This window comes from Carcharodon carcharias, chromosome 3 (assembly GCF_017639515.1).
Source record: "Carcharodon carcharias isolate sCarCar2 chromosome 3, sCarCar2.pri, whole genome shotgun sequence".
Classification (NCBI taxonomy): domain Eukaryota; kingdom Metazoa; phylum Chordata; class Chondrichthyes; order Lamniformes; family Lamnidae; genus Carcharodon; species Carcharodon carcharias.
This window is the reverse complement of record NC_054469.1, coordinates 10020069-10081016: the sequence shown is the minus strand read 5'-3', so window position 1 is coordinate 10081016 and position 60948 is coordinate 10020069. Positions and strand designations below refer to the sequence as shown.

The 60948-nt window shown below is 44.6% G+C and overlaps 2 protein-coding genes across 5 annotated transcripts; both read left to right on the top strand.

Annotated features, from left to right (window-relative positions):
- The first annotated feature begins 256 nt into the window (after positions 1–256).
- On the top strand, positions 257–10468 carry slc52a2 (solute carrier family 52 member 2). 2 transcript variants are annotated; one of them, XM_041183157.1, is made up of 5 exons: positions 257–420; positions 4959–5107; positions 6802–7606; positions 8238–8361; positions 9545–10468. In XM_041183157.1, the coding sequence occupies exons 2-5, from the start codon at positions 4978–4980 to the stop codon at positions 9755–9757; spliced, it is 1272 nt and encodes a 423-aa protein (XP_041039091.1). In that variant the 5' UTR covers positions 257–420; positions 4959–4977; the 3' UTR covers positions 9758–10468. The 2 variants fall into 2 exon arrangements, with proteins under 2 accessions (XP_041039091.1, XP_041039092.1); XM_041183158.1 differs by lacking the exon at positions 257–420 and adding an exon at positions 4009–4459.
- A 12192-nt stretch (positions 10469–22660) lies between these two features.
- On the top strand, positions 22661–45829 carry LOC121275659 (riboflavin transporter 2-like). Of its 3 annotated transcripts, none has more exons than XM_041183173.1 (4): positions 22661–22680; positions 36140–37256; positions 39507–39630; positions 44831–45829. In XM_041183173.1, exons 2-4 carry the CDS (start codon positions 36220–36222, stop codon positions 45041–45043), a joined length of 1374 nt encoding a protein of 457 aa, XP_041039107.1. In that variant the 5' UTR covers positions 22661–22680; positions 36140–36219; the 3' UTR covers positions 45044–45829. The 3 variants fall into 3 exon arrangements, with proteins under 3 accessions (XP_041039107.1, XP_041039105.1, XP_041039106.1); XM_041183171.1 differs by lacking the exon at positions 22661–22680 and adding an exon at positions 23022–23191; XM_041183172.1 differs by lacking the exon at positions 22661–22680 and adding an exon at positions 23022–23195.
- Positions 45830–60948: the final 15119 nt, after the last annotated feature.

The window sequence follows — 60948 nt, the reverse complement described above, 5'->3', positions numbered from 1 at the left end:
GCGACAGTCACTGCTGTTTCTACATGTCAACATGCTTCAGAGTGATGGGTGTGTGGAGGGAAATGAAATCTTTTGTACTTTTTGCTGTGATTCCTTCTCCCCAACTTCCCTGAAACTTCCTGTCGGCAGCATTAAAATATTGGATCATCCCTTTAAGAGGAAGGTGACCCTTTAAAGCAAGGCCCACCACGATTGGATGGTGTAAGTACATAAACAATAAAAGAAGCCCAATCCCTATGCTTCTTGTTGTGGAGTCCTGTGTGTTTGTGTTCACGTATAAAGGAATGTGGGTCTTTCCCAGGTTTCCCCCTTGCCTCTTGTTAGGGAACAGCTGTTGAATGAGAAGACATTTTTGGACAAGATAGCTGTTGCAAGTAGTTGTTGAGCACTGACCTGGACAAGTACAGCACAGCTGTGCAGGTAAGAAGAGTAAAGTACTCACAAAAGTTGTCTCCTTTGGGTCTAAAGGGGCTGGCTCACTAGTGAAGCTGCAGTTGATCTGCTGGCTGCCTTCATTAGGCATGACCTTTGATGAGGGCATAACCATCAAACCAGGGCTGGGCTGGGCTGTTGAAGGGTGCTGTCAGGAAGCACTTTGTTTGTCAGGAAGCACTTGTTTCCCACAAGAGGTAATGGAGAGCTGGAACTCCCTTCCCCAGGAAGCTGTTGAGCAAAGGTTGAAGGGGTGTTGATGGTGGTGATACCTGCTAAAAGGAGGTGCTACTGGTGACATTAAGAGTGAGCAAGTGGCAAATGACCCTAGTGGGGGTAGGGACAGTGTGTGGGGTGGGGGGGGAGTGGTGGGGGGGGGGGGGGGGCGGGGGAAGGATCAAAATAGGCTAAAAAGTGATAATAACACAATGAATGGAAATACATTTTAAAAATAAATATATATAAATATTGAAAAAAGGGTTTCCCACCTATTTCTGTTATTTTAAAAAATTATTTCCATTCGTTGTTTTATCCCCACCTTTTTAGCCTATTTTATTTTTTTTTCTCCCACACTGTCCCCTCCCCCCACCCCACTAGGGCAATCTGTCACTTGCTCATCCTGCTTTCTACTCTTAATGTCCCCATTAGCACCTCCTTTAGCCAGTATCACCACCCCTTTGACCTTTTGTTTATGATACTTTTCGTAATCTCTCCTTTGCCTCCACCTATCACTGGCCTTCTATCCAGCTTCACCAATCCCATCCCCCTTAAACAGTATATATTTCACCACATTTCTACTTCCTTTAGTTCTGAAGAAGAGTCATACGGACTCGAAACGTTAACTATGGGTCAAGAAGAGTTGACTTTACCAATGATGCTTACACATCCTGACATTATTTTTTTAAAACAGGTCTCTGGGTTTATAGCCTTAAATGTTTCTGTCTCCTAAGGCTATGTGTCATTATGGATGCAAGCAAGTTTAATGTTGGGAAGTTTATTTTCATGGGTTGATGATTGTGTAATCTGGACAGAGGAGTGGGGATGTAAACTCTGGAATTGTTTAGCAATCAATTAGATGCTGTTGTGGGGAGTATGTTGGATTCATTCTGGGTGAACAAGCTGAATAGTGTCACTCCATAGAACCATAGAAAAGTTACAGCACAGAAAGAGGCCATTCAGACCATTGTCTGTACTGGTTTAAAAAATAGAGAAAAAAAGCTTTTTTTAAAAAAAAGATTCCTTTGCGGGATGTGGGCGTCACTGGCTGGGCCAGCATTTGGTTCCTATCCCTAGTTGCCCTTGAGAAGGTGGTGATGAGCTGCTTTCTTGAACTGCTGCAGTCCATGTGGTGTAGGTACACCCACAGTGCAGTTAGGGAGGGAGTTCTGGGATTTTGACCCAGCGACAGTGAAGGAACGGTAATATATTTCCAAGTCAGGATGGTGAGTGACTTGGAGGGGAACTTCCAGGTGATAGCGGTTCATTTTATCTCCACTTTCCAGCCCCTCGTCCATAGCTTTGCAGGTCACAGCACTTCAGGTGCAGATCCAGGTACCTTTTTTAAATGAGTTCAGCATTTCAGCTTCAACCACTAATTCAGGCAGTGAAGTCCAGACACTCATCACCCACTGGGGGTGAGAGTTTTTTCTCATGTCCCCTCTAATCCTTCTACCAATCACCTTAAACCTATTCCCCCTGGTAATTGACCCCCTCAGCCAGGGGAAACAGGTCTTTCCTGTCTACCCTATCTAGGCCCCTCCATAATTTTGTACACCTCAATTAGGTCACCCCTGAGCCTCTCTTCTACGGAAAACAACCCCAGCCTATCCAATCGCTCCTCATGGCTGCAGCTTTCAAGCCCTGGCAGCATTCTTGTAAATCTGCTCTGTACTCTCTCCAGGGCATTGTCCTTCCTGTAATGTGGTGAGCAGAGCTGTGCACGAAATTCCAGCTCCTTACTCCTTTTGTAATAACTTCCAGAAAGGAAAGACTCGCACTTATATAGCACCTTTTTCTACCTCGTGCAGTCCCAATGCTCTTTACGCAGCCTGGGAAGTACCTTTTTTTTTGAAGTAATTATTGCAAAGTTCTCTTGATTTAGGAACTTCTTTTAGATTAGAAAATTACACATGTGGCTCACTAGTTAAGAAAGGTGAGAGAGGGGAAACTAGGGAATTATAGAGCAGTCAGCCTAATGCTGGTTGTTGAAACTTCACCAGAGTCTAAAGTTGAGGGTGACTGAAACACCTCAAATATTCGGCTCAGGAAGGACCAGCATGAATTTGCAAAGGGTGGATCGTACCAGATGAACTTGATAGACAGGGGAATGTCTCTAGATGTCATTTATAAGGGCTTGAAGAAGGCATTTGATAAAATCCCTCAAAACTGAATCTTGTGGAATTATTTCCCTGGTTAGGAAATTGAGTGAGTGGCAGGAGATCGGAGTAAGATTAGGGACTGGTAATCTAATTGGCAGGATGTGACTACTGCAATGCCACAGGGATCTATGTTGGGCCACCAACTTTAACCGTATGTTTAGCGATTTGGATGACCGAAAGCCACATCTAAGTTTGCTGATGAAAGATAAGTGATATTAAGTTGTGTATCATAAACTCAAAGTGCTATTAATAGATTGGGTAAAACTGTGGCAGGTGGATTTTTAATATAGGCAAATGTAAGGTCCCAAAGAAGAATAAGAACAGGCTACTTTTTAAAATGATGACGAGAAACGGTGGAGGTCCAAACAGACTTGGGGCTCCATGTACCTGGATGGCTAAAATGTCATAGAACCGTGGAACACTACGGCACAGAAAACAGGCCATTCGGCCCTTCTAGTCTGTGCTGAAATATTCTGTTGGTCCCATTGACCTGCACCTAGTCCATAACCCTCCAGATCTCTCCCATTCATGTATCTATCTAATTTATTCTTAAAGCTTAAGAGTGAGCCCACATTTACCACGTCAGCTGGTAGCTCGTTCCACACTCAGCACTCTCTGAGTGAAGAAGTTCCCCCTAATGATCCCCCTAAACCTTTCCCCTTTCACCCTAAAGCCATGTCCTCTCGTGTTTACCTCTCCTAATCTAAGTGGAAAGAGCCTACTCGCATTTACTCTGTCTATACCCCTCATAATTTTGTAAACTTCTATCATATCTCCCCTCATTCTTCTACGCTCCAAGGAATAAAGTCCTAACCTGTTTAATCTTTCCCTGTAACTCAACTCCTGAAGACCCGGCAACATCCTAGTAAATCTTCTCTGCACTCTCTCAATCTTACTGATATCCTTCCTGTAGTTAGGCAACCAGAATGGCACACAATACTCCAAAGTTGGCCTCACCAATGTCTTATACAACCTCACCATAACATCCCAACTCCTATACTCAGTACTTTGATTTATGAAGGCCAGTATGCCAAAAGCTTTCTTTACAGCCCTGTCTACCTGTGACGCCACTTTCAGGGAATTATGTATCTGAACTTCCAGATCCCTTTGTTCCTCCGCACTCCTCAGTGCCCTACCATTTACTGTGTATGTCCTACCTTAGTTTGTCCTTCCAAAATATAACACCTCACACTTTTCCGAATTAAATTCCATCTGCCATTTTCTGGCCCATTTTTCCAGTTGGTCATGAAGAACTAGAATACAAGGGAATAGAAGTCACGTTAAAGCATCACAAAGCCCTGGTTAGACCACACCTGGAGTGTCATAGAAAAGCTAGGGCACAGAAGGGAGGCCACTTGGCCCATCGTGTCTGTGCTAGAGTACTGTGATCAGTTCTGAGCACCGCACCTTAGAGATACGTTAACCTTTTGGGGGATAGGTTTACTAGAATGAAAGCTGGGCCCCCTAGGGTTAAATTGAGGAGAGATTTCACAAAATAGAATTGTATTCCCTGGAACTTGGAACATTAAGGGGTGATTTGATCAAACTTTCCAGGATATTAATGGAACAAAAGGATAGGTTTCTAAACTATATTTCTGCGGCTTGGAAATCTAGGACTATGGACACAATCCAACCTTGCAGGAGTGAAGGTAGGTGATGCTCCTACACTGAATGGTAGAAGTTTGAACACTTCCACAAATGGCAGTTGATCAGTTATTAATTTCAAATCCTGAGGTTGATGGTGTTTTGTTAGCTGGGGCATAATGGAGATGGGACAAAGTATTTGGAGTTAGGTCATAGATCAGCCACAATCTTATCGAATGGTGCAACAGGCTTGGGGGCTGAATGGCCTCCTCCTGTTCCTATGTTGCAAATTTGAATGTCTTTTTTTATCATAAAGTGGGTGCCATGTATCCTTGGTCCTCCAGAGGCTGCTGTTGTCATTTTGAAATATTTTAATCGAGGTTGATAGTTCTTTTTCTTGTTTGAGTTCTTTTGAATGGGCTGGGCAGGGCTGGGAGGGTAGGCTGGTGGGAGGGAGGGAGGGTGGGTGGGCAATGTTGGTCTATGATTGGGACCAAACCCAGCTCCTGTCTTGCGACAATACTTGAGTTATCAACATTAACAATACTTGTTACTGTTTTCAAGGACCACCCTGCCACATACAATGTCCACGCCAGGTTTGAGAAACACTCTCTTCATCCACCTACTGGTGGCCATGTTTGGGATGGGGTCTTGGGTCGCAGTGAACTCCTTGTGGGTGGAGCTTCCAGTGGTGACAAAGACCCTTCCTGAAGGTGAGTGCCAGAAAGTGAACAGTGATTTGTACTTCTCTTATCTAACATCCTTGATGACTCAAAGAGAGATCAGCCAGTTGTTAAATTAGATGTATGGACTTGAAATGTTCCAGGTTTGATTTCCCTGGTTTGCTATGAATTAGCTGATCTTAGCTTGGGCAGTATAACTGTGTGGATAGAAGTACACTCATCCACCATGCCTCTGCAGTTGAATAACTTATCGTTGTGCTCTGCTGTCTTGTCTTGTGTACTACCTAGCCTTGCATGTGAGAACTTGCCATATTAGAAAGACTGGAAGGAATTGTAACCCAGCCAAGAGCCAATGCTTTTAATTTAGGTGGGGTGCAGGGAAGGAATCTGTAAACAGGCGTATGTTAACATTCCTGTGTCAGTGCCAATGCAGCTATCTGGTCTGGCTTTGTTCTTAATCTGACTCCCTAAGATGTCAGTTGTGTCTCAGTGGACATCAACTCCTGAGCAGTTCATGTCCCACTCAGTCTACAGTGGCATTCCAGTGCTGTACTGTGGAGGTGCCGTCTTTCAGTAGAGACATTAAACTGAGGTTCTGTCTGCTGCCTTACATGAATGTCAAAGATTCCATTGCACTACTGCAAAGAAAACTGAGGAATTTCTCCCTACTGTCCCGATCAATGTTTATTCCTCCTTTTTTATATAAAAAAAAATCAGATTACCTGGCCATTTATCACATTGCTGTTTGTAGGATCTTGCCATGAACAATTTGGCTGCTGCCCCTCCTACATCATAACAGTGCTACACATCAACAGTACTTGATTGGCCTTGAAGTGCTTTGGGGTGACCTGAGGTGCAATTAAAGTTCCTAAACTGAGATTCTGTTAGGTCTTGTCCTTCTGATAATCTTTTAAATCTTTTAAATCTTGTCCTTCTGATATAGCACAGTGTTAAATGAGTTGCTGATGACCGGGCAATTAGCTTAGTTGTCCACCTCTAACTACCTGTAAATTTCCTATTTATTCATTCGCGGGATGTGAGCATCGCTGGCTAGGCCAGTATTTATTGCCCATCCCTAATTGTCCTTGTTCAAAGGGTATCTTTAAGAGTCAGCTACATTACTGTGGGTCTGGAGTCACATGTAGGCCAGACCAAGAGAGGACAGCACATATCCTTCCCTAAAGTACATTAGTGAACCAGATGAGTTTTTATGACAATTGACAATGGTTTCATGGTGATCATTAGACTTTTAATTGCAGATATTTACTGAATTCAAATTCCATCATTTGCTGTGGTGTGAGTCTCCAGAGCATTACCCTGGGTCTCTGGATTACCAGTCCAGTAACAATACCACTATTCCACTACCTTCTCAAGTCCAATGAGGTGTTGTATAGAGGTGCTGCCCAGATCCTGTACCTGACTGTCTGTCTGGCTTAGTAAGTTCTCCTTGTATCTCGGCTGTTGTTAGTCCAGCTCCCTTATCTTGGTCTCATACAGCACTGAAGGAGGTCATTCAGCTCATTGAGCCTGAGCTGTTTATTTAGTCACATGTTGAAGTGCCAGTTCTTTAGGCTGATTGGTTGAGATTTAAATTGGCAGAAAGACCTGAAGTAATCCTGGGATAATGTTTCCTTGTGGAGTGGAATGGAATGGGGCTGGGGGATTGTTTCAGACTTCTAACAATGAATGCTAATCTACCTTTTTAAATTTTCCCTATTCCCTAGGGTGGAATCTGCCAGCCTATTTGACAGTGCTGATCGCCTTTTCAAATGTTGGCCCTTTATCTGTCACCCTCGTTCACAAGTTCTCCCCAGGCCTGCTGAACGAGCGTTATGTTATCTACTCCATCCAAACACTGGGTGTGATCGCCTCAGTTGCCTTGGCCCTCTCCTGGGATCAGACTGGGCCAGTTGGTGGGGAGCAGCACAGCATTGCATTCTTGACCCTTGCTTTTGCCCTGGCCTTCGTCTGCTGCACCTCCAATGTCACCTTCCTGCCTTTCATGTTCAGCCTCCCACCCAAGTACATCAGGACCTTCTTTGTAGGCCAGGGCCTCAGTGCCCTCTTCCCATGCGTGGCGGCGCTGGCACAGGGGGTGGGCCAGCTGGAGTGCCGCAACAGCTCGGACGCCAATGGCTCCCACTCCCTCCAGCCACACTACCTTGAGGAGAACTTCACAGCTAGCACCTTCTTCTGTCTTCTGGTGGGGCTCATGATTGTTTCCCTTTTGTCCTTCGCTGGACTGACCCGAAAAGGCAACAGCAAGCAACGTGAACCTGGCAGTGGCAAGGAATCGCGCCATCTGACCACTGAGAGTGAGCAGGCCCCCAAACCACCGTTTTGCACGACGCGTATCATCTACCTGCTGATCTTGCTGGCCGTCTCCAATGCCCTGACCAATGGGGTGCTGCCGTCAATACAGACATACTCCTGCCTGCCCTATGGGAGCACCACCTTTCATCTGGCAGTAGTGCTCGGGAATCTCGCAAATCCACTGGCTTGCTTCATTGCTATGTTTGCGCTCTGGAGGTGAGATCACTTTTTTTTAGTTACTATTGTATCTGCTTCCACCACCACTTCAGGCAGTGCGTTTCAGATCATGATATTCTGCATTTATTTAATATTATAATTCTCCTCATAACCTTGGGTTCTTTTGCCAATTATCTTATAGCTGTGTCCTCAGTTATTAATCCTTCAACCAGTGGAAACAATTTCTTATTTACCCTATCGCAGCCCTTCATGATTTTGAAAACCAACCAAATCTTCATTTCTCCTAAAGAGAACAACCCTGGCAATTCCAGTCTCTCCACATCCACAGTCTCTCATTCCTGGTATCTTTTCTGGTAAATATCAGCAACCATTATCCAATCTAATGTTTTCATTTCTTCCTCTGCAGCTGAGCATCTGTAATTAATCTCTTCCCCCTACCCACCCCCACCTTTGTGGAGCATTACACTAGCTGGGCTGAGTGGCCTGTTTCTAGTATGGTGTAACCAAGTTTTTTGCACTAAGCAGTTGCTCTCTGATTCTGTTCAATCTCCTCCTTTCATTGGGCTGTGTGCAGTCATCTGTTGCTTCACTTGGTCTGTGTTGTGACTGCAGAATCTCTGCTTCTTTATGTTCAACGATCCTTTCTTTGTTTTTGTTTTATTTTATACAGATCAAGTGTTGGACTGGGTGTCCTGGCCTTGCTAGGGTTGCTGTTTGGAGTCTATATTTTGACAATGGCAGCGTTCAGTCCGTGTCCCCCACTTCTGGGAAAGCCTGTGGGAATTGCTTTGATGGTAAGTACAGTGCAGAGAACAGACTATACTCTGGACCCCTGTTAATGTCATTGCTTAAACCACTTGTACATCTTTCATCTGGTATTGCATACATTTTACTGGAATGGGCCATTTGATGCACTGTGTCCAGACTGATGTTTATGCTCCATGCAAGCCTCCTTCTGTCCCTCTTTAATGTATCAACATATCATCGTTCTATTCCTTTTTCCTTTTATTCATTTAAGGGGAACCTCAACAAATGCATCTATGGCTATTTACCTCAGCAATGAACATAAGAACTAGAAGCAGGAGTAGGCAATTCAGCCCCTCGAGCCTGCCCTGCCATTCAATACGATCATAGCTGATCTCATTTCAGCCTCAGCTCCAATTTCCCGCCCTCTCCCCATAACCTTTCACCCCGTTACTAATTAAAAATCTGTCTATCTCCTCCTTAAATTTATTCAGTGTCCCGGCATCCACTGCACTCTGAGGTAGTGAATTCCACAGATTCACGACCCTTTGAGAAAAGTAAATTCTCCTCATCTCTGATTTAAATTTACCACCCCTTAGCCTAAAACTATGGCCTCTCGTTCTAGAATGCCCCACAAGGGGAAACATCTGCTCCACGTTTACTTTGTCTATCCCCTTTGGCATCTTATATACCTCAATTAGATCTCCTCTTATCCTTCTGAACTCTAGCGAGTTTAGGCCTAATCTGCTCAATCTCTCCTTGTGTGTTTCACAGTATGGGGAGCTTCTCCTGATTCACTATTGGCTTTATTGGTGACTGTCTTGTGCTTATGGCCCTGAGTTCTGATCTGCCTGCAAATAAAAGCATTTTATCGACATCTGTGATCTGCCTCTCTGGAATCCTATCCCAATAAACCAGTTAATTGAACAACATTATACAAATGCAAATCCTTTCAGGACATCCCAAAGTGCTTTACAGCTAATGAAATGCTTTAGAAGTATAGTCACTGTTTTAATGTAGAAAATATGGCAGCCAATTTGCATTGGATCCCGCAACCAGCAATGCTGTAATTGGCCAAAAAATTTGTTTGTCATGTTGGTGTTGAGGGATAAATATTCTCCAGGGAGGTGAGATTGGTGGGACATGTTATTTATTGTAGTTGGTGCTACCTGTTGACTTGTGTCCATGGCACTGCCTCATTTTCCATTTAGTGCAGTCCTCTCTCTCTTGCAGGTGGTCGCGTGGATGCTGTTCACTGGGTTGTTCTCCTACGTGAAGGTGGTGATTGGCAGCATCCTCCATGAAGCAGGTCATTTGGCCCTGGTCTGGTGTGGAGCAGCCATCCAGGTGGGCTCACTGATAGGCGCCTTGGTCATGTTCCCACTGGTTAGTGTCTACCAACTCTTCACATCTGGACAGGCATGTGTGGATACCTGTGGGCAGTGACTGGCAGAGAAACATTGGATCAAACTGAATTGAGAGGGCATTTGCAAATCGCAGCAAAGACCAATTACGCTGGCAGTGGAGCCTTGAGCACGTTCTCCTTGGCAGTGAATAACCTGAGGGTTAAACATTTATTTCTATCGTTCTCTATTTGGCCTGGATTCTCCACCAATCACTCCATAATTTTCCCATTTAAATTTCGTTTGCCACCTCTCTGCCCTCTGTCCTTCACAGTCTGGCGTGTCCAGCGCTACTTTTTTTATTTCAACCCTCTCCCCAATCCACCTGTTAGTTAGCAGCCACTTGAAGATTGGCATTGGCTCAGAGCATTGAGACAGGAAGGATTGGGGCACACAGGCTCTTTAAATTGTAAGCCCACTTAAAAGGGAACTTGGGGATGGTATGTGATGTGGTCACTCTGATTTTTCCACTTTTAAATGCAAATGATGATTTAACAGAGAGAAGTTATCTTATTGAGCCGTTTATGCTGCTGGAGGTAGGTGTTTGATTCCGAGAAACATGGGGGAGAAAGTGGGGCTCAACAGCAAAATATTCCCGTAGGCCAACAATGGACTGCGTGCTGCATTAAAATGTCTGATTTGAGGCATTCTTTTGCCTGAGGTTAGCAGCTCCTCAACCAGTTGTGCAGGGGTTCCTGCTCCTGCTCACATATGTGAGCTCCCCTTTCTTACACAACCACCCCCCCCCCCCGCCCCCAGCCATTCCACCCACGTGCAGACTTGGGGTGAGGGCAGAGTTGGGCTCCTTGTAATGCACAACACAGTTCATTAATCGCATTACACTTGGAAGCAGGGGCACCTGTACCTGAGAGGTGAGAATCCATCTCTTCATCAGAGGGAAGGAGTGTGTGGAGTAAGGGATGGAAGAAAAGCAATAACCTGGAGGCAACAATTTCTCCTTTTCTCTTCCTGAGGGCATTATTTTAAAAAATAAATAAATTTATTTCTCTATTAAAATGCCACCTTTTTTTTGGTTCTGCTACTTTATTACAAAGTCTTTCAAAGTTTTAAGCCTTCAGGAGGTGGCAAAACCTGCCTGGGTTCTTGATTCTGAAGATAACCTTTGGCTCCTGTCCCCCTACTTGTGCAGGTCAGAGGATGGAGCAATGCTTGGCTGTAATGCCACCTACTGTTGGATAGCCAAAGGCTGACCTTTTGGGGTCAATTACTCAGGTGACTGCAGGAACAGCACCAACAACTTGTATTGATGTAGCACTCTTTAATGTAAGAACAATCCATGGTGGTGCGCAGGAGCAGTGTAAACAAAATATGGCTCGTAAGATGATACTCAGGAAGATGACCAAAAGCTTGGTTGAAGGGTTTGAAGTGGCATCTTAAAGGAAGAAAGCCGGGAACATTAGGGAAGGAATTCCGGACCTGAGGGCCTTGGCAATTGAAGGCATAGCCACCCATGGTGGAACATTGTGCTTGCACAAGCACAGGAGAGAGAGCACATCCTGAGAGGGTCACAGTCAGAGTGGGTATTCGAAATTTGGTGCAAAGCAGGAATTCAGTGCATAGGGGACGAGGTGCTCTTTGCATTTTTTCCTTGCTATCCAACTTCTTAAATCTTCAGAGCCTCTTGCAGCAGGAGAGGCTACAAGGGAAAGGAATCACTGGTAAGTAGTGGGTAAGGTATTTACAATTTAAACGCTTATATTTTAAGGTCTTTTTGTGGTTTGTAGTTTGTATATTCTACAGTAACGAGGATCAGGAAAGAAGGGCCCTAGTGTTAATGACTTAGAAGGTTTAATTTAAAGGGGTAAGTCATGGCAGGAGCACTCAAAGCTGTGGTGTGCTCCTCGTGCTCCATGTGGGAAGCCGGGGACATTTCCAGTGCCCAGGACCAGCATGTGTGCAGGAAGTGTGTCCAGCTGCAGCTCCTGGAAGCTCAGGTTTCAGAACTGGAATGGTGGCTGGGGACACTGTGGAGCATATGAGAGCATCGTGGATAGCACGTTTAGAGAGGTGGTCACACCGCAGATGAAGGGACTTGAAGATGGGAATAGGTGATCACCAGGCAGTCCAAGAGAAACAGGCAGGTAGTTCAGGAGTCCCTTGGGGTCCCGCTCGCAAATCGGTATTCCGTTTTGGAGGCTGATAAGGGTGCTGATCCTCTATGGAGTGCGGACAGAGCCAAGCTTCTGGCACCACAAGGTCTGTACAGGAGGGGAGGAAGAGCAATAGTAATAGGGGATCCTAGAATCAGGGGAACAGATAGGCACTACTGTGGCCGTCAACATGACTCCAGGATGGTGTGTTGCCTCCCTGGTGCCAGGGTCTGGGATGTCACTGAACAGCTGCAGGGTATCCTGAAGGGGGAGGATGATAAAGCAGAGGTCATGGTACATGTTGGTATCAATGACATAAGTAGAAAGAGGGATGAGGTCTTACAGCAAGAATTCAGGGAGTTAGGCAGTAGACTAAAAAGCAAGACCTCACAGGATTACTCCCAGTGCCACATGCTAGCGAGCTCAGAAACAGGAGAATAGCGCAGATGAATACGAGGCTTAAGAGTTGATGCAGGAGGGAGGGTTTTAGATTCCTGGATCACTGGGACTGTTTCTGGGGAAGGTGGGACCTGTACAAGTGGGACAGTCTACATCTGAACCAGAGCAGGACTAACATCCTTGTGGGCGGGTTTGCGGGAGGAATTTAAACAGGGGGAGGGGACACAGAATGTTAGCAGAATAGGGATACATCATAATACAGTAAAATAATCAAGTCAGAGGGAGTACAGCTGCATTAAGCTTCAAGGGAGTAAGGCAAGGCTGGATGGCCTGTACTTCAATGCCAGGAGTATTACAGGTAAAACGGACGAGTTAAGGATGAGGATTGACACGTGGAATTGTGATATAGTAGCCATCACTGAGACGTGGTTGAGAGAAGGGCAGGATTGGCAGCTCAACATTCTGGGATATAGAATCTTCAGGGGAGGGGGTAAAAGAGGAGGTGGTGTTGCATTATTAGTTAAGGAGTCAGTTACTGCAGTAAGGAGAGATGATATCTTGGAGGGGACATCGAATGAAGCTTTGTGGTAGAGCTTAGGAATTAAAAAGGGGCAGCCACATTGTTAGGTGTTTATTATAGACCCCCAGATAGCAGGAAATTGAGGAGCAAATATATGCACAATTTGTGGAGGTGTGTAAAACAATAACAATAGGGTAATCATATTAGGTGATTTCAACTTTCCCAACATTAATCGGAATAGACATAGTGTTAAAGGCTTGGATGGAGTGGATTTCTTGAAATGTGTACAGGAGAACTTTTTGGGTCAATATTTAGAGGGTCCAACAAGGGACGGTGCAGTGCTGGACCTAATTCTGGGGAATGAAGCCGGACAAGTGACTGAGGTGGTGGTGGAGGAGCATTTTAGCGATAGCGACCACAACATGGTACAGTTTGTTTGTTATGGACAAAGAAATCGATAAGTTGCAAAAAAATGTTTTGGATTGAGGGAGTGGATTTTAGTAAAATAAGGCACGATCTGTCCAAGGTAGACTGGGAACAGTTACTAGTGGGGAAATCTACAGAGGAGCAGTGGGGGGTGTTCAAAAAGGAAATGGGGAGCGGACAGGCTCAACATGTTCCCTCTAGGGTGATAGGAAGGAGTAAAAAGCCCAGAGAATCATGGATGAGCAGAGATATTCAGGTTACGATGAGAAGGAAAAGAGAGGCTTTTAGCAGGTACAAGGGGAGCAAATCAGCAGAGGCATTAGTGGAGTACAGACAGTGCAGGATTGAGCTTAAGAAAGCAATTAGGAGAGCAAAGAGGGAATATGAGAAAGCTCTGGCTGGTAAAAGTAGGGAAAATCCCAAGATATTCTAGAAGTATATCAATGGGAAGAGGATAACCAGGGAAAGAGTAGGGCCCATAAGGGACCAAGGGGGCAATCTATGGGTGGAGCCAGAGGACATCGCGAGTGCTGAATGAATACTTCACATCTGTCTTCACCCAAGAGAATGAAGGTATGGAACTTGGGGAGAGAGACTGTGAGGTTCTTGAGCAAATTGTTATAGGGAGTGACAAGGTATTAGAGGTGTTGGCAGGCTTTTAAGTGGACAAATCTCCAGGTCCAGATGATTTGTGTCCCAGACTGTTGAGGGAGGCAAAGGAGGAGATCGCAGGGGCTCTGGCCCAAATTTTTAATTCCTCTCTGGACTCTGGGGAGGTGCCAGAGGACTGGAGAACAGCTAATGTGGTTTCGCTATTTAAGAAAGGTTGTAGAGATAAGCCAGGGAACTACAAGCCAGTGAGTCTCACGTCAGTGGTAGGGAAACTATTGGAGAAAGTTCTGAAGGCGAGAATCTATTTCCACTTGGAGAGGCAAGGTTTGATCAGGGATAGTCAGCATGGCTTTGTCATAGGGAGGTCATGCCTAACAAATTTGATTGAATTTTTTGAGGAGGTGACCAGGTGTGTAGATGAGGGTAGTGCAGTTGATGTTTATATGGATTTCAGCAAAGCCTTTGACAAGGTCCCACATGGGAGACTTATAAAGAAGGCAAATGCACATGGGATACAGGGTAATTTGATAAGGTGGATTCAAAATTGGCTTAGTTGTAGGAGACAGAGGGTGATGACAGAAGGATGCTTTAGTGACTGGGAGCCAGTGTCCAATGGCATGCCACAGGGATCTTTGCTGGGCCCCCTATTATTTGACAAATTTATAAATGACATAGATGACTAACTGGGGGTTAGGATTAGTGAGTTTGTGGATGACGCAAAGATTGGCTGGGTGGTTAACAGTGAGGTTGAGTGTCTTGGGCTACAGGAAGATATAGATGGGATGGTCAAATGGGCAGATAAGTGGCAGATGGAATTTAACCCTGAAAAGTGTGAGGTGATACACTTTGGAAGGAGTAATTTGACAAGGAAATATTCAATGAGTGGTATGACACTAGGAAGTTCTGAGGAACAAAGGGACCATGGTGTGTGTGTCCATAGACCTCGGAAGGCAGAGCGACATATTAGTGGGTTGGTGAAAAGGGCATATATTTCCTTTATCAATCGAGGCATAGATTACAAAAGTAGGGAGGTCATGTTGGAGTTGTATAGAACCTTGGTGAGGCCACAGCTGGAGTACTGTGTGCAGTTCTGTTCGCCACATTATAGGAAGGATGTGATTACACTGGAGGGGGTGCAGAGGAGATTCACCAGGATGTTGCCTGGGATGAAACATTTATGAAGAGAAGTTGGATAGACTTAGGTTGTTTTAGTTGGAGCAGAGAAGACTGAGGGGCGACCTGATCAAGGTGTAGAAGATTATGAGGGACATGGACAGGGTGGATAGGGAGCAGCTGTTCCTCCGTAGTTGAAGGGTCAGTCACGGGACATAAATTCAAGGTGAGGGGCAGGAGGTTTAAGGTGGATGTGAGGAAAACTTTTTTACCCAGGAGGGTGGTGATGGTCTGGAATGCGCTGCCTGGGAGGGTGGTGGAGGCGGGTTGCCTCACATCCTTTTTAAAAAAAAAAAATACCTGGATGAGCACTTGGCACGTCATAACATTCAAGGCTATGGGCCAAGTGCTGGTAAATGGGATTAGGTGGGTAGGTCAGGTGTTTCTCACGTGTTGGTGCAGACTCAATGGGCCGAAGGGCCTCTTCTGCACTGTGTGATTCTGTGATAACTATTTACAACTACTTATCTATGATATCTTTCTGGGACTTGGGGAGATTCTGGGTCTTTTCATGTTTTCTTCAGAGACTGTGGTCATTGTCCCCAAGTGTAAATATCTTGCACCTTCTTAGTAAAACAATCCGAGCCCTCCTTTTATCTCTAACAAGCAAAGTACTCAGGCTTGCTTTCAAGCAAACTCCAGAACAGGTCACATGACCTTCACTTACCCTACATTTTAAAGCTACAGTCCCAAAATATAATCATACAAACCAAAAGATACTGTCCTAAAACATAGTAATCTTAGAAACCTCACAATTGTAACACAGCATCTTCCAACCTATGACCTCTACCATCTAGAAGAGCAAGAGAAGATGTACATGACAACACCCCCTACAAGCTCCCCTCCAAGCCACACCCCATCCTGACTTGGAACTTCATCACCGATCCTTCAATTTCACTGGGCTAAAATCCTGGAACTCCCTCCCTAACAGCATGGTGGGTGTACTCTCATCACAGGGACTGCAGCGGTTCAAGAAGGCAGCTCACCATCGCCTTCTTGGGGGCAATTAGGGATGGGCGATCAATGCTGGATTCGCTAGCAACAGTCATCCCGAGAGCAAATTTTAAAAAAAATTAAATGTTTTAAAGTGGGCCAAATGGCCGCCCTCATCTGTAATGATTTTCTGAAACTTGCTCTCTCCACAGCCCACATTCAGCTTGGACTACAGATCATTTAATCTCCTGAGGAAAAATTCTTCCAGCATTGAAACGATCCCAAAAAAAAAATCAAAAACAGGAGGTGGCCATTCAGCCCCTTTAAATTTGATTGACCATTCAGTTAGATTATGGCTGATCTACAACTCAGCCCCAACTTTCTTCTGTTTCATCTCACTTGATGCCTCAAGTCTAATAGTCACTGCCTATTCAGCAGGGTAAGGGTTACTCATTACAAATGTACAGAGTGATTGCTTATTTATGGTGAGGGTTAATCCATATATAACTACCGTCAAAACAAAAACAGAATTACCTGGGAAAACTCAGCAGTTTTTCCAGGTAATTCTGTTTTTGTTTTGGATTTCCAGCATCCGCAGTTTTTTTTTTGTTTTTATAACTACAGTCGCTTGGTTCAGGGTAAGGGTTACTCGCTAACTCTACACGGTTACTGTTTATTCATCAGGCTAAGGATTACTGCCTGTGTTAACTGTACAGAGTCACCAGGTCTGTTACTGTGTTTCTTTGTTCAGCTCTAACTCTGTTTTTCTGTCTCTCTCTCTTTCTCATTGCATCTTATTCTCTCAATCTGTTCAGTCACTTTGTTTCTCGCTCCAGCTTTGCGTCTCACACTTATTCTCACCCTCAATTTGTGCATGTTTCTTTTTCTCCCTATTTATACCTTTTCGCTTTGTTTGCAGTTTTCTCTCTCTCTCTCCAGCTCTGCCTCTTCCAGTCTCTTTCTCTCCTGCTTGAATTGTTCGCATGTTCCTTTCTCCAGTTTTCTCTCTCTCTCTCCCTCTCTCTTTCTCTGTCTCTCATATGTGCTTCCCTCTTTGGATTTCTGTTGCCTTGTATCCAGTATCTTTTTTCTCTGTCAAGTGCTGTGAATAGTCATTCCATAGAGCTAATAAAATTGTTCTTTTGTTTCTCTTTCTATCCATCTTTCTTCCCCATTTCTTTATTTCTGTCCCCACCTTCCTCTCTTTCATTCTGTTTGCACATTCTTTGCTCTTATTTCCTTATCTCTTTTTTTTAAGTTGCCAATTTCTTTCTCGAACTTGCCGTCATTACCTTAAGGATAGAATTCCTGTAGACTTCGAACCAGCCCTTCCAGTTCGTACATTGTAACAACAAACTTCCAATGATAGCCCAGCTAAAATCTGATCAAAATACCAGACATTGGCTGTCTGCATGGATTGCAGACTCGCGACTGTTGAACTCAGCTTGCTAAAACACATTGGTGACCTTTCCCCCAATCATTTCCTTGCATAAGTACGTGATGTGCCCTGGTTTGTCTCGCTGCACAGATGAGCAAGAACTTGCATTTATATAGCACCTATAATGTAGTAAAACAGCACATGTTATTTCAAAATTTGACATTGAGTCAAAGAGATATGTTAGGACACTTGGTTAAAGAGATAAGATTTAAGAAGGAAAGAGAGCTGGGGAGTTTTAGGGAGGTGTTGCAGAACCTGGAGTGTGTAGGCACAGCTGCCAATGGTAGGATGATGGGTGGCTGGTGGGAGGAGGTTGGGGTGTCAGAATGGAGGAATGCTGAGTTCTCGGAGAGTTGGCGGGGGCTTCAGGAGGGAGGGTTGAGGCCATGGATGGATTTGAGCACAAATTTTAATTTTGGCTCCTGGTCCGGCAATGCCTCAATGTAGATCAGCAAGTGCAAGGGTGATGGGCAAATGGGACTTGGTGAAAATTAGAAGAGGGAAGCAGAGTTCTGGATGAGCTTGAGTTTATGGAGGGTGGAAACAGGGAACCAGGCTGGAGAGCATTGGAATGGTAAAGTCTGAAAGCACAAACAGCATAGATGAGAGTTTCAGCAGCAAGTGAGCTGAGATAGGAGTGGAGACAGGTGATCAGGGTGTAAGTCTCGGTGATGGAGGAGATATAGGGTTGGAAATTCAACCCAGGATGAAATAGAACAGCGAGGTGGCAGACAATCTGGTTTCTAACCTGGGAGAGTGGCCAGAAAGGGGCTGAAATTGATGGCAAAATTACGGAGATTTTCGGGGGGCGGATGTGGCTCTGGGTCTTCACGATGTTTATTTGCAGGAAATTTCTGCTGCTGCCTGGGTGGATGTTGGATAAGCAGCCTGACAACACAATAGGGGTCAGTTGGATGAAATGGTTTGTAATGCACAGGGCCTTGCAGTTGAGTCCCTGTTGTACTGACTGACTTGCCTGCCTAATCTTATCCTTGGCTCTTTACTGAGGTATGGTTTCCACTAATCACACACCAAACCTGCACCCAGTCAGTGTCAGTGGGGTTTTCAGCTGATTGGTGCCAACTTTGCCTGATTTTGCCTTTCAGACGCACCACAGGTGGACAGCAATCTGGTGCCAGGACCTCAGCTGATTTCCCCTCTCCAAAATCTGAGGCCCTTCCTTCCATGTCAGCTGCAATCAGTTAACTGAAGAGGGGAAGGAATGAGATTAACCAGCAACTCTAGATGCTGAAATGGGCTACACTTTAGGATCTTTCTGAGTGTATTAATTAAGATCATTGCTGGATCAAAACCCAGGAACTCGCTATCTGACAGCACCTTGTGGACCGCAGCAGTCCAAGGGATGAGCAATAAATTCCGACATTGTCAAAGATGACCACATCCTGAGAATTATTAATAAAGAAAAGCCAAAGGGCCCTTCTTCGCACATAATTGTCTTTTGAGAGGTTTGACCTTTGCCCCTCCCATACGCTCCACTGAAGCAATTGATTTCCATTAAATTTCAGAGGGCGTTGCTGAGTTTAATAAGTCTCTAATGTTTCAACGGAACTACCACAAACCCTATCTCAGTGGAACCTGGAGTCACGCGAGGTTATGTCATTGCACGAACGCTCTCCATTTTCCTAGCTGCGATACTGCACCTCACCTCAGCTAATTACCCACAGGCGTGAGATAATCCGGCCAATATGGATACCACATTCGGAGTTGGTCAAAATGAATAAAGGGCGACCTCCTCCCCCTCCCCAAAAGAGGTCTTTAAAATTAGGAAGGGGGTTTCCTGTGAAGTGGGTAGACATGGGGAAGATGATTCCACTTGTGGGAGCCCAAAACTTGGCAGACAAGATGGGGTGAATGGCCTCTTTCCGCATCTTAACTTTTCGATGGTTCTATGGTTTTAACCTATGCTGCCTTCAATCTAAAACCACTCCAACCTCAGTCATGGAGCTACAGTGTGCAGATGATGCTTGTATGTGCGCTCATGCAGAAACTGAGCTCCACGCCATTGTCAACGCCCTCTCCGAAGCTTATGAGAAAATGAGCATTTCACTTAACAGCCGGAAAACTAAGGTCCTCTTCCAATCAGTTCCTACAGCAAAATGCCTCCTCAGTCGATTAAGATCAATGAGGAGATCCTGGAAAATGTGGATCATTTTCTGTATCTTGGGTGCCTCCTCTCGACAATGACAGACACAGATTTCATCTTTTTGATCACTTTACTGGGTTCTGTGGCTTGGTGTCAGTTTCTGTTTGATAAGCTCCTGTGAAGTGCTGTTAGGATCTTTTACTACATTAAAAGTGCCACATAAATGAATGTTGTTGTGTTCTTGGAGTCAAGAAATCTCTAACTGAAGAGATTAAATGACTTCGTAAGTTACAAAATAGGTTAAGCCAATACATATCAATCTTTAACTTAGAGTGTATGGTGTTTTCTCAGTGGAATACTGTAACTGGAGTAGAGTCATTACAGAATAGACAGAGGCCATTCGGTCCATCGAGGCTATGTTGGCTCTCCGTACAGCAGCCCAATCAATCCCATCCGCCTGCTCTATCATCAGTCGTTCTGCAAGTTTATTTCCCTCAAATGGCTAATTTCCTTCCAAAATCATTCATCGTCTCTACTTTCACCCGTCTTGCAGGCAGCAACTTCCATTACCACTCAATGTGTAAAGAAGTTGCTTCCTCATATCCCTCTGTATCTTTTGCCCAAAATGTCAAATTTATGGTAGGTTTGAAGTTGATGCAGAACTGTGAGGTGAAAGAACATTAAGACAGTAATATTCCCTCCTGATATAGAGGGTCCCACAGAACAGTAAATTTAGCTCCTCCTTGGTCCTTTGCCAATTACGCTCAATCTGTGTCCTTTGGTTACTAATCCACCTGCAGGTGAGAAAGAGGCTCAGAGTACATCAGAGAGGAACGTATGCCTCCCTTTATAAATCATTGCTTAGGCCTCATCTGGAATATTGTGTTCAATTCACAGCATTTAGGAAGGGTGGGCCGATTGGCCTAATTTCTGCTCCTATGTCTTATGGGTGTCAAGGCCTTGGAGAGGGTATAGAAAAGATTTATTCGAATGGTAGCAAGGACTTCAGTTATGTGAAGAGACTGGAGAAGCTGGGATGTTCTTTGAAAAGCAGAGAAGGTTAAGAGATTTGATAGTGGTGTTTAAAATCATGAAAGGTTTTAATCGAGTAAAGGAGAAACTCTTTCCAGTGGTTGGAGGTAAACAGAGGACACAGAATTAAGGTGATTGGCAAAAGAAATATGTTTTACGTGAATTGTTGTGATCTGGAATGTACTGCCGGAAAAGATAGTGGTTTTCCAAAGAAAAATGGGTAAAAACTTGAAAGGAAAATTTTTTTACAGGGCCATGGGGAAAGAGCAGGGAAGTGAGATTACTTTGATAGCTCGAGCAAAGAGTTAGCACAGACATCACAGGATTGTTATGGTGCAGGAGACCATTTGGCCCATTGTGTCTGTACCGGCTCTCCGAATGAGCAACTCACCTCGTTCCATTTCGCCACCTTCTCCCCGTAACCCTGCACATTCTTCCTTTTCAGATAACAACCTAATTCCATTTTGAATGCTTCAGTTGAACCTGCCTCCACCACACACTCAGGCAATGCATTCCAGACCCTAAACACTTGCTGTGTTTATATCACTATTGCTTAATTTACTAATCACTTTAAATCCATGCCCCCTCGTTCTTGATCCTTTCATGAGGGGAACAGTTTCTCCCTATCTACTCTGTCCAGACCCCCCATGATTTTGACACCTTTATCGAAGCTCCTCTCAGCCTTCTTGTCTCTAAGGAAAACAGTCCCAATTACTCCAATTCCAATTTATCTTCACAACTGAAGTTCCTCATCCCAGGAACCGTTCTCATGAATCTTTTCTGCACTTTTTCCGTAATGCCTTCACATCCTTCCCAAAGTGCGGTGCCCAGAACTGGACACAATACTCCAGCTGAGGTCTAACTAGTGTTTTATACAAGTTCAACATAACCTCCTTGCACTTGTACTCTATGCCCTTATTTATAAAGCCCAGGATACTGTTTGCTTTACTAACTGCTCTCTCAACCTGTCCTGCCACCTTCAATGACTAATTCACATTTAAGCTCAGGTCCCTCTGCTCTTGCACCCTCTTTAGAGTTGTATCCTTTATTTTATATTATCTTTCCATGTTCTTCCTACCAAAGTGAATCATTTCTCTGCATTGAACTTCATCTGCCACCTGTCCACCCATTCCACCAACTTGTCTATGTCCTTTTGAAGTTCTACACTATCCACCTCACAGTTCACAATGCTTCAAAGTTTTGTATCATCCGCAGACTTTGAAATTGTGCCCTGGACACCGAGGTCTAGGTCATTAGATAGCAAGGGTCCATGATAGAGCTAATGGCTCCCTCTGTGCTGTCTTTGATAACAAGGCAACATTCATGAATTTCTTCCTTCTAATTGTAAAGTTTGTTGATATTTTTATTCTCTCTGCTGTAATTCGATTCAAGATCAGCGACACTCCCCCATGTGACCTCTCATCCGCCCTAACATAAGAAGGGTGTGCCCATTATGTACCAATTCTGTAGGATTTTGCAAGTGGTTTCATGGAAGCTTCGGGGAATTTGCTCGGTGAATTGGGTATTAATTCATTTCCTGATGGTGTAATTGGCAGTTTCAGAATGACTGGTTTCTCCACCCATCGCGGGAACATTTCCCGCTACTTCTCGTTATCAGTGCCAGATCTCCAGGGTTACCCTTGGAGACCCCAGCAACCTAGCAGAAACACAATTGGTGCTTTTCATTGAACGCTTTAGTGTATTATAATTATAAAATAGAGATGGTTTGGAAAGGAGACGGATTGTGACGGGGGTGGGGGGAACGATGAAAATTTGGGAATATAGCTAACTGGAGTCGGTAACTCTGACAGTTAAAACCCACAGGAGTAAATTAGGAAATACACATCGAGAGAAGAAAGTGTTAAGGTCGGCAAGAGTACAAGAGAAGACAAAATAAATTGGGTCATTCAGATCAACGGGGAGGGGAGAATAAATTTATATAGCGCCTTTTACATCCTCAGCTTTCTAACCAGTGAAATACTGCGGTATCCCTATGTGTGACATTCTGGATCGGTCAGTAAGGCTGCGTCCAGAACATTTTAAAATTTGAAACAAAACGAAAATAAAATATCTACCCCCGCCCCCGCCCCCCCCCTAAACCATGTGGAGATGGTGAGGGATTATAATGCGCTACCTAACAGCGCTCTGGGAGCATCTTCAACACGGACTACTCGGCTCTACTAGAGGACCCTGCATCTCAAGCAGCGACAAGGGAGCGGTAATAAATGTTGCCCTTAAGGAGCATTTCCATGGGTAGCCTCGACATTTTTCAGTTAAAATTGGGGCTGATTTGCGACTCCACATCCTCAAGTTTGCCCGAAAGCGAGTTCCAGAGCTCATGATGGTTTTTTTTTTCAAAAGTGTTATAATTTCTTCACCTAAACACTGAGCAGCAGATGAGGTTTGGAGTTTGCATCATTTGAGAAATACTGGAATGTTTCAATGGAACTGCAAAAATTAATTTTAATGAATAGAGCAACATAAATCACTCCACCGATTGAAAAGCTGCTTCTTCCCACTCCGCCCCCCCCCCCTTCCCTTTCCTTTCTGAAGAGCTACCGTATCCCTGCCCAATCGGTCGTTGCCACTTTAAACTATCACGGAATTGGAGGGTTTTATCTTGAGTCACAGCTGCTAAACGCTGACTCATCGCCCGCTTGCTCGGTTCCTTGTTCGGAGGTTCATTCACTTTTAAATGCTGTTCCCGCACCTTGGAGATGTGACTGACGGTCAGTGAGTGGTTCATTTATTCTTCCAGTCTCCATTTATATTGTGCTAGACTGAGATCTGTCAATCCTCTCTGTTCAAGGGAGCCAGGCTTCGATGTGAAACTGCTAACTCTCTCCACGTGTCTCTGATAGTCCCACTGGCGGTCCTGTGTAACTGGGCTCTTTCTGTGTATTTGTGTGTGTTGGGGTCTTTGAAGAACGGTCCCCATGGTTACAATGCCAGTTATGCAATCCCTGAGTTTATGTAACTGCCATAATGAACTGAATTATCGTTAGCTTCAGCGGACAAGTAAAATGGCAGAAATGTAATTGTTAAACTGCACGTTTAAAAATTAATCCGTGATTATATTAAATTCCTTTCAGACTGTTGTTTGAATTGGACAGGAGAGAATGATATGAAAGTCTAGTTGTACCAGAAGGAGAACTAGATGGGCCGTGATCTTTTTTTATTAATTGCCTCGGTTCCTGGTTACAGATGCAGTGCTGCATTAGAAAAATCATTTAAACCGAATCAGTGTTTCTTTTCTTTTAAATAAAAAAGGCAACATACAGTATAAGAGACGCCTCCCGTTTCACAATAAGTACGAATCAAATAAGACTCTCAAACGGGTGGTGGAGGTGGTGGTGGGGGTACGCGAAGTATAATACCAGCAGCTTGTTGCTTTGGCCTGTGGCTATAGCTCCTTGTTGGGAACAACTCGGTATTAAAGGACGACTCTGTATCGGTTTGTGTTTGTATCCGTTCATTTCATGTCACTGCGTTCTATTCACTCCAAAGGAAACCGCACTCCTGTCATTCATGAGAAGGGGGTGTGGCTGGGGGGGGGGGGGGCTTGACTGGTGTTTCCATTGTCCAATTAGTGAACGAGACGCCGGAGCACCTGCTGACCAAAATCCAATCGGAAGCGAGAGGTGGGGGAGAAAAACCAATCGGGAGCGAGAGCTGGGCAGGTCGGCATCACAAGGTTATTTCAGCAAGCACTGTTTCTTATTGCATAGGGGAGAGGGGGGTGGGTGTTGATGGCAGCAACATTATGACAAACAGGCGGATTTGTGACAATGTTGGGAATGCATCCACATTATAAATAAATGCAAAACGATATAAAGCTTTCTTTTTGAGGCAAATGAAGAAGATATCTTGGACAAGTCACACTGTCAGTGAAGAGGTACTAGTAAAATCTGAGACCAAAAGAACTCTGCTGACCAAGATCAGGAAGAGACATTCGGAATTTCTTGGGAACATAATAAATGGTGATTTAGAAAGTCTGATGCTGATGGGAAAGATCGATGGTAAAAGAGATTGGGGTAGACAAAGAATGATTTTTTTTTTAAGAGTCTTGCCATCTGTTATGGCAGGCAGATGGTAAAAGCCAAGTTGCTCAAAACCCAAAGGGAAGCTTGAAATAACTGCCACAACTGTTTTGCAATTTCTATATATTTTGAGATGCAGGCTTTGAATTCAGTAAATGAAGGCCACCAAGTCTTATAATTCTTAACAAAAACTAAATTAAATCTCCCAGTTACACTTTTGTTAAGGCAACAGTAAGACAGATTTTAAAAGACCCAGGCAAAGAAACACGATACCCTGAACAATCCAATTCAAAGTGATAAAAACAAAAATATAATTCAAATATACAATTCAAAGTGAGTTCTCTTAACTTCAGTTCTTTGTAGATAGTAGCTTGTGGCTTAGATGCTGGAGGCTTTTCACACTTGTTAGATCTTAGAATTTCTTCCCTTACACACAGCCTTCTCTCCTTTATCCATTTTTCTAATTTGAATGCAAATTCCCATTATTTCACTATGGTTTTGGACTTTACCTCTCTAATAATATCTATCATAGCACCAATTTTACCAGTAATCTTTGGGATAAATAAACACACTGTTTCTTAACTTCTTCTGGCTAGGTGTAATATTTCACCCCTACTTTGAAATCAATCAAGTCTGGCTTATTTAAAAATGCAAATGTTCCCCTTACACCTATGTTTACCTACTTAATATTTCAAACCTAGCTTATCTTCTGTTACATCAAAGCCTTCAGACCAGCTGCCTAAAAGCAATTAAGTTCTGCCCCCCAGCCCCTCTACACACACGCATATACGCCTTAATCTATTTTACAGTAAATTCCAATAACATTATGAAAATTATATCTTCCTGACACATCCAGTTCAGAAGCAGAGCTAATTTAAATTAAAACACCCCAACATGGCGGAGAAGCTGGTGACTTAAATTAACAGCATCAGTAATGGCAGAGGCAGATGGCACATGATAGAAATAGAGAAATAAACATGACAGAGTGACTTTATACAGCTGACCTCATTTGTATAAATCCTTTAATGGCACAGAGGGTCATGCCACCCACCCCTCACCTTTCCTCCTCCCAACACCTTCACAAATAGCCAGCGGTGTTGAATCAAAGAATACGTGTACCCTGACTAAGCCTATCCATCTGTCAGAGAAACACATGACCATGAATATAAAACTCCAAGTAGAAGGAAGATCATGATAATACCTTCAGCTATTTTATTATCCTGGAAAGAATGCATTGAACAAGAGAGTCAACCTAGGACCCAATTGTTACAGCCATGCTGTAGACCCACTGACTGACTCCCTCCACTCCTTTCTCCTCAAAGGTCAGGTGGTACACACACTCTCCAATGATGGCACCAATTTAATCAAGAAAAAATTACCTTTCTTAAAATGTGCTAGCAGCTTCCAATTGACATGGGAAGGGTCCACACAAGGGTAAGGATGATAATTGAAAGGAAGGTTCATTCTAACTCGGAGCATGCAAAGCCAAACTTGCAGATTTCCCTGTCCCACCTCGGGTTTTAATCCTCTCTGAAGAGAAATTATAACTCCTACAATTTATTTAATAGTTGAGAGCAGTGAGTGATTTTTGAACATGCAAGCAAATAGGGCTGAATGAAAAAAAAACTTAGAGATTTAAAAACTGCTTTAAAAGCCTGTGAAGTGCAGAGGCATGTGTTTAACTACATGCAAATTGTGCCCAACAGTAAAAACCAGAATTATCTGTGAATGCTGTGCCTGAATTGAGTGTACGTTACCAAGGAGAGATATACTTGCACTGGGGGAGGTTCACTAAGTTGATTGAAGGGATGAGGGCTTATGTTATGACAAAAGGTTGAATAGGTTGGGTCTCTACTTATTGGAGTTTTGCAGAATGAGAGGCTAATTGAAACTTTTAGGAGCCAGAGGAGTCTTGATAGGGGGTGGATGTGGAAAGGATGTTTCGTCTTTTGGGAAAATCTAGAACTAGGGGTTACTGTTTAAAAATAATAGGTCGCTCATTTAAGACAGAGATGAAGAGAATTTTTTTCTGAGAGTAGTGAGTCTTTGGAACTTTTTCCCTCAAAAGGCGGTAGAAGCAGAGTCTTTGAATATTTTAAAGGCAGAGCCACATGGATTCTTGATTAACAAGGGGGTGAAAGGTTAATGGGGGTAGGCAGCAATATGGGGTTGAGGCTATATTCAGATCAGCCATGATCTCATTGAATGGCAGAGCAGGCTCGAGGGGCTGAGTGGCCTACTCCTGCTCCTAATTTGTATGTTTGTATCTGATCTATATAAGATTCTGGAGTGGTGGGCTTGACAGGGTAGATGCTGACAGGATGTTTCTCCTTGTGGGGAAATCCAGAACTATGGAGCACAGTTTCAGAATAAGGGGTCTCCCATTTGAAGACCAAGATGAGGAGGGATTTCTTCTCTCAAAAGGCCGTTAATCTTTGGAATTCTCTGCCCCAGAGAGAAGTGGAGGCTGGGTCATTGAGTATATTTCAAGGTTGAGTTAGGCAGATTTTTGCCTATAATGGAGTCGAGGATTATGGGGTGGGGGGGGGGTGTGGAGTTGAGGCTGGGATCAGATTTTATTGAACGGCGGAGCAGGCTCGAGGCACAGGATGGTCTTACTTCTCTTCTGTCCTATCTCTTATTATACCGCTGAGATGATTGCACTCATCTCATTATGCAAGGCTGTGGGAAGGGGGTGGTACATGCCAAATGGCAGACCCCCTGAAATCTTATAGACCCCCAAACTGGGAACTCCTGGTGCAATAATAGGTGTATCTTTTGATATTTGTGTGGTTATGTATGTATTCTGTGTAGGTAAGGGTAAGCTGTATCTGTATGTGTCCAGGGTTAGTCAAAGGCGAGGTTGTTGGAGTCAGATTGTGTGTAGGAAGTAAGGGATAAAAGAGCAGATGTGTTTATCTTGTATTTTATAATGAGGTCTTAGGGTTAGTTTAATTTACATGCAAACAGAGTCGATTTGAGATAAAAGCAAAAAGCATTTGGGGATAAGTTTTGAAATTGACTAGTAGCTGTTGCAGTTCAAAGGAGTCTCGAAGGTAAGAACGAGCATTTGCATCTTACAGCAGACTCGTGATTAAACTGGAACAGGCAGTTTATTGATCCAAAAATAGTGGTGAAGTAGGAACAGGAGAGGTTTTAATATTTGGGTCCCGCTGAAGGCCAATCCCTGTGTGTGGAATGTGCTGGAAAAGCTGTGAAAGCCTTTTTTAATTGAAGAAAAGCAACTTGAGTTTTGGCCAGCAGAATAGTTGCCCTGAGAAATAGTTTTTTTTAAAAAAACTTCTGTTGGAAAAACCACATCAGTGTGGAGTTGTTCTGGGAAGTTGTGGATTGTACTTCCGTTAAAGTGAAAGTCATTTCTCGGTTTGGATAATGTTTCCTGGATTTTATGGTCAAGAATTTATAAGGGCTGTTGCCAAAAAGATAGTTTTATTGCATAGTTTTGATAACGCATTTTGGGGGTTTTGTAAGATTTTTCTAACTGTATCGTTTATCTTTATTTTTTTCCTGTCTTTTAATAAACATTTCCAATTCTTCAAATTTTAAAAGTTATCACTGGAGCCCGGTGCTTTTATGTTCAGTAACTTTCTCTCGTTTTTACAATACAAAAATAGATTATGGTCAGATGAGGTGGATTTCAACCTGAGATTGCTCAGCATTAACATCAGCTGTGGTCATAACACTGGTCTGAAGGCAGTATGAATGGGAATAGCAGAATCATCACCAACAGCTACCGCCTGGGGGCAGAGGTTGTGATCTGAAATTGTTGAACGCAATGTTGAGTCTGTAAGATATATTGTAAAATGTCTAATTGAACGATGAGGTGCTGTTCCTTGAGCTTATGTGGGGCTTCATTGGAACTGTGTAACGGGCTGAGGACAGGGAGGTCAGAGTGGGAGTGAAAAAGACAGGCCCGGCCTGATGTGTATTTCCGGCATTTTCTGGTTTAATTCCAGATTTCCAGCATCCATGGTATCTTGTATTGATGTGAACCGGTTAGATTTTTACAATCCAACAGCTTCATGGTCACTCTTAGTGATAACCATCTTTTTATCCACATGGTTTCAAACTGAATATACAATCTCAAAGTGCCTATGCTGGGATTTGAACTCGTGCTCTCTGGATTATTATTCCAGTGATATAACCATACATGACTGTATCCTTCTGTACCCCATTTTGTGAAAATAGGGAATGAATTTAAAAATCTGGGAAATTTTGGGACATTAACTTTTGTCACTAGCACATACCACCTGTGTAATTTTTTGTAAGAGTGTCGTGTTAACTTCAATGCAGAAATAGCCAGTAACTGAGGATGTGGCTGAGAGGAGTCACCAAATCTGACAGTTGGATAAACATCAATGGCGATACAGTAGCAGTTGGGAACATTACTGAGTCTGAGAGATAGATCAACATCGGTAAAGGTATGGTTGTTAATGGCTGAGAGGCATTACTGAGTATGACAGCCTGATGGAAATGGTTTAATGTGCTCATCCCTAATTGCCCTCATGAAGATGGTGGTGAGCTGCCTTCTTGAACCGCTGCAGCCCATGTGGTGTAGGTACACCCACAGTGCCGTTAGGGAGGGAGTTCCAGGATTTTGACCCAGCGATAGTGAAGGAACAGCGATATATTTCCAAGTCAGGATGCTGAATGTCTTGGCGGGGAACTTCCAGGTGGTGGTGGTGGTGTTCCCACGTGCCTGCTGTCCTTGTCCTTCTAGATGGTATTTGGTACATGTTATGTCTCAAATGAACATTACCCCAAAATGTTAAAATGACCAGGAAGTCTGTTTTTGATGTTCCTTGAGAGATAAATATTGGCCAGAACAAAAAGGGAGAACTCCTTTGCTCCTCTTCTAATGGTGCCATGGGATCTTTTACATTAACCTGAGAGGACAGATAGGGCCTCTGTGGTAATTATAGTTTTGGGAAATGTAGGACTGTAGCTTTAAGAATAATCCTGTGTTGTAAGATCACATGACCTGTGTAAACCAATGTGTTAACAGTGCGGGGAACCCCTGCAGGGGAGTTTTTCTTTAGTTGTGGCGTTTGATGTACACGTGCAGTTGCTGCTGTTATCTTGTAACTGAAGTTAACTGTTTCCGCTAAGAAAAGATGTCAGAAGATGAACTCAATAACAAACTAGCGATGAGGATAAATCAGATTCAGCGATGTACCTCATCCAGCGATTGTAAATATCTAAGTTCATTAAAAATAAATGAAGATATCCTCATCCCAAATGCCACAGTTTGGCAGAATCAACCCTTTGAGCCAACCGCAGATGATTGGTCTCAATATATAGAATGTCTTGCGTTCTTCTAGCAAGCAAACAAAATCACGGGGGAGGAAAGGAGGAGAGCGATTCTCCTGTCTATTTGTGGGAGTAAGATCTACAGTTTAATTCGAAGCTTGATGGCCCCCAGCACCCCAGATTCGAAGACTTTCACTGAATTAGGAGACCTCATCAAGGAACATATTCAACCCAAGCCCTCAGTCACAATGCAGAGGTTCAGGTTCAATTCACGGAATAGATCCCCGGGGGAGACAATTGCTACTTACATGGCAAAATTAAAACAACTAACAGAATATTGTGATTTCGGTGAAACCCTGAATGACATGTCTGAGATTGTTTAGTATGTGGTGTGCAGGAAGACACTATTCAGCAAAGATTGCTTGTTGAAGTGAATCCTGATTTTAAGAAAGCGTTAGAGATAGTGCTGGTTCAAAGAGCGCAAAACCGTTCTCCTAGTCAGGCGGGAACAGTCAGTCAAAAGTGGGGTGAAAAGCCAGGACTCCGCTGCAAAGCGCCAACCAAAAAATGAGAGGAAACAGCTTAGCAACTAAACTGTTTCCAGATCGATGAAAGTTATTTTTCAATCAGTCTTCTGGCGGTTGGCAATTTAAAAATGTAGAATGTTATTTTCGTCACAGAAATGGACACATAAGGAGATGGTGCAAAGCGAGATATAAACAGGCCTCCAAACAACAAACAAACAGTCCCATGAAGTCTATCATGCAGAAGAACCAGAAACAACCAATTCTGACATTTATTCATTATGCAACGTAAAAGTTGGGGAGACAGAGCCAATATTTGCTACTGTGAAAGTGAATGGTAAACCCTTAAAAATGGAAGTAGACATGGGTGCTTCTGACACTGTAATAGGTGAATGCACTTTCAGATAGTTAAATAAAGCTGATCAACAATTAAATTTGGAACAAACACCTGCCAAGTTGAAAATGTACACAGGCGAGGAAATCCAAGTAAAAGATATCACCAGAGTAACAGTTCATCATAGACACTGAACAACACATCTACCAGTGATGGTATTAGAAGGTAGAAGACCAAGCCTTCTAGGTCGAAACTGGTTAAGGAAAATTAACCTTGATTGGCCAGTGAGGTTTCAAAAGCAAGCTGTCTTGAAACAGGAACAAGGTCAGGTACTCCAGAAAGAGCTTAGAGAGTCCAAGGACCACAACAGGATGAAGAAGGAGTGCGTAAGGATTCAACAACCTGAAGAAATGAAGACTGTCTTAAACAATGACATGGAGGAACAGCAGAAGAAACTCAGGGAGACTCTGCTGAATTATAGAATTCAAGATGAAGTGAGTGAGCTTCGCAAAGAAAAGGAAAACCCATTGAACGACCTTCCCACGCTGCAAGATTTCCTCGGGTCAAAGTTTTGTGCCGCTGAAAAAGTATGAAGAGAAACAGGAAGAATTTTAACACCGCTCTGAATAAACTGGAGAACCAGTTAGCAGAGAAGATGCAGCAATGTTCAAGTTTCCAGGAGGAAGGCAACAGATAGAAGAAGGAGACAGAAGAGCTGAAGAATCAGCTGAATGAGGCTAAAGAGGTTTTAAAAGCAAAAGCTGTAGAACTTTCCAAAGTAGATAATGAAGTCATGGGCAGCTCGACTACTGAACTAAGACAAGTTGAGAATGCATTTGAGAGAAGTCTGGCCGACAGTGAAGTCAAAAAGAAGGCCAAGGTTAAATCCTGTGGTAGAAAGAAGACACATGGAAAGAGGATGCAGAATTACTGATAAGGCACTGACTTTTTAAAAAAAAATCTTATTGTGTGGGATTCAGCGTTGCTCAAGATCTTGATTTTGTGGATCATTCTAGAACTCTGGATCAGAGGCAACCCATGACTCTGCCATTTGTTCACTTGCAACTACCAGAATTACTATATATGAACGCTGGTCAAACGCAAGTCAAACCAGCAATACAAGTGCCAGTTTGCACCACTTGCTTACCCAGAAGTTCCGAATATGCCCCTATCTTTTCATATAGGCACCGTCTTCAGACAAGACTGAGCCGAATACTTCCCAATTTTGAGGGGAAGGTTGACCAAAGTCAAGGGAACCAAAAAGCGTCCCATGATTTGCATAGCCATGAGTGATAATTTACTGTTGGAGAAGCAGTATATGTAAAGAACTTTGGTGGAGGATCGACGTGGTTACCTGGTAAAGTGAGCTCTGTAACCAGACCATTGTCATACTGCATGGAAGTGGAGCACCAGATCATTTAAGAAAAAGAGAGGGACCCCAACAAAATGATGATCCACCTGTAACCATTACTGAACCAGTGGTTCCTGTTGAAGTTGCTCAGCCAAGGACAGACATGCCTGATGTCTCTGTCAGAGTGGAAGACACTGAATTGCCTGTGCCTAATGAGGTACCTGATGTTAATGCGGTTCCAGAGAAAGTGTTTCCTGGAAAAGAATCTGAAGCCATGGAGATACAATGTTCCACACGGATCAGGAAATCACCTGAAAGACTGAACTTGTAATTTCATGACCTGTGTAAATATTGTAATATCATGAGATGAATATCCTTGTAAATACAAAGTGTACAGAAAAGTTAAAGGGGGAGGAATGTAGTAATTATAGTTTTGGGAAACGTAGGACTGTAGCTTTAAGAATAATCCTGTGTTGTAAGATTACATGACCTGTGACATTGACACTATGACATCATATCTCCCTATATAGCACTACGATGGAGCAAGTTATTTCCCTTTCCTACGGAAGTAGTGGATAGATTAAAGGTGTTGATAGTTTATCTCTTACTACACTATTTCCTCTGCGGGGAGTTCAGAACAAGTGGAAAGAATCTGCTGGGCTGTCCAAGAGTGATGTCAGGAGCACTTCTCCACACATAAGTAATCTGGAATTCTACCTCCCCAAAGAGCTGTTAAGGCTACATTGATTTAAAATTTCAAAATGGAGATTGGTAGATATTAGTTAGGTAAAGAATCATAGAAGCATCGAAACTTGCTGCACAGCAGGAGGCCATGCAGCCCATCGAGCCTGTGCTGGCTCTTTGAAAGAGCAGTGATGGATAGTCCCACATCCATGCATTGTCTGAAACCCTGTATCTCCTCATCATCAAGTACCCATCTAACTGCCTTTTAAAATTACTCTTCTCCGTCTTTTCAGGTAAAACGTTCCAGATCTCGCCAACTTCTGAGTGAAAATATTTCACCTCACCTCCTCTCTAGATCTTTTGTCAATAATTTTGAATCCATGACACCCATAAGCCACTCATCAGAGAGAATATTTTTTCCCTATTTACCCTCTCAGCATCTTGAAAATCTCTTAAGTCACCTCCTTTGTTCCAAGGGGAACAGTCCTAGCTTCTAAGTTCTCTTCATAACTGAAGTCTGTCATCCTTGGACACGCCTTTTGCAGAGGAGTTTCACTAGGATATTAAGGGGTCAAGAAAGCAAGGCAGGTAAATGGAGTTAATATCCAGATGAACCATGATATAATTGAATAATGGAACAGTCATGAAGGACTAAATGGCGTCTTCATGTTTCTGTGGTGTTAATAATAGAACACTTATAATGCATGACAGGAATGAGCAATTTCCTTTTACTAACGTTTCCAAAAAAAATTAAATGAATCACTGAAATATTAACCAATATCTTGTGCTCTGAAAAATAGAGGCACACAGAGAATGCATCAGCTGTTAAGGGGAGTTCAGTGTGGGCTTTTGAGGCGGGGCCACAAGCAGCAGGTGAATGGCTCTTGGACCTGGCTGAGGGGGAACCTCCAGGAGGGAATGGGCATGGGCCCTCAACAAGATAACAGTGCATATTGTTGTAAGTCTGTAACGTGAAGGGTAGCAGAACTAACTTGGATTTTACTGTTGCAGATGGTGGGGAGAATTTAGATATAGAATCATAGAAAGTTTACGGCACAGAGAGAGGCCACTTGGCCCATCGTGTCTGCGCTGGCCAGAAAAATGAGCTACTCCACTTAATCCCACTTTCCAGCATTTGGTCTGGGGCCCTACAGGTTACAGCACTGGAGGTGCAAATCCCGGCACCTTTTAAATGAGTTGAGTGTTCCTGCCTCTTCTATCCTTTCAGGCAGTGAGTTCCAGACCCCCACAACCCTCTGGGTGAAGACATTTTTCCTCTTCTCCCCTCTAATCTTTCCACCAATCACTTTAAACCTATGTGGCCCCCCCCCCCCCCCCCCCCCCCCCCGTCCCTCCCTCCCTCCTTCCCTCCCTCCCTCCCACAGTCACTGACCTCTAGGCCCTTCCCATCCACTATCCAGGCCCCTCACAATTTTGTACATCCCAGTCAAGTCTCCCCTCAACCCCCCCTGTTCCAAGGAGAACAGCCCCAGCCGATCCAATCTTATTTATTAACCTGCGGTGACCAGCGCCAAGTCCAGCAGTCTCGGTCTGTGGTAGATGTCCTATTGTACAAGAGCTCGCTCTGAGACATGCTAGCCTTGCAGGCAGAGGCAGTGAAAGAGGGTGTTCCTTTCACCCAGTCTGCTCTAACTGCGCCCGCTGCAGTTTTCAAGGTTCTTTTTTTCATGGAAATATTATGAATTGTGCTACATTTGTATCAGGACATTGTGGTGTGTGCGTGAGAGTGCTGCTGACGATATCTATCCTTGGAACGACGGCTTATCCATGTTGCTGGTACAGTGAGTGCGTCTGGTTTGGCCCCCACAGTCGGGAGGGCTGAGGAAGGTTGAATTTCCCTGGCACCTCAGTTCAGGGGCACACTGCTCTGCTGTGTGGGTGTCTCTGATGTTTGACCATCTGACATCTGACTCCAGTAGCTGTGGCTTGAGGAAAGACTGTAACTGATGAGAGGGTTTTATTTGGGGTGAGGCAGATTCTCTCTCTCTCTCTCTCTTAACTGGCACAGATTAGTTTATTAATCTGGGAACTATCGAGCTGCGATCGGCTGATGAGGACAGATCTCGGTGGTAGGCTTGTCAGTCAAGGAGAAAGGTTACAGTACTGTAGGTGATACAAAGTTTCAGTCTTCAGAACTTGAGCATTTGAGAGGCAGGCAGATGGATTTTTTTAGCTAGCCTTCATAAAATAAAACAACTTGCTCCTTTCAATGATTTTGGATAATTCGCAAAAGAACCTGGGGCAAGATGAGGAGAATTTTTTTTGTTTTACACCGGGAGGAGTTGTGATCTGAATGAGCAGTGAAGGCAAATAAAACAGTAACATTCAAAAGGAAATTAATCAGGAAGATTTGGCAGGGCTGTTCAGGAAGAACAGCAGCAGTGTGTTCCATCGATAGCTCCTCCAAAGAGCCAGCATAGACACGATGGACCGAATAGCCTCCTGTTCTGTAAAATTCTATGATTCTTTCAGGAGAGGCAAATTGACGGCAAGTGAGAGCTATTTAGCTACAAAAATTGGAGGGGAAATATTAGAGAATATGACAAAATATATGAACTGTTTAAAATTTAAATGGAGAGAAACTAAGAGGAAGGAAATGGTACAACTGAGTAAAGTGATCTGTTTTATCACCTTCTAAGATTGTTTTCCATTTAGTTACGATGTAGAAATGGATTTTGTTTTTGCTGGAATTGTAGAAATATTTGGTTGTATCGAAGTGAGAGAGCTGAAAACAGACAACAACACTGTCAGCTGGGCAAGAGGAGTTTCGTCAAACCTGACCACAACTGATAGGTTAGAACTGATAGGTTAAAAAGTCAGCTCCTGATCCTGATTGCTATCAAATGACCCCCCCCCACCCCCCAACTTACCGGAGCGATTGATCAGTCTTCCTTTTGTGTGTCAGTTTGTGAGTGCACGTGCAAGAGTGATTCCCTGCCTGGCGGGGGGGGGGCCTTGAAGGTTGGGTTTTATGGTCAGGGCTGTAAATCCCATTATTAATGGGGCCTCTGTGACCTGACTTAGCAGCCGTAAACAGTAACGTTTTCACGTTCTGTTGAAGCTAACAGTGGAAGTTATCCAGCAATTTCTGGCCTTTGTCTCATAGAACAGGGCAGTGGTGAGGGGGGGTGGGGGTGGGGGTGGGGGTGGGGGGGGGGGGGGGGGGGGGGGGGGGGGGGGAGGGGGGGGGGTTGGTGGTGGTGGGTGGGGTGGTACAAGGCATTAAGCCATAATGTTGGGACAGAATTAAAGGTGCCTCACCCTACATTGACCATGTTCCACCCGACCTAGGGAATGCTTCATGCTGTTGCTGGACACCCCAAATAGAAAAGTGATCAACGCGTAGAGCTAACAATCGTGATAACCTCGTTTACTTTCTTCTCTTTTACTGTAGGGCTGCTGAGGAACATGATGCTTTACTGAATTTGTATGTCTGCCTTTTGTTTTTAAAGGACGATCGAGGCTTCACGTTCAGTAACTGGGTGGACACCGCTGAAGACCGTCGTGTAACAGCTGACTGCAGGCGTTTACCATGGCGCTGATAAACCACGTGCTGGCTGCTGTTTTTGGAATGGGGTCATGGATAGCTATCAATGGCCTCTGGGTAGAACTACCTCTCATTGTGCCAGAGATCCCAGAAGGCTGGTACCTCCCTTCCTACCTCACCATCATCATCCAGTTCGCCAACGTGGGCCCTTTGTTTGTCACCCTCATGCACAAGTTCTCGCCCAGGAAGCTGAATGAGTCAGGTGTGATCTATGGCATTGTGTGTTTAGGCATCGTGGCCTGCTTTCTCCTGCCTTTCTTCTGGAAAGTGACAAGCGTGTTTGCTGGTGGGCTGCACAGCACAGCTCTGCTGGTCTTGGCCTTTTTCCTCTCGCTGGTGGACTGCACATCTTCCGTGACCTTCCTGCCCTTCATGACCCACCTGCAGCCCAAGTACCTGACCAGTTATTTCATTGGGGAGGGCCTCAGTGGGCTGGTCCCGGGCCTTGTCGCATTAGGCCAAGGTGTCGGGGTCGTTAAGTGCGTCAACGCAACCACAAACGCGACCGGCAGCGTGCCTTGGAACTCGACTGAGGGTGACAGCACCAGCTACAGTATTGTAGCCCACTACCAGCCAGCCAACTTTCCCCCCGAGGTCTTCTTTTTCTTCCTCAGTGGTGTGATGGCCATGTGTTTGGTGGCATTCATTCTCCTCAACTGTCTCCCACAGTCCCATCACCAGCGAGCAACCAGCACATATGTTAAGCAGACAGAAACTGCCAACGAAGGGGCGGAGTTGAGTAAGACGGAGGTGGCAGAACAGAGGCCCATGATCAGCTCTCCGGACAGTCAGCAGGAAGCCAGGGTGAAAGCCATTTCCAGGACTGGGAAGCACTCCCGCTCTGAGATGGTACTGATCTTCCTCATCCTGGGGTGGGTAAATGCCCTGACCAATGCTGTCCTGCCCTCTGTTCAGTCCTACTCATGTCTGCCATATGGGAATTTGGCCTATCACTTATCTGCTGCCCTTGGAGCCATGGCCAACCCACTAGCATGCTTCATTGCCATGATCTACCCAAACCGGTAAGCTGCTGCTCTTGTTCATATCTGTACTGAAATGCAAGCAACAATAATGCCCATCCCGAAATGCTTGGGGCATGTATTAAGAGTCAAACGCTGGAGTCATGTGTAGACCAGGTAGGTAGGCAGGATCCCGCCCCCTGAAGGACCAATTTTTCCAGCAATATTTCACAGTCCCGTTCCTGGTGGTCAACCCACAAGTGACCAGATTTTATTGAATTTGGTTCCCCCGGGATTTCAGTTCCTGATCGAACGTTCAAAAATGGCGGTCAGGACAGCAGCTGCTGGTCCATCAGGGACCATCTGGCCCTGCATTCCTGATGCCCCTGGAGTATGCCTGACTAGAAACTTTTTACCCCACCCCAATATCACTATCCCCCCCACACACCACCCCCCCCAACACCCCCCAACCGCCTTGGGAGAGCCACAAAAAAAATCCAACAAAAGAGATCCAGGGCCACCTGAAAACCCATCTCTGACCCAGTGTGGGAGACCAGTCCGACATCACGTTAACCACGTGTACATAAAACGTACGTGGTTCAACAGTCAATTAGATGCCATCTCCGAAATGATGAAAGAACCAGAGGGGCAGAAGGGGAATTTTTTGTTTTAAACCCCGTGAGTTGTTATAATCCAGGATTAATCCTGTTCCTGCTGGCCTACTGGGAGTGCGATGTGGGGCACTTTGCCTTGTGGAGTCACCTGTCTGTCCCACTTGCCTTTCGGAGCCAGGTTTCCTGAGGTCTGGGAGACCCGGCGCAGCCGCTGTTCTGTTTAAATCGCGGGCTCATTCGACAGGTGACCAGTTTAAATATATTTAGGAAATGTCCTTTTGGGACATTCGCAGACCACTAAACCAGCCATTGTGAAAATGAAATTTTTTTGCTGATTTTAAAAATTTTTTTACCGCCCTGCCACCCCCACACCCACCCCCCAACCAATCGTGGGTGGGGGTTTCACATATGCTGTTTTGCTAATACAGCTTTGTTTCTGCCATGTTCATTTTGACAGTGTCACTTCCCCTCCATTAGGGGGCAGTGACACTCAACGTAAACCAAAGCTCATGTTCCCCACCCTGTGGCAGGGGAGCAGAACTGCAGGAAGTTCCAGTGCTCCTTTCGTCTTCGCTGGCTTGCATGGAGCTGCTTTGAGTAGTGTTAGTAATATGATGGTAACCATTCATCCCAATACCTGTGTCCAGATATGGAAACAAAATACTCTGCAACCAAATCAGACGGAGAGACTTCAAAATGTCTGTAATATTATGTCCCCTTGTTCTGAACTCCCTGACCAGAGTAAAATAGTTTCTTGGTATCTTCCCTATTGAATCCTTAATATTTCAAATACCCTGATTTGATCACCTCTCAATCTCCTACACTCAAGGGAATGCAAGCCTGTTCTTATGTATTAATCATCTAAGCCCTGGTGTCCTGGTATCCCAGTGGTATTATTGCCATAGAGGGAGTGCGACGAAGGTTCACCAGACTTGTTCCGGGGATGGCGGGACTGTCCTATGAAGAGAGTTTGGGGAAACTGGGCCTGAATTCTCTAGAGTTTTGAAGAATGAGAGGTGATTTCATTGAAACCTACAAAATACTTAAAGGAATAGACAGGGTAGATGCAGGTAAGATGTTTCCCCTGGTTGGGGAGTCTAGAACCAGGGGACACAAGTTCAAAATAAGGAGGAAGCCACTTAGGACCGAGATGAGGAGAAATGTTTTTACTCGAGGTATGTGAATCTTTGGAATTCCCTACCCCAGAGGGCTGTGGAAGCTCAGTCATTGAGTATGTTTAAGGTAGAGATTGATAGATTCTGATTAACAATAATGTAAAGGGTTATGGGGACAGTGTGTGTAACAGGAATTGAAATGTTCAATCAGCCATGATCTTATTGAATGGCGGAGCAGGCTCGATGGGCTGAATGGCCTTCTCCTGCTCCTACCTTCCTATGTTCCCATCATTCTGGTGAAACTGCCCTGCACCCACTCCAAGGCCAATATATCCTTCCTGAGTTGCAGTTACTCCAGCTGGGGCCTGACTGAGGCTCTGAACAATTGAAGCGTCACTCCCTCTCCATCGTTTCCTCTCTCCAACCCAAGCATCAGGTGGGCTGGAGGGGTGTTTAGACTGCAGCTGACTCCCGAACCCTGGGAGCTGGGCGGTGGTGGTTCAGTCCTGGTGGTTTTTGTGTTTAGTTTGGAATGCTGTGCTGGTCTTGCTGGCTTGCTTGCATGTTCTTTATTTCCTTTCCAGGTCGCTGAGGCTGATGGGGTTCCTGACGCTCGCTGGCACTGGCGTGGGATCCTATATCATGAGCATGGCTGCCCTGAGCCCATGCCCCTGGCTGGCTCAGACCCAGATTGGTAGCGCCCTCATTGTGAGTTTTCTTTTACAGCTTTGAAATTCTGAACCTCCTTGAATCTGAAACCTGTTTCAAAAGTAAGGTCTTGCACTTCAGTAGTGCCTTTAACCACCTCAGGACATCCCAAAGCACTGTACAACCAATTAGGTATCTTTTATTGAAGTGAAGTCACTTTATTTTTCTATCCCTTCGCAGGATGTGGGTGTTGCTGGCTGGGCCAGCCTTTATTGCCCATCCCTAGTTGCCCTTGAGAAGGTGGTGGTGAGCTGCCTTCTTGAACCGCTGCAGTCCATGTGGTGTAGGTACATCCACAGTGCTGTTAGGGAAGGAGTTGCAGGATTTTGACTCAGCGAAGTGAAGGAACGACGATATATTTCCAAGTCAGGCTGGTGTGTAGCTTGGAGGAGAACTCCACAGCAATATGGTTAACTCTTAATTACCCTCTTAAATGGCTTAGCAAAGCGCTCAGTTCAAGGGCAACAAAAGTTGGCCTTGCCAGCGACGCCCATATCCCATGATAGGTCAATGGGAAAAACACGATTATCTATCAATTTCCAGTCAAGACTGCATCCCTTGGACTTAGAGTGGAAATGAGGGCTGTAACAGAGGAATGAGCAGGGTAAGAGAGGAATGGTGTTAATGGGGACTTGGGGGGGTAAGGGCGCTGTTGAGTGCGTTAGTAGCTACAGAAATGTCACGGCGAAAGGAAGGCCAAAGCTAGAAATTTGAGATTTTGAAAATGCAGTTGTAAGTGAATTGTTTGGGGGGCAGGGGGGGTGGGGGCGGGGGGGGGGGGGGGGGGGGGTGGTGATAGTGTTTTTCCAGAGGAGGATACAGGAGGAGGTAGATTTGGGATGGAGAGAGTATAGGGCTGGGGAGTGATGCATGGAAGTGATCAGACATAGTCTTATCTGTGATTGAAAGAATGGGAGTAGTGAGACCATGTGAGATGGTAAGGTCAAAGGGGTGAGCATGAAATATGGGTTAGGGGGTTTACATGGAGGGAGAGAGATAGAGAGATTAAGGGAGGATGAGAAGGCAGTGAGCTCCGAGGAGAGAGAACATGATGCAGTTGAGATGGAGATTGAAATCACTGAGCATTGTTTGGTGGACAGGCCGAGACAGAAAAGAACCAGGATTCTAAATGAGAGGTGGGGTGTGGGGGGAACAAGGTGAGATGCTCAAAGGGGAGAAAGTGCCAGAAGAGTTGGGGACAGGTCAAACTGAGATCTGGCGATAACTGCCACACCATTGCTGTGGGATGGATAAGTGGTAGGAAGATGTAGCCAGGTGGGGAGGCTTCATTTGGGGGAAGGTATTATCACTCTCCTCAACCAGGTTTCTGTTGAGGTCATGATGTCGATGTAATCATCCACAATAAGTATATGGACGGCAAGGGACTTATTCACAAATGGATGGACGTTGTGAGTGGTGGTGTGGAAAGTGGTCACTGACCGGTGGCACAGTCCACAGGGTTAACAGTGGGAGGGGTGGGTTGGACAGGAAGGAGATTAGCTCTCAGCAGCTGTACTGGGAGCGGGGGCGGGGTGTGATGTTCAGTGAAAGAGCAGGATCAGAAATTGGGGTTGCTGGTGGTGTGGAGGCAGTGACGAGTGCCTCAATGAAACCATTAGAGGTTGCTAAGAGAGGCACAGAGGAGAACTATATCCAAGAGGGAGTTGAGTCTAGGATGGCAGCAGGAAACCCATCTGGTTCACTAATATCTTTCAGGGAAGGAAATCTGCTGTCCTTACCTGGCCTGGCCTACATGTGACTCCAGACCCCTAGCAATGTGGTTGGCTCTTAAATGCCCCCTTTACAAGGGCAATTAGGGATGGGCAATAAATTCTGGCCTAGCCAGCGACACCCACATCCCCTGAACGAATAAAAAAATTACCATATGATTGGGCTAAGAATTTTGGAGAGCAGCGTACCTGAAGGGGAAGAAATTAAAAGTGGCCATGCAAAAAGAAATAAAAATAAAATATAGAAAAAATTCAAAGTAAAAGAAATAAAAATAAATAAAACGACAACACCAGGGCAATTAAAAACAAAAATTCCCAGTTTCCTAAGCTTGCGTGTCCGCTCGGGATCTCCCCAGCTTACAGCTCGACTTGGAACAGCTTATATTTCACAGTTGCACATTTACTCGGTGACCTTGATCTTCAGGCTGCTCTTGGGGCCCAGTTGTCTGGCCGGCATCCTATCAGCTGAGCTCTTGGCGGTCGTTGGCACCGTGTCCCCCAGTGGGTGAGCTGAGGTGAGCCCAGTGCAAACGTAGGAACGCACAGTTTGGAAAGGCACAGGCTAATCAAGGACTAGTCAGCCTGGATTTGTTAAAGAGGAGGTTGTGTCTGACTAATTTGATTGAAATTTTTGAAGAGGTAAGGATGTTTGAGGTGTTTGGTGTCGTCCACATGGACATTAGCAAGGCTTTTCATAAGGACCCGTATCGCAGGCTGATCAGAAAAGTAGGAGCCCGTGGGAGCTAAGGGTAAGTGGCGAGTTAGATCCAAAAGTAGCTCAGTGACAGGAAGCAAAGAGTAATGGTCGATCGACGTTTCGTGACTGGAAGGTTGTTTCCATTGGGGTTCTGCTGGGCTCGATACTGGGCCCCCTAGGTATATAACAATGACTTATAATTAAATATAAGAGGCATAATTAAGAAGTTTGAGGATGATACAAAAATTGGCCTTGAAGTTAATAGCAAGGAAGAAAGCTGTAAACTGCGGGAAAATATCAATGGGCTGGTCAGGTGGTCAGAAAAGTGGCAACTGATATTCAGTTGGGAGAAGCGTGAGGTAATTCATTTGAGGAGGTCAAACAAGGCAAAAGGATACACAATAAATGTAGGATACTGAGGAGAATAGAGGGCAGAGGAGCCTCATCTGTGCATGTCCACAGATTTCTAAAGGTAGCAGGACAGATAGATAAGGTGGTTAAGAAGGCGCATGGGATACTTTTTATTATCCAAGGCTTAGAATATAACAGCAGGAAAATTATTCTAGATCTGTGTAAAATACTAGTTAGGCCACAGCTAGAGTAGTGTATGCGGACTGTTCACTACCACACAGGAAGGATGTGACCACATTAGAGAGGGGACAGAGGAGGTTTACGAGGACATTGCCAGGAATGGGAAATTTTAGCGATGAGGAAAGATTGGATTGGCTTGAGTTGTTTCCTTTGGAACAGACGAGGCTGAGGGGAGATTTAATTGAGGTGTTTGAAATTATGAGGGACAGGTAGAGTATGTAGGAAGAACCTTTGCAGAGAGGTCAATAACCAGAGGGTATAGATTTAATAAAATTGGCAGAAGGATTAGAAGGGAGTTGCGGAGAATTGTTTTCACCCAGAGGGTGGTGAGGGTTGGAACTCATGGCCTAAAAGGGCAGGAGAGGCAGAAACCCTGATCATATTTGAAAAATACTTGGATATAAACTTGGTGTAACTTATGGGCCAAGAACTAGAACGTGGGATTAGGCTGGATAGCTTTTTTTGACTGGCACAGATACTATGGACCAAACAACCTCTTCCTATGCTATAAATTTTCTATTGTTCTATCAGTGAATTATTTGATAGTGATGGTTGCAGCTCAGTGGGATCATGTCCTGACTGGGTTTACTCACATCCAGATACTCCCAGCAAGAGGTCACTGGAAGGGGATTGGCTGTTTGAGGGGCAGGAACCCTGGATAATTATCACCCCCCCTCTCCTCCCCCACTCTTTGTCTTGCTCATGAACATGGTGTGTCCTGAAGTGCTTTAAAGTTTATGAAATAAGTAAGAGGTGTAGTTACTGTTTCAATACAGGAAACACAGCCAATTTGCGCACAGGAAGGTGACACAATGAACAATGTGATAATAGCTAGATAATCTGGTTGATCTGTGTTGAAATATAAATATTAGCCAGGACATCAGAAAAGATTCCCTGCTCTTCTTAGGAATAGTGCCCTCCATTGGATTATTCCACATTGGCAGCCATCACACAGCCACCGAGCACGAATGAAGCTCTGGAATTCCCTTCCTAAACTTCTTTGACCCTTTGCTTTCCTCCTTTAAGACACTCCTAAAAACCTATCTCTTTGAGCATCTGCCCTAATATCTCCTCGTGTGACTCAGTGTCAAATTTTGCTTTTTTTAAGAGGTGTGAAGTGATTCATTTTGATAGAAAAGATGGGGAGAGACTATATAAAATAAAGAGGACAATTTTAAAGAGGGTGGAGTAACAGAGGGACCTGGGTGTGTTTATGAATAAATCATTGAAGGTGGCAGGACAGGTTGAGTGTGCAGTTAATAAAGCAAACAATATCCTAGGCTTTATTAATAGAGGCATAGGGTATAAAACTAAGCAAGTTATGAAACTTATATAAAACACTGGTTCAGCCTCAACTGGAGTATTGTGTCTAGTTCTGGGCACCACACTTTAGGAAGGATGTGAAGACATTAGAGAGGGAGCAGAAAAGATTGACAAGAAAGGTTCCATGGATGAGGAACTTCAGTTATGATAATAGACTGGAGAAGTTGGGACTGTTTTCCTTGGAGAGAACGTTGAAGGATATGTGACAAGAAGTATTCAAAATCATGAGGCGTCTGTACAAAGTAGATCAGGAGAAACTGTTCCCATTGGTGGAAGGATTGAGAACTGAAGGGCACAGATTTAACGTAATTAGCAAAAAACAGCGATAGTGACACGAAGGAAAACAATTTTTACACAGCGAATGGTTAGGATCTGGATTGTGCTGCCTGAGATTGTGGTGGAGGCAGGGTCAATCGAGGCATTCCAGAAGGAATTTGGATTATGATCTGAAAGTGAAGGATGCGCAGTACTATGGGGAGAAGAAGGGGGCCTGGCACTTGGTGAACTGCTCCTTCAGAGAGTCAGCACAGACACGATGGGTTGAATGGCCTCCCTCTGTAACCATTCTGTGATTATGCTCTGTGAAGTGTCTTGGGATGTGTTACTACGCCAAAGAAATACAAGCAGTTGTCATCCTGGGAGCATGCCTATCCACCTGAAAGGGCAGAGGGGTCTTTGGTTTAACGCCTAGCCTAAGAAATGGCAGCCCAATAGTGCAGCACCCCAGCAATGCATTGGGAGTGTTAGGCTGGATGGGGTTTAAATGTACATTTCAGGGGTAATAGCGCTACACACTGAGCCACAGCTAACACCAAACCATATTGAAGGTATAACTCATGTCACTTTTCCTCCCTGTCAGGTCCTGTCATGGATCCTCTTTGTCGGGACATTATCGTACGTCAAGGTGATGATCGGCATCATTCTGCGCGATGAGGGTCACAGTGCCCTCATCTGGTGTGGAGCAATGGTGCAGCTGGGCTCCATGTTGGGCGCTCTGACCATGTTTCCTCTGGTCAGCATTTACAATCTGTTCCGCTCTGGTGACCCATGCAACACCAAGTGTCCTCTGTGACTGGCACCCGCAGGCAGAAGGAGGGTGGAATAAAACAAAAGGGTAGCAATAGACTGGATATTATTAAAAAAAACTACAAACATTTACAAGGACCATGGGAGGTAACAGTGCAGATTTCTGCTGAAATCTCTGTCTCAAGTAACTGTACCTGGGCTCCTTCCTTTACACTGTACTCACTGTCCTAGGTAGCAATAGAATTTCCCTGGGGCAGAGGGATATCTCCCAGGATTGTGCCATAATTTCGGGGGCGCTGAAAGCTATTTATCCTCTCTTCATGCCTGAAGATTCTGCAAAGGTTAGTAAACAAATTGACACCTACCCTTAGGGTTCTTACTTACCAGAAAAGGTTCTAATGCTTGTTAGTTGCCTTGTGTTCAATTCATAGAATACTCTGAACATTTCCCAATTCTGTGGGAGGGAAGCAGAGTTAAATGGATAGTGTATGTCTGGGGAGCGAGGGAGTCAGTAGAAGGACCTTGGTGGGAATATATCCTTCAAACAAAACCAAACATGGAAGATTTTTAGCTCATGTTATGCTTCTGCATAATTTTAAAATCTAAAGTTAATTTTGAGGTATACTGTGCCTTTCCCTGGCTCTGATTTATTCCCTTCTTCCTTGTGTCTTTATCCTAACTCTGCCATTTATATAGTAAGAGCTGGTTCATGATTCATCCTCTCGGTTCTAGTATTTTGGTGACGTCCGAACATTTTAATTAAATACTTGACAGATTTTATTTCAAACTGGCTGGCATATAAAAATATGACACAATAAAGTATCTGTGGAGAGTAAATAACACTATATGTATTTGGAATGCTTGCTGTGGTATAATTTGAATTGATGTCTTGTGTTTGATTTATAAAACACTTCCCCCTTTTATGGTAGTACAAAATGTTTTATTCCTCTCCATTGAATCCTCCAGACCCCATTATATCGAAAGACCATCCACTGAATTGGACAAACCTATGAAAGTGGTAGAGAAAGGCTATCAAGACCACCCTATTCCAATAAGGTGCAACCACGCGCACCAATAATCCATCACTCCACCTCTCGATCTGCAGTGGGAGATGAAAACAGAGAGAACTTGCCCCTAATTTTTGATAAACTACAGAAGGTTTCTCTCTCAGCATCTATTGCAAGCAAGCAAAAGACAAAAGATTTGCATTTCTTAAACACCTTTTATATTCCAGGGTGTATCAAAGCACACTTTATAGCCAATTAAGTACATCAGAAGTGTTGTCACTATGGGAATGTTGAAGACAAGGCACCTAACTTCCTACACCAACAATGAGATGATGACCAGGTTACCTGTTTTAGTGATGTTGGTTGAAGGATAAACATTGGCCAGCGAGAAACTCAAGAAATCCTCTGCTCTTCTTTGATATAGTGCTATAGATTCTTTTATGTCCATTCGAGAGGACAGAAACTGCCTTGGTTGAATGTCTCATCTGAAATGAGGCATCTTGGACATTGCAGCTCTCTCTCTGTACTGTATGTTTAGAGTTGGGCTTGACCCCACAACCTTATGATTCACAGGACAGCTACTTAGAGCAAGTTTCAATCTGATATTAGGAAATAAATACAGGCTGCTTGGATTACTGTCTTACCCTGGACGTTTCCCTTGGTACTCCTTTGTACTCGCTTAAATCCAAGGGCATATACCTTAACAAATATGGTGAACAGCTGTTTCAGCCATTCACTGCTTGGTCTGGCTAGACCACATAAAGTCCTATTAGGTCCTCTTATTTGCTAAGACTGCTCATTATTCCAGGTTTATCCTGGAATGCAACAAAACCCTCGGTTTAGTTTCTTTACTGCAAACCATTTTCTTAAACCCCTCTCCACCTCCTCCTCCATCATCTCCAGCCATAAGTGCAAGGGGCTTATGGATTTTTTTTGCCACTAACATTAAGACCATCCAATCAGCTGCTTTTGTCATGTCTTTTCCTTCTACTAACCCAGAACTTGTATCTTCCTCTAAGTTTCTCTCCTATCCACCTTCATTCCCCCTCTGAGCTGACCTTGTCACTGAGACCTAGCTCCTGCTCTCAGTCTTATTGCCATTGAACTATTGACCACCTAACCTCCCCTCCTGGTCCCCATGTTGTCTAATATTGTTACCAGTTCTTTCTCCTATCGCCACCCTTCTTAGAAAATCAACTCTTGACACCTCCATCCTTGGAAATTATGCTCCATCTCCGACCTCCCTTTCCTCTCTAAAGTCCTTGAATATGTTATCGCCTCCCAAATCCATCTTTCTCAGAACTTCCAGTTTGAATCCCTGTAATCAGGTTTCTGCCCGTCATCCTGTATTTAAATAGCTTTTGTCCAATGTTCCCCTCCAATTTCCCTTTTTGTTGCTGCCTGTTTCTTGCACTATGTAATCCCTTTAAGATTGCCACGCATGCATGCATCTTAATTTTTATTATTCAATCATGGCTTTTGGGCTTCACTGGCTAGGCCAGCATTTATTGCCCATCCCTAATTGCCCTTGAGAAGGTGGTGGTGAGCTGCCTTCTTGAACCGCTGCAGTCCATGTGGTGTAGGTACACCCACCATGCTGTTAGGGAGGGAGTTCCAGGATTTTGACCCAGCGACAGTGAAGGAACAACGATATATTTCCAAGTCAGGATGGTGAGTGGCTTGCAGGAGAGCTTCCAGGTGGTGGTATTCCCATGTGTCTGCAGCCCTTATCCTTCTAGATGTTAGCAGTCGTGGGTTTGGAAGGTGCTGTCTAAGGAGCCTTGGTGAATTCCTGCAATGCATCTTATAGATGGTACACGCTGCTGCTACTGTGCGTCGATGGTGGAGGGAGTGAATATTGGTGGATGTGGTGCCAATCAAGCGGGGCTGCTTTGTCCTGGATGGTCTCAAGCTTCTTGAGTGCTGTTGGAGCTGCACTCATCCAGGCAAGTGGGGAGTATTCCATTACATCTTGACTTGTGCCTAGTAGATGGTGAACAGGCTTTGGGGAGTCAGGGGATGAGTTACTCACTGCAGGATTCCTAGTCCCTGAGCTGCTTTTGTAGCCACAGTGTTTATATGGCTAGTCTAGTTCAGTTTCTGGTCACTGCATGTGCATGGCTGGTTCATCCATATGTGCCACATTCCTGATTGCAGTGTGGCCATGCATCCATACAGTTTAAAAAGAATGTTGCCCTTATCAAAGGCACATTTGATATTCTATGTGATGTAACTGTGGCAAATGTTCCCTTTTTCCTTTCCCGTCCTGTCTGCTGCCTTTGACGGGGCTGACCATGCCATCCTCCTCCAATGGCTCTCCGTTGTCATCCAGCTGGGTGGCATTGCTTTCTGCTGGCTCCATTCTTGTCTATGTAACCATAGCCAGATTATCACTGCCTTGACTGCTCTTCTTGATGCAGCACCATTGTCTCTAGTGTCATCCAAGGATCTAGCTTTGGTTTTCTCCCATTTCTCGTCTACATGCTGCCTCTTACTGACATCACTCTGATAGGCAGTCCTGGAAGAGCAGGAATTTCTTCCAGTTAAACATAGGAAGACCAAAGCCATTGCTTTTTGGTCCCTGCAACAAACTCCATTCCATAGCTACTGACTCCATCCCTCCACAGCAACTGTTTGAGGCTGAACCAGACTGTTTGCAGCCTTGGTGTCATATTTGAGCTCAAGGTGAGCTTCTGACCATATCATTCAGACTGTCTATTTCCACCTCCATAACATTGTCTGACCTTGTGTTCCACTTCTCTTCTGCTGCAATCCTCATTTGTTACCTTTAAACTGAATTATTGCAATACGCCTGGCTGGCTTCCCATATTCTACCCTCCATAAACTCGAGGTCATTCAAAACTCTGCTGCCCCTGTCCTTACGTCAAGCCTTGCTCACTCATCACATCTGTGCTTACTGACCTACATTGGCTCCTAGTTGGGTAATACCTCAATGTTAAAATTCTCATCCTTGTTTTCCAATCCCTCCATAGCATCTGCTCATCTAATTCTGCCCTCTAGAACACCCCCAATTTTAATTGCTCCACAATTGGTGGCCATACCTTCAACTGCCTAGGTTCTGAGATCTAGAATTCCTTGCCTAAACCTCTCTGCCCTCCTTTAAGACATTCCTTAAACCTATCTCTTTGACCAAACAATTGGCCATTTGCCTTAATATCATCTTATGTGGCTCAGTGTCAGATTTTGCTTCGTAACACTTCCCTGTTATGCCTTGGGACATTTTATTGCATTAATTAAATATTGGAAGACTGAAGCCATTGTCTTGGTCCACACTTCAAACTGCATTCCCTAACTACTGGTGAGGGCCCTCTCCCTGTCAATTGTCTGAAACTAAACCACACTGTTCACACTTCTGATGTTGCATTTGACCTCCAGTTGAGGCGACCATTATCTAAGTGATTACTAAGACTGCCCATACCCACTCTCCATAACATCATCAAGCTTCACCCCTGCCTCAGCTCGTCTACAGCTGAAGCCTTCATCAATGCTTTTGTGACCTCTCGACTTGACTATTCCAATGCACTCCATGCAGAGTCTCCCACATTCTACCCTTTTAAACTGGGGGGGTGATACAAAACTCTGCCTGAACACAAGCTCTTTTTCACTCATCACCAAGGGGCGTGCTGATCTAAATTGGCTCCTAGTCATGCAACACCTTGATTTTAAAATTCTCATCCTTGTTTTCAAATCCCTTCATGACACAGTCCCTTTGTATCTCTCTCCTCCAGCCCCACAGCTCTCGGATATCGGTGCCCATCTAACTCTGACCTCTTGAGCATCTGAGATTTTAATTGTACCACCATTGGTGGCCATGCCTTTAGCTGCCTGCCCCCTAAGCTCTGAAATTCCCTCTCTAAACCTCTCCAACTCACTACCTTTCCTTTAAGACACTCCTTAAAACCTACTTCCTTGATCAAGATTTTGGACATCTAGCTTAATAGGTGCACTGCAGGAACTCACCAAGGCTCCTTAGACAGCACCTTCTAAACCCAAGACTGCTACCATCTAGAAGGACAAAGGCAACAGACACATGGGAACACCACCACCTGCAAGATCCCCCCCCCCCCGCCACAAGTCACTCACCATCCTGACTTGGAAATATATCGGCCGTTCCTTCACTGTCGCTGGGTCAAAATCCTGGAACTCCCTCCCTAACAGCGCTGTGGGTGTACCTACACCACATGGGCTGCAGCGGCTCAAGAAGGCAGCTCACCACCAGCACCTCAAGGGCAACTAGGGATGGGCAATAAATGCTGGCCCAGCCAGCGAGGCCCCTGTCTCATGAATGAGAAAAAAAAAAAATCACCTTATTTGACTTGGTGTGAAATTTAGCTTTAAAATGCTCCTGGGAAGCAGCTTGGGACATTTTATCACTTTAAAGGTGCTATATAAATGTAAGTTGTTGTTGGAAGGGCTTCAGGTTCTTGGGGCATTGAGACCAGTTCTTGGACAGAAAGCCCCTGTTCCAAAGGATTAAGACCCACATCCTCGCCGGGAGGTTCACCAGTGCGTTTGGGGAGGGTTTCAACAAGATTTGTAGGGGGACGGGCACTGGCATATTGAAGTAGAAAAGAGGAATAAGGTGGATGGAGTTAAAATACTGGGCAGTGCTAGAGAAGGGAAGAGTTCCATTTTAGATAGGGGCGGACTAAGAGAAGAAATAGTAAATTATTGGGTAGGTTCAGAGTACGGAAGAATGTAATAAAGTTCAGATTATGGTTACTGGGCATGTGTGTGAATGACTGGAGTGTGGTCAATAAGACGATGAGTTAAAGGTGCGGATTGCCATGAGGAGATGTGATGATGTGGCTATAACAGAGACCTGGCTCAGAGATGGTTGAGAGGAGATTTGATAGAGATATTCAAGATCATGAGGGGTCTGGACACAGTAGATAGGGAGAAACTGTTCCCACTGGTTGAAGTGTCGAGAATGAGGTGACACAGATTTAAGGTAATTGGCAAAAGAAGTAATGGAGACATGAGGAGAAACTTTTTCACCTAGCAAGTGCTCAAGTCCTGGAACACGCTGCCTGAGCATGTGATGGGGATAGGATCGATCGAGGCATTTTAAATGGAATTGGATTATTATCCGAAAAGGAAGAAGGTGTAGGGTTACGGAAAGAAGGCAGGGGAATGGCTCCAGGTGAACTGCTCCTTCAGAGAGCCAGCACAGACATGACAGACTGAATGGCCTCCTTCTGTGGTGTAGGGATTCTATGAAGGGCAAGCCTGGTTATTTAATATTCCTAGATACAAAGTGTTCAGGAAAGATAGGAAAGGTAGGGGGTGGGGGCGGCGGGGGGGGGTGGGGGTGGTGGGGGGGGGTGGTGTTGGGGGGGGTTGGTAGTGGTGGCTGTAATGAAATCTGCCTTCCTTACCCGGTCTGGCCTACGCATGATTCCAGACCCACAGAAATGTGACTGACTCTTAACTGCCCTCCGAAATGGCCTAGCAAGCCACTCAGTTCAAGGGCAATTAGGGATGGGCAACACATGCTGGCCTCGCCAGCGATGCCCAGGTCCCTTGAAAGAATAAAAAATAATATTGCAGTGTTGGGGAGAGAGAGGATGACCCAGAGGCCAGAGGGGTCAAGGACAGAGTCTATTTGACTAGAGCTAAGGAATAAAGAAGGTACAATTACATTACTCGGTGTAGTCTACAGGCCACCAACTAGTGGGAAAGATGTGGAGAAACAAATTTGTTAGGAAATTAGAGAGAGGTGTAAGTTATAGGGCAGGAATTTCCGTTTGTCAGCAGGCACAGCAGGTGGACCCAGGAGCGACCGAGAAAAGGTCTGACACCCGCGATCGGCTCCTGACCACAAATTCATGCTGATTGGCCAATTAACAGCCAGCCAGTGTGAAAGGCCCGCTGAAACGCTCAGCTCTGTCGTGGTATGGGGCAGGAGCAGGGCGAGTGCTGAAGTCTGCGCATGCGCAGGGGAGCGTGCGCTAGAAGCTGGCCTGAGGGCACAGAGCTGCCTCAGGGAGCTGAAGAATTGTACAAAGGAAAATAAAGATTTTAGAAATGATATAAACACGTCCCCACATGTGACTCAGTCAACATGAAGAGGGACTTAAAATGAAGTTGAACATTTTTTTCTTTTTTTTTAATTTACTGTTGGAAGCTTCATTAGTCCGTGGATGAGGTTTTGTAAAAGATGCAAAGCCCACCTGGCCTATTGGCCCGGCCGGAACCAGGCAGTGAAAAATACAAATGAATTACTTGCTTAAGGGCCTTAATAGGCCTCTTAATTGTCAGCGGGCGCGCTGCCAATCTCACCTGCGCCCACCAACTGAAAGATCGCGAGAGTGTGCGATGACATCTGGACGCTAGCTCGATGCATCATCACACATTTTACGCCTGATTGGGTGGGGCACCTGTTCGCCCATGAGATGTAAAATCCTGCCCATAGAATAGTAATAATGGGAGACTTTTATTATCTGAATATAGAACAGGATTGTAGCGTTAGGGGCAGAGAGGTGCAAGAGTTCTCAAAGTGTGTTCAAGAAAATTTTCGACAGCGGTATGTTTCTAGTCCAACAAGAAAGGAAGCGTTGATAAATCTGATTCTTGGAAATGAGGTGAGCCAAGTGGATCAATTGTCATTGGGGAACATTAAGTGGACAGTGATCGTTGTATCATGAGATTTAGGAAAAGGTTATGAAAAAGGACAAGGAACAAACCAGAGGAAGAATAATTAACCGGGGGAAGCCAATTTCAATGAGGTGAGAATGGATCTTTTCCAGATTAATTGGAATCAAAGGTTGGCAGGCAAAACAATATCTGAACAATGGGCAGCCTTTGGAGGAGAGAGAGCTCAGCACAGTCATGAAGTAGAAAGACCTGGCATAAAAAATTCAGAGCTTCCTGGATAAAGGAATGGAGATTAAGAATGAGGAGAAAGAGTTTGCTTATGACAGACATCAAGTGGACAATACAGCCGAGAACCAGGCTGAGCATAGAAGGTTCAGAGGGGAAGTGAAAAAGCAAGTAAGAGAAGCAAAGAGAGAGTATGTAAAGAGACTGGCAGCTAATATAAAAGGGAATCTGAACATCTTCTATAGGCATATAAATAGTGAAAGCGTAGTAAAAGGAGGAGCCGGGGCAATTAATGACCAGAAAGGGGATGTACACGTGGAGCAAAAACAGAAAATGCTGTAAACACTCTGCAGGTCTAACAGCATCTGTCAAGCGAAAAACAATTAACGTTTCAAGTCCGCATGACTTCTTCAGAGCAAAAGAGAAGTAAAAATGTGATGAAATTTAAACTGTTTAAGGGGGCTGGGGGAGGTGAAGCTGGATAGAAGGCCAGTGATAGGTGGGGAAAAGGAGAGATTGACAAAGATGTCATGAACAAAAAGTCAAAGTGGGTGTTAATGGTAGTGGTAAGGGCTAAAGGAGGTAGGTGCTGATAGTGGCGTAAAGGTAAGAAAGCAGATTGTGATAATAGCAGGACCAGGGGTAAGTACTTTGAAAAGAAAAACATGAACAAGTGACAGAGGGCCCTTGTGGGGGTGGGGTGAGGGTGGGGGAGGGGATGGTGGTGGGGAAAAAGATTGAAAATAGGATAAAAGTTGGGCATAAAACAATGAATAAATGAATAAAAATGAAAATAAATAAAAATAAGTAGATAAAAAAAAAATAACAATGAATATTGAAAAAAGGGATAAAGGGTGAGTATAGAGGACAGAGTTCATGGTCTAAAGTTGTTGAATTCAATATTCAGTCGGGAAGGCTGTAAAGTGTCTAGTCGGAAGATGAGGTGCTGTTCCTCCAGTTTGCGTTGAGCTTCACTGGAACAATGCAGCAGGCCAAGGATGGACATGTGGGCATGAGAGCAGGGTGGAGTGTTAAATTGGCAAGCGACAGGGAGGTCTGGGTCATGCTTGCGGACAGACCAAAGGTGTTCCACAAAGCGGTCACCCAGTCTGCATTTGCTCTCTCCAATGTAGAGGAAACTGAGGAAGCAGCAAATGCAGTAGACTAAATTGAGGAAATTGCAAATGAAATGCTGCTTAACCTGAAAGGAGAGTTTGACCCCCTGGATGGTGAGGAGGGGGGAAGTAAAGGGGCAGGTGTTGCACCTTTGGTGATTGCATGGGAAGGTGCCGTGGGAGGGGGGTGGGGTGTTGGGGGTGATGGAGGAGTGGACCTGAGTATCCTGGAGGGAATGATCCCTATGGAATGCCGAATGTGGGGTGGGGCGGAGGGGGGGGGTGGTGCTGCTGGTGGTGGTGAAGGGAAGATATGTTTGGTGGTGGCATCATGCTGGAGTTGGCGGAAATGGCGGATGATCCTTTGAATGAGCAGGATGGTGGGATGATAAGTGAGGACAAGGGGGACCCGATCATGGTTCTGGGAGGGAGAGGGAGAGGAAGGTGTGAGGGCAGAAATGCGGGAGACGGGCCGGACACGGTTGAGGGCCCTGTCAACCACAGTGGGTGGGAAACCTCGATTAAGGAGGAAGGAAGACATGCCAGAGGTGCCATTTTGGAAAGTGGCATCAGAACAGATGCGACGGAGGCGAAGGAACTGAGAGAATGGGATGGAGTCCTTACAGGAAGCGGGGTGTGAGGAGCTGTAGTCGAGGTAGCTGTGGGAGTTGGTGGGCTTGTAATGAATACTGGTGGACAGTCTATTACCAGAGATTGAGACAGAGAGGTCAAGGAAGGGAAAGGACGATGGAGGGGCAGAAATTGGACATGTGACATGTACACATGGAGGCAGGGAGCATGGTTGAGGTATTAAATGAATACTTTGCACTTATCTTTACCAAGGAACAAGATGCTGCACAGGCCATGCTGAAAGAGGATTAATTCAGACACTCGAAGGCTTTAAAATTGAAAAGCAGGACTTATTGAAAAGGCTGCTTGTACTTAAAGTTGATAAGGCACCAGGACCAGATAGGATGCATCCAAGGATATTGAGGGAAATAGTGAAGACTTGGCTACAATTTCCAGTCTTCCTGGACTCAGGAGTGGTGCCAGAGGACTGGAGAATTGCAAATGTTAAACCATTGTTCAAAAAAGGGCGTAAAGATAAGCCCATCAACTGCAGGCCGGTCAGTTTAACCTAGGTGGTGGGGAAACTTCTATAAGCAATAATTCCAGACAAAATTAATAGTCATTTGGACAAATACTAGTTAATTAAGGAAAGCCAGCAGAGATTTGTTTAGGGCAAATTGTGTTAAACTAACTTCCTGGAGTTTTTTGATGAGTTAAGGGAGAAGGTTGATGAGGGCAATGCAGTTGATATGGTGTGCATGGACTTCCAGAAGGCATTTGATACAGTGCTACAAAAGAGATTTGTAACCAATGTTATAGCTCATGGAATAAAAGGGATAATAGCAACGTGGATGCAAAATTGGCTGAGTGACAGGAAGCAAAGGCCCAGATCATCTGTCAGCATTGGAGACGGTGTGTCTTCAGTTAGTCTTCGCCCACCCTTGCTCACCCTCTGACAGTGTTCATGCCCCTCCCAACCCATGACCTGTTCATTCCCTTCCCTCACCACCGCAACAGTGTTCATGCAAACATATGAAATAGGAGCAGAAGTAGGGCATTTGACCCCTCGAGCCTGCTCCGCCATTATAGCATGGCTGATCTGTTTGTGTTTTGAATTCCACATTCCCATCTACTCCCAATAATCTTTGAGTCCCTTGTCTAACCAGAATCTATCTACCTCCATTCAAAAAATATTCAATGACCCCACCTCCACCCCCTCCTGGGGCAGAGAATTCCAAAGTCACACAACCCTCTGAGAGAAAAATTCTTCTCCTCTCTGAGCTAAAAGGACAACCCCTAACTTTAAAATGGTGCCCCCTAGTCCTGGACTCACCCACAACTAATATATTGGCATGGATTGAGAATTGGTTAGCAAACAGGAAACAGAGTAGGAATAAATGGGTCTTTTTCAGAATGGCAGGTGGTGACTGGTGGGGTACTGCAGGGATACCTGCCTGGGTCCCAGCTATCATTATATATCAATGATTTGGATGAGGGAACCACATATAATATTTCCAAGTTTGCTGATGACTCAAAACTAGGTGGGAATGTGGGAAGGGTGTTAAAAGGCTTCAAGGCAATTTAGACAGGTTGAGTGACTAGGCAAATGCATGGCAGATGCAGTAAATTGTGGATAAGTGTAAAGTTATCCACTTTGGTAGGAAAAACAGAATGGCAGAGTATTATTTAAATGGTGATAGATTGGGAAATGTTGGTGTACAAAGGGATCTGGGTGTCCTTGTACACCATTCATTGAGAACAAGCATGTAGGTGCAGCAAACAGTTAAGGCAAATGGTATGTTGGCCTTCATTGTGAGAGGATTGAGTACAGGAGCAAGGATGTCTTACTGCAGCTGTACAGGGCCTTGGTGAGACCACACCTGGAGTATTATGTCTAGTTTTGGTCTCCTTACCTAAGAAAGGATATACTTGCCATAGCGGGAGTGCAGCAAAGGTTCACCAGACTGATTCCTGGGGCGGAAGAGAAGAGATTGGGCTGACTAGGTCTGTATTCACTGGAGTTTACAAGAATGAGAGGGGATCTCATTGAAATGTATAAAATTGTGACAGGGCTGGAAAGGTTGGATGCAGGAATGATGTTTTCTTTGGCTGGGGGGTGTAGAACAAGGGGCCACAATCTCAGGATATGGAGAAGGCCACCTAGGACTGAGATGAGGAGAAACAACTTCACTCAGAGGGTGGTGAACCTGAGGAATTCTCTACCACAGAGGGCTGTGGAGGCCAAGTCACTAAGTCACTGAATATATTTAAGAAGGAAATAGATAGATTTCTAGAATCTAGGAGCTTCAAGGGGTTTGGGGAGAGAGTGGGAGCATGGCATTGAGATAGAGGATCAGCCATGATCATATCAAATGGCAGAGAAGGGCCGAATGACCTACTGCTCATATTTTTTATGTTCCTAAGAGAAAACATCTTTTCCACATTCACCTTGTCAATACTGTTCAGGATCTTATATGCTTCAAGTCACCTGTTAATGATGTGGCAGAAGATGTGTGCCAGGCAGGCCAAGTCCACAAGGGGAACTCGGCCACGCTATCACATCGGTTTTGCATTTTGTATTTGTTACGAGAAGACGTGTGCACTGAATTCAGAAGCAATGAGACCACCAGGACCTTTAGAGATCCTAAAAACTAAATTAGAATATTTATTAACAAAATAAACGATTTCAAAGACATACATAAGGCTACAGATTACTTACTACTATAACAGCTTCTAAAATTCCTAATTAACCTGACTCCCAGTTACACACCCCTTTACGGTAACAGTCCAAAATAGATTTTAGATTTAAACACCAGCAAATTAACACAATACCCACTTGACAGTGGAATTCCAAATGGCTTCCCCAGCTTAAGTTAAGCTACCAAGCAGACTTATGCACAAATGGCTGGAGGCTCCTTGAAGGCTGTTTCACACCCTCCTGTAAGATCTTACCTGCTCCTCCCCCTGCATAGCCTTTCATCTCCTTCATATCTGTTTCTCTCTCTTTAATGTGTAAATACTATTCTTCCACATGTATTTGAGACTGTCCCTCCTTCATAATATGGGGGAGAATTTTCTCCCCATCGGGCGGGCAGGTTTTGGAGTGGGTGTGGGCGAGTGTGGAGCCCAACGCCGCTTGCAATTGGCTGCACACCGCCATTTTACGTGGGCGGGCCTATTAGGCTCCGCCCAGTGTGACAGGTGCCTGGGAGGGCTCAGCACTACCTGTATGTGCAGGGGGTGGGGGAGGGGGAGGGAGACTCGGGGCCTAGGCTTTTTTTGCGTACGCGTGCGAAAGAGCACAGAAATCACCCTGAGGTATGAAGCTGCCTCAGGGAGATTAAGTTCTAATTAAAACTTCAAAACTAAAAAAGTTAAAATTCATTTACACATGTCCCCTCACGTGATGTCGTCACATGAGCTGGGACGTGCTTATCAAATGTTTGAAAAATATTTATTCATTTAATAAGCCCATCGTGGAACCTCATCCCACCCGTGGATGAGGTTTCATGAAAAATGCAAAGGCCGCCTGGGCTCTTCGCCTGCTGCCAACTTTAAGGGTTAATTGGTTTGTGAATGGCATTACCAGGCCTTTGACAGTTCAGCGGGCGTGCAGCTGACTCCGGTGCGGTGCCCTCCGAGCAAAAGACCGGAATGACGCACGGTGATGTCGGGACACACACCTGACATCACCGCACATCATTTTACGTTTCAGCATCATCGCCCCCACACACCAACCAGAAAACACTGGCCGTAAAAATTTTCAATATTGTCACTAACCCTTTGGGAAGAATAAACACACTCCTTAGCCTTGCTTATCTGCCTAGTTGTAAACAGACTAAGGTCCCTTTGAAACCCAAACAATCCCTTCCCTTATCCAAAAATGCAAATTCCCTTCACATGCTAAGCCAGTATCCATATTTACTCATTAGCATTTCAAGCACCTTTCTATGCCTAGCTTCTTTTGATGATTTCCAGCTTGCAGTTTATCTGACTCCAAATGTAATTAATTCACACAGACAGACCAACTATACTCACACCCATAAATCTACTTTATAATAAAGCAGAAAAACATTATGAAAATTATTATACTTCTGTCACATCGCCCCTCACTCTTCCAAACTCCAGTAGAAACAAACCCAGTCTGTCTAACCTTTCCTTATAAGGCAACCCGCTCATTCCAGGTATCAATCTAGTAAATCTCCTCTGAAACGCCTCCAACTCATTTATATCCTTCCTTAAATAAGGAGACCAAAACTGCACACAATATTCACGATGCGATCTCACCAAGGACCTTTATAACTGAACCATAACAATTTTTTATATTCAATTCCTCTTGTAATAAAGGATAGCATTCCTTTAGTCTTCCTAATTACTTGCCATACCTGCATACTAACTTTTTGTGACTCATGCACTAGAACACCTAGATCCCTCTGCTTGGAATTCTGCAGCCATTCTCCATTTAAGTAATACTCTGCTTTCTTATTCTTCCTGCCAAAGTGAACAACTTCACAATTTCCCACATTTTACCCCATCTGCCAGATTTTTGCCCACTCACTCAACCTATTTATATCCACCTGCAAACTCCTATTTCCTCCATATGCCCTTATGTTCACCTCCTCCCTCACCCCCAAGTGTTCACCCCCTCCCTCAACCCCAACAGTGTTCACCCAGCTCCCTCACCCCCGACAGAGTTCACCCCCTTCTCTCACCCCCCAAGTGTTCACCCCTCCTTCGACCCCGACAGTGTTCACCCTGATCCCTCACCCCTGGCAGTGTTCACTCCACTCCATCACATCTGACAATGTTTAGCCCCTCCTCACCCCACAAAAATGCTCAGCCCAACCTCCCATTCTTGACAATGCTGACTTCCATCATTGGACAGGGGCTAGGGGTTCGGGAATTGGGAAGGGGGTTGCAGGAAGGGTGAACATTGTCCGGTGGGGGAAATGGGCTGGTGAACATTGCCGGGACACAATGGGGTGAATATTGTTGGTTGGGGGTGTGAATGTTGTAGGGAGGTGGGTGAATATTGCTGGGTGAGGGGATAAGCATTATTGGGATGAGGAGGGGTAAACATTGTCAGGCGAATGGATGTGAACATTGTCTGGAGGGGGGTGAACATTGCCGGGTGGGGGTGGGGGGGTAAACATTGTCAGGGCAGAGGGGGGTAAATATTGTCAGGGCAGAGGGAATAAACATTGCTGATTTACTTAGAATTATGCTGGTTTTATGCCTGCTATGGAAAGGTCTAAGTAAATCACTGTAAAAATGGTCAGCGTTAGGACCCTTTCTCTTCCTGACATGTAGTAATGACCTAGATCTTCGCGTACGAGGCAAAATTTCAAAACTTGCGGATGATATGAGACTTAGAAGTATTGTGAACTGTGAGGAGGATAGTGAAGAATTTCAAAAGGACATTGGCAAGTAGGTGGAATGGGCGGAAAATTGGCAGATGAAATTTAATACGGAGAAGTGTGAGTGAATCATTGTGATAGGAAGAACGCAGAGAGACATTATAAAATAAAGGTATAATTCTAAAGGGGGTGCAGGAGCAGAGGGTCCTGGATGTAAATGTGCATTAGTCATTGAAGGAGGCAGGTCAGTTTGAGAGCACAGTTAATAAAGCATACTATATCCTAGGTTTTATTAATAGGGGTTTAGCGCACAAAAACAAGGAAATTATTTTAAACTTATATTGAACACTGGTTCAGCCTCAATTAGAGTATTGTGTCCAGTTCTGGGTGCTGCACTTTAGGAAGGATGTGAAGACATTGGAGAGAGTGCAGAAAAGATTCACGGGCATGATTCCAGGGATGAGGACCTTCAGTTATGTAGATAGATTGGAGAAGTTGGGACTATTCTCCTTGCAGAAGAGAAGGTCGGGAGAAGATTTGATAGAGGTGTTCAAAGTCATGAGGTGTCTGGACAGAGTAGATAGGGAGAAACTGTTCCAATTGGTGGAGGGATCTAGAACCAGAGGACACAGATTTAAGGTGCTTGGCAAAAGAAGCAATGGTGACATGAGGAAAACATTTTCACACGGCGAGTGGTAGGGATCTGGAATGCACTGCCTGAGAATGTGGTGGAGGTAGATTCAATCAAGGCATTCAAGAGGGAATTGGATTGTTATCTGGAAAGAAAGAAAGAAAAAATATGGGGAGAAGGTGGGAGAGTGGCATTGGGTAAATTACTATTTGGAGAGACAGCGCAGACATTATGAGCAGAATGATCTCCTTACAAGCTATAACAATTCTTAATTCTGTTAAATGGGCTATTTAAATACACATTGTCATTGGGTGAAAACAGGTATTCTACTTAATAAGGTAATAAATCAAAATCTAGCTTGTAGCAAAGGTATATGGGGTGTAATTTGTGATTAGTTACAGTGGTCAGAGGTTATAATGATTTTTGTT

Coding starts and splice junctions, on each gene's coding strand:
- slc52a2 (XM_041183157.1), top strand. CDS start 4,978: ATGTCCACGCCAGGTTTGAGAAACACTCTCTTCATCCACCTACTGGTG. Junction 7,607..8,237: donor GCTATGTTTGCGCTCTGGAG/GTGAGATCACTT, acceptor TATTTTATACAG/ATCAAGTGTTGGACTGGGTG. Junction 8,362..9,544: donor CTGTGGGAATTGCTTTGATG/GTAAGTACAGTG, acceptor TCTCTCTTGCAG/GTGGTCGCGTGGATGCTGTT.
- LOC121275659 (XM_041183173.1), top strand. CDS start 36,220: ATGGCGCTGATAAACCACGTGCTGGCTGCTGTTTTTGGAATGGGGTCA. Junction 37,257..39,506: donor GCCATGATCTACCCAAACCG/GTAAGCTGCTGC, acceptor TTTCCTTTCCAG/GTCGCTGAGGCTGATGGGGT. Junction 39,631..44,830: donor AGATTGGTAGCGCCCTCATT/GTGAGTTTTCTT, acceptor CCTCCCTGTCAG/GTCCTGTCATGGATCCTCTT.